General features: G+C 43.5%; 1 long non-coding RNA gene across 1 annotated transcript; it reads right to left on the bottom strand.

Moving 5' to 3' along the window:
- Positions 1-22527: 22527 nt before the first annotated feature.
- Positions 22528-35720, bottom strand: LOC113253692 (uncharacterized). Its single transcript, XR_003315519.4, has 3 exons — positions 35552-35720; positions 34910-34977; positions 22528-25215 (listed from the first exon to the last, which is right to left on the bottom strand). It is a non-coding gene; the product is annotated as an uncharacterized LOC113253692 (long non-coding RNA).
- Between the last annotated feature and the right edge of the window lie 36369 nt (positions 35721-72089).

Below are 72089 nucleotides of genomic sequence, written 5' to 3'. Positions count from 1 at the left end.
CTGGATCATAAGTGCTCAATAGATGTCAGCTGCTACTATTGTTCCTAATTTCACTTTTACTATTGCCATTTTATGGAACAAATCACTTCTGTCACCTCCTCAACAGCTGCCTCAGTGCAGTTAGCCCAACTGAACTGATTAATAAGTTCGAACAGTGGGTCAATTCAGCCATGAAATCAAGCAAGCCTGAATTGATGCCAAAGTGAATTGCCTAAATAGTCTGAAGCAGTGCTACCCAATAGAACTTTCTGCGATGATGGAAATGCTCTTTATCTGTGCTAATATGTTAGCTACTAGCAGCATGTGCCTACTGAGCACTGGAAATGTGGTTAGTGTGACTGAGGAACTAAGTATTTCATTTTATTTAATTTTAACTTACTTTGAATTTTTATCTTACTAGCTGCATGTGGCTGGTGGCTACCATATTGGACAGCTCAGGTTAACACCTATCTGGCAGCCAAGAACACGTGGTGACAGGACACTAAATGTCAGGCACAAGAAAGAAAGTTGGGAGCCTCTCTGGCCACAGCTCTGTTTTGTTACAGATGCCTTAAAGAATCAAGGGTATTTGAATGCTCCTGATTTAGAGGATTTCCTCCACAGAGTAAGGAAGTGTATTTTAGGGGTGGGAAGGCAGGATGATGAGAAGAAAGAAGACAGTTGCACTTCCAACAGCGGGATGCTCCTGAGTGATTCTGGATAGAATTAGATTCCTTATTGTTGTTAAAAATTATTTTTAGGGGGTGGATAGTTTATACCTGTGCAAGGTGACAACACCATGACATTCCATCTTTCAAATCCTTGGTTTCACTACATGCAGAAACTAAAAAGTGATTTCAAGTCATGGCATCAAAGTTTAATTAGAAAAAAGATGATCAAAATGGACGATCAAAGAATCATAGACTTGGAGGGGGTCTGTCTTGAAAGCATGTCCATTACAAACTGGCATTTTAGGGAAGCTATCCACACATCCCCAGGACACAAGTGCCTCACTTTTCAGGCTGACTGGCTTTGGATCAAGAGAAGAGGAGCAGTCAGCCAGGTGTTGACACCACCCTCAGCTCTCACCCTGATCTTTCAGGATTCTGCCCTTTTTTTTTTTCCCCAAATGAAAGAATTTCTTGATGATATGAAGATATCAATGAGCTTATTCTGATTTAAGTATGTAAGCATGTGACTACTGCCCTGGTACAAATTTCTAGGCCTTGTATTATGTTCTGGTTCGAAAAATTTTTTTCAGCAATGAAGAATCCCTCCTCTACTTACTCCCCCCTACCACCAGGATTGGTTGGGTGACTAATTCAATGGCTGCCAAAATTTGCAGAAAACGAAATTGAAATCTAATGAGGCTTGCTTGTGTTAAACCAATTTTTAAATGATAGTAATTAAGAGAGTTTTCATATAGGAAAGGCTTTGTTTAGATGGCAACATTAAAAGCCAAGACCAGAAGAAACACAAGGGTCTTATGCACAAAGGATTCTCTTTTTGTTGTTTTGTAATCACGCTGGCCAGTGTTCGAGCAGTGAATACTAACACAGTGGCCCGTCCTGGCGTTTGCCCCACTTCACCACTGTCCTGGTGAGTCTACCTCGGAGAATGTCTTGTACCAGGGCTGCAGCCTCTCAGGCTGTCTGCAAACAGACACCAGGCCATCTGCCCTCTTGCCTTCCACCCAAACACAGCTGCTGGGCTCCATCCCAGCTCCAGCCATCTGGAGAAGGAATAAAGGCCCCTCTCCTCACTCTCCTCCTGGCTGCCAAGAGGAGACTGGGGAATCTTGGCACTCTCTTGGCCCCAGTGAGGAAAGGAGAATGGAAGAAGCAGCCAGATCTGCTACCAGTGGCAGGCAGCTCCTTCTCTCTGGTTGTTGGGGGTCAATGAGACCCTTTATTCATTCCCCAAACATGTGTTGAGCTCTTGCACATGTCAAGCCCTGGACCGGACCAAACTCTGGGGACTTGGAGGGGGAGACACAGCTCCTGGTCTATAGAAGCTCACACTCTGGTGAGGGTTGATGGACATGTGCACAGTCAAGTTCATTGTGGGCAGAAGCAAAGAGTGGTAGGGGCCCAGCAGAGGGATGTTTGACCCAGTGGGAGGGGATCAGAGAAGTCTTCCCACAGAAGATGACATTGGGCCTGATGTCTCCAAGTGAGTCTGCAGTGCGTGTTAGCAAATCAGAGTGTCAAAGGGCTGGCCCAGCTGGGAAGAGTATGGAGCCCTGCCTGGTGGGGTGAGGAGTATGAAGGGGGAGGTGATGAAGGGAGGGGCTGGACAGGGACAGCCAGACTCTGGTGGGCTTCGATGCCCATCAGAGAATGCAGGGTAGGCTGCAGAGGGCTGTGAGCAACGAACAATGACAGTCAATATGGGAAGATCTTCAGGTGGTGGGAAAGAGGATGGCTTTAAGGCAAACAAGACTAATTAAGAGCAGTCCCAGTGATCCAGAAGAGAAATGGTGGATAAATGAAGTGATGGTGGAATGGAAATTAATTAGAGGGAGAAATCTTTACTAAAAATGTTAGCTCTAAATCCTTCAAACTGGTTCCCAAATAATTTTGAAGTTCACAGGAAGCTCTCCAACAGAGGAACTCAAAACTACTCTGCAAAATGCCTGGACCTCTTCAAGGACAGGAAAGAGCTTGACTGCACAGGGATGGACCGATCGCTAGTGCCTAAATGGCCCAAGAGCCACCTGGCAGGCCCAAGAGTCACCTGGCAGCCACGGATGGTATAAAATGGCATGTCAGGCTACTCTCAGAAAGGATATTTACCAAGAGGTACCTGACTTGCTGAAAGGGCTCAAATCCCAACTATAGCATTTACCTATGATCCTCATTCCTTTTCAGTCCTCAAAGCTACCAGGGGAGACCGTACCTAAGGCAGGTTGTTCAGCTGGCTGCAATCAGCTCTTGGGTGCTTTTGGCCTGACTGGGAGAGATCTCAGGGCAGTGGAGGGCAGTTCAAGGAAGAGAGGCAGGTCAGTTGCCACCTCTGCCTCTTCTTGCCCTCTCCATAATGGCAGATACTGTCACCAGGCCCTGCATGTCGGAGGCCGATGAGCTGGGTGGTTTCTTCTCCCTAATTAAAGGGTAAGAGGGTAAAGGCTCTTTCTGTTCCAGTGCCCTTCGTTCCTGGCCTCCTTAAAGTGTGAGGAGATCATAATTTCAAAACCACTCATGGAAGAATCAGGAGCCAAAAAGCAGGGGTTGAAACTGTCTCCTCTTTGAAAGGCAGGGATGAAATGCTAGTGACAATCTGACTTAAAGATAGAAAAGGAAGCAAAAGATGCCACAGCCCCATCCCTGAGACCCAAGCAATAGTCCAACACTGGCTATGCCAGAGAACCTGAGGCTTGGCTTACTGCTTAAAACTCAGTTTCTAATCATAAAAAAAAAATACTTCCAAAGCACTTTATTATTTTGCAGATTTTGCCATTTTTGAAAATGTGAGGCATGGAGAATTATGGTAGGTCATAAATCTAGCAGGTAGATTAAAACATTCTTTAAGTCATGGAAAACGTGTATACCATTATTTTTCTTTCTTCGTGATGAATCTTAATTTCTATTCTGAGGAATTCTTCTTTACTTTTAATGCATAAAATTTAAAAATTACGACAGCTAAAAATAACCATGGGTGGATCTTCTATCCTTTTCTCTAGTTTCTCGGGCCCTTGCATCCTTGCTGCTTTCCTCTAAGGAGGGTTGCTTTGGTTTGTTTGGTAGGTTTTTAAAAACATGTATTTTCTATTGCTTTAATTCTTGTATTGTTAGAGCATCTTCTGTTATTAATGTTACCCTAAATGAGACATTATAAGAACAGTAGATAAGCTTGTTAATTCAGCTGATTCATAATTTCTTACATTAAAAAAAAAACCTAGTAAGTCAGCAGCTTTAGAAGACATGATCAACTGGGGTGCCTGGGTGGCACAGTGGTTAAAGCGTCTGCCTTCGGCTCAGGGCGTGATCCTGGCGTTACGGGATCGAGCCCCACATCGAGCCCCACATCGGGCTCCTCCACTATGAGCCTGCTTCTTCCTCTCCCACTCCCCCTGCTTGTGTTCCCTCTCTCACTGGCTGTCTCTATCTCTGTCAAATAAATAAATAAATAAAATCTTAAAAAAAAAAAAAAAAAAGAAGACATGATAAATTAATACTGTATCCTTCAAAACAGATTGCTGAAGGGCCCAAGGATTACCACTTAGTGCTTTTGTTGGGAAAGTTCCCCCTCCCCCTTCCTGGTGTTTTCCCATATTTTAAGAGAGTAAGAGTATTTTTCGAGCATCAATCTTATTTCTAAAATTCACGCTGTGAATCCTCAGCGTGTTGATTCCCAGAGCACTGAGGTCTGTAAAGTCCCTTCACTTCCCTGGGTCTCGGTGTTTGCCCTCTTTGCTCCTGTGTGGCGTGCCCGAATGCCTGCACTCTGAAATCTGCCTTCCCCCTTGCTGTGGGCTCTATTACAGTCTTTGAATCACATGCTTTCAGCCAGAGAAGCCTCGACACAGTTTGCCCTCCAAGATCCTGCATACTTTTGTTGGACCAGAAGGGCAAGTCACATGACTTCCTTCACTTGTCTGGAAATTGCTCAGTCAAAAGATTTCTCAGCATTTCTTTCACTTCATTTATTCCAGATCCTTCAAATCCTACTTTGTTCTCATGCTCAGAATTTCAGCAGATGGTCTTCTGAAGGGAAAAATATGTTGCGGTGTTTAATTCCCCTCTCTTATATCCCTCACCTCTCCTTAAAGCCTTTTTTGCATGCTACCCTCTTCTAAGTGCACGCATATATATATATATATATATATTTTTTTTTTCTTTTGAAGTAGTGATCCACACAACCACAATTTCTTATTTTTTTCTCACTTCCAAGACAAATTCTGCAGGCAACATCATTTTGCACTTTCAGACAAATGCTGAGGTTTTCTTTTTTTTAATAATATTTTATTATTTTATTAGTCACCATACAGTACATTCCTAGTTTTTGATGTAAAGTTCCATGATTCATTACTTGCATATAACACCCCGTGCACCATGCAATACGTGCCCTCCTTAATACCCATCACCAGCCTATCTAGTCTTGCTGTTTAAAAAAAAAAATACCACAAAGGATGTTTCAGCAATTCCAAAATCAGGTTTTCCAAAAACAAAATACAGAAGCACAAAATCCTATTTTAGGGGAAGGGGAATCCTTCAAGAGGATGAGATGGAGCGTCCACATTTTTCAGATGAGAAACTGACCGTCTGGAAGCGACGCCCAAGGTCACGTTACAAGTCATGGCAGAGTCAAAACCAGCAGCAGAACTGACAGCTGCCTCCCAGACCAGAGTCATCTCCAAGTCTGTTTCTTCAACTGTAAAGTGCAAAGGGTAACACAACTGTAAAGTGATGTGGCCGGCATGCAAGAGGATGTTGAAAGGTAAATGAGTTGATATGTGAGGGACTTAGTGCCTGGCCCAGAGTTCATGTTCCATAAATGTTAGATTGGCATTGTAGGGAAAGGATGCCCTACATTCTCATCGTGTGGATTTTGTCAAAAACGATCTCATTTCTTTATTCTATGGAGTTTGTTTTTTTTAAAGATTTTATTTATTTATTTGACAGAGAGAGAGGCAGCGAGAGAGGGACACAAGCAGGGGGAGTGGGAGAGGGAGAAGCAGGCTTCCCACCGAGCAGGAAGCCCGATGCGGGGCTCAATCCCAGAATGCTGGGATCATGACCTGAGCCGAAGGCAGACACTTAACGACTGAGCCAACCAGGCGCCCCTCTATGAAGTTTCTATTAGAAATTTGGAGGATAGGATTTTGCCCAAAATGATGATGCTAATAAATAAACTAACCAAAATAAAATACTAATAATTTAACAATAAAATAAAATATCTTAGTATTAAAATGTTTTATAAGGGAGATAGCATTACTAAGGGCATAGGGCAATTCTTCATAATCAGTTCTTTTTTTTTTTTACTGCATTTATCAACTTAAAGTTTTATGATTATTTTCTCCCAAAAATATATACTATATTTTTAAACATAAGCATCCTCTACTTTCATTCCTCAGTACTTCTTTTCCTTTCTTCTCTTCCATCTTGAGAAACAAATATAGGGCCTTCTAGACTTATAAAATGTATCCAGAAGTAACAGTCTGTCCTTTCTATAATCCAATAAGGCTACCTGTTCATCAAACAGGCAACTTTGTTTTTAGTTATATTATTTGCTCCCTTATCCCTCTGATATTTTCATTCTTAAGATGGAGTAGACAGGGGATAGTGGTGAAAAATCTTCAAAGACAAACAGCTTTAAATAAAAAGGCTTTGAAATGTCAGTGTGTCAATACATTTACAACGTAATGTCCATGGGATATAAATAGGAGGAGGAGAGAGATGAAAATAACTAAGTTATTTGCCAAATGGTTGAAAATGTGGTATACATTTAGAGTTCCCTTCAAATGTTAAATTTGTAAGAGTATTTTTAAATGTAGGACTATTTTATATATTCATAATAATTTATATAGATCCTTAAGAACAGCAGATTAATTCTGGGGTAAGTTTGGGCCTGACTGAAATCTGCACTGTGTACCTGTGTGTTTATTTTCCTAATTTCTTCTGAATTAAAAAAAAAAGCAATCCACATATACTTACTGATGGACACATATACACACACAGGTACTTCCAGCGTGGACATCTGAGCAGGAATCAGTCTTTATTTTAGACAGTTTTTATGTTTGGTCTTATTCAAGATTGGTTCTCTTGGACACACTCAAATGAAGCTAAGTATGCAGGATGCTTATTCAGCAGTGCCTCTGGGATGAACATTTGTGAAAAGAGGGAAAGAAAGCAGAGGAAGAATGAGGTCCACCAGACTGACGGCCTGATAACCTTGGCCAACACTACAGAGATCTCTGGAGCTAAAATGGCCCTTTCAGGTGTCCCACATGAAGTCAAAGGCTGGGCTTTTCTACTGCCATCTCAGTCAGTCACTGGATACGGGCTGTCCTGGGAAAGGCCTGTCCCTGGGCGAGGCCACTCTCTGCAACTGGGGCAAATCCTAAAGAGGCTGACAGTTAAAAGCTGTTGGCCAGCTCAACGGCCCTCCCAGCAGCACTGGCAACAAATCCTTCAAGAGACATCTGGGGGACCCATTACTGAGACCACATGGATCTGGACCTACCCAGCCTTGTGCACTTGGGCAGATCATTTGGGGTTTCGATTTTATTTCCTAGAAAAGGGCTGATTGGATTAGATAATCTCTAGGATTTCTTTGAGCTCTAGAATTTTTAATTTTAAAAAACCAAACTAAGTTTTCATAGCCAGACTTCTACCTTGCCTTCAGCAAATGTAGAAAATAATCCTATGTGATATACACAATGAAAGGATATACACATGCATAGAAGTAGATGGAAACCTGCCTTGTTCCTTTTGTTACAACGGCCAGAAAGTATAAGCAAGGGGAAAAGTGGGAGGGATTAGGTAAGAACTCCATTCTTGGGCAGCGCTGAAGAGCTATCAAGGGGCCATACACAGTGTGTCTATAGAATATAGAATTCAAAAATAAGGTTGTTTTCTGAAGCCTTTAGCTGTCTCTACCCAACAGTGATAGGAGCGCGTTCTCTCTTTCTCTTTCTCAAATTATGGTGATTAGACCCAATTGTAGGAACATTAAGGGGAAAAAAGTACCCTTCTCATCTCTTCCTTTATCAGCCAGCCCACAGGATCTTCCACCTCCTCCCCAGCTAGATTTTTCAAGACTCGTGTGGGCATCTGCAGCATGGAAACCAGATGGCAGTTTTCTTGAATCTGCCTGTTCTACTTTAACAGCCTCTCTGCAAAGAGCTCCCCAAATGAGTATGCTTCAGGTAGGGTCAGCATGAGAAAACAGTGGATTCTGGTCATCTGAGAACATGGGATCCCCCTAAACACCAAGTAGATGAGAAGAGAGTCTAAAGACAAACTCAGTGTGGAGACTTTCAAGGGTCTGTAACTGGGTAAAATATGCAACATGGTGAAACATATCCAAGAAATAAGTCTCTCTTTTTACTTGCGTTACAGGAACATTCCCCCACTTGTAGGGGGCATCGGTAGGGGGAAGTTTGGTTGTCTGGTGGAGCTAACCATTTTCTAGACTTTGGGGCAGATCTTTGTCTCAGGGCGAAAGTCTCAGGATGGATCAACTTGGTTGCTGGGTTTTGGTTGCTAAGAGAAAATAGGGCAGTGTGGATGGTGGAGGAAAGGGGGGGAAATATTATGGGATTCTGAGGTGAAGAAAAAGAGAGGGCTCGTGGGTTCTCCAACACCAGTGTGCAGGCTGGGATCAAGCTGGCTGCTTCAGAATCACGTGAGGGACTTGTTAAAAATAGAGACTTCTGAAACCTATCCTAAAAAGTTTTGATATCATAGCAAATTCTCCTGTTTGATACTGATACACCGTTAGGTTTAGGAACTATATGGGTAGTTAGGACGTAATACTTAAATCATTGGAAATCATCTATTATTCAAATATATGGTTGTTAAGTATCTTCTATGGAAAAGTTGCTTAGTTAAGTTCTGTGGGGTTTATAAAAATGTAGAAGACTTAGGCTGCCTCATGTGTCATTGAACATGAGCAGAGGACAAGAAAGGTACACAGGCAGGTGACAGACAGGGATGTTCTCAGACATCAACTTACAGTCCAGTGGCAGAGAGAGAATAGAATGGAACTATGATGCCAGGGGAAAATAAGCAGATGTTTTAAACTGAGTAAAGAAAGAAGAAGGAGACAGCTTGGCAGATTTCCCAGGAATCATCCATAGTTCAGATGCCCAAAGGTTGGAGAAGACAAATACTAATATAAACCTCATACGTTTGCAGAAAAAATTCAATGAAAGCATGTATATAGTACTAAGCAGTCTGTGGTAATCACCAATAAATGGTAGATATTAATAACTGTAGGAGATTTAAAGAGCTATGGGAAAGTACCTTGTTCAAAAATATCTCCCTTTCTGCCTGTCACAGTGCCTATAATTCCTTTACTGAGTTTTGAAGTCTTATTGGAAAAGACTTTTATTGAAGAAGCTATTTTGAAAGGCTTTACCTTAAGCTTTTAATAGCCTAGGAAGAAGGAGAAGAAAAACAGGGGACAGTGGCCACATGGTAGGACAGAAGTCAGGAAGGAGTTGAGGTGGTGTCAGAAGCTAACTTTCATACATATGACATCACTGCTATAGATGCTGCTTCCCAGAGAGTGAGTCAGCAGTCTAAGGCAAGTTGTAGAGCCCAGGCCCGCTGCACCTAATGACTCCTTCTTCCTCTCAGCAGCTGCAGACAGGGAAAGAGCCTATGGAGAAGGGTCCCATTTCTTAACTACTCGGGTCTTTAAAAAAAACTCTTGTGCTCACATTCCTTTGGTGAGAATCAGTCACTTCACCCATCTAGACCTAAGTGGGCAGGTGGGTGGGGGAGGATGAGAAATGTAGGCCCTGGCTGGGCAGAACGACTCAGGACTCTTTGAGGCCTGAGGGCTCCTGAGAATGTGACAACACATTCATGAAGTGGAATCAGAAACAAAGAGATGCAGGCTTGGCCAGCAAGAGAAAAGCTAAAGTCAAGAAACAGGTCAATGTATAAGTGCCCCCAAATAAATGAACCTTTTCAGGGAGAAGAAAGGTGTTAAGTTAGGTACCAGTGTGAGAGAAGAGAAGGGAAAGCATCTGGGGAGTTTGTAAGAGATTAAGAGGAACAGCCTTGGTTGAAAAGATGAGAAATTATGCTAGAAGAAAGTAGGGAGGCCCAGGAGAGGAGACGAACCCCATATGGAAATTTGGACTTTAAAGAAATATGATACACGTGGCTAGTTGATTACCACAGAATCATGCCCTCTGGCCATCCAGGGGCTACATTTCCCACCCCTTACATGTAGGTGGACTGTGTGATTGCTTCTCACCAATGGAATGTGAGCAAAGATTTTTAAGAAAAGTCAAGTGATCCAATGAGCCCAGAAAGCCCATGTATCTCCAGATAATCCCTTTTCCGTTTGCCAGCTTCTAAGAAGATGAAGAGGAAGAAGGAACCACAAGGTGAAGAGTCTGGGCCTCTGAATGATCACATGGAAAGCCAGAAGACCTGCAACAGCAACTAGAAACGTTATTGTTTTGAGTCTCTGAGATTTCAGGCTTTATGTATTTCAGCAGCCAGCTTTACTTAACACATATAAAAGGTCAGAGGAGGCCTATGGGGAGCAGAGGTGATTCAAGAAGCAAGGTGCTGACCCCTTTGAACTGCCCCTGCACAAATAAAAGACCACAGGCTAATAAACACAGCCACCCCACACGCATCTTAGGCAATCACCAAGGCCAAGTAAAGGGAAACTTCCCTCCCCCACTCTGCTTTTACACGAGACTTCAGGCTCTAGATTTTGGGGGGACTGGTTTCTCTTTCTTAAGGCCTCCGTCTGTCATCTTTTAAACCACTTCGATTCTAGATAAATATGTTGTAGAATAAGAAGGACACTGGGTGTTTAGCCTAGCTTTTTTTGTGGGGAGAAGGGGAGAGTAACAGAATCAGATAAACAGGAGAAAATCAGTTGTGAAGAAGAGGTTAGTGCTTCCATAAGAGAACATCGTAGTACCTCCGACCTGTGGGTGTGCTAAGGGTGTTCTCTAGTCGGGCTAATCTTCCATGGGTTTAAGGTGGGCAAAAGCTGGACTGAGAGCTCAGTTTGGGAGGAGGCACTGGTGAAGTTTGGTTGAGTTACTCTGCATGGAAGTGTAAGAATGAGAGTTGAGGAAAGGAAGAAAGGTAGAGAGAAGTGACAGCAGAGTCCTGAGATGCCAGAAAGGTTGGCAGGGTGAGAGCATTAGGCGATGGGGAAGAAGACAGGTCTGCGACATCCAGGACACGCGGATGTTCAGTGTTAAGCTATCTGGTCACTTCTATGTGAGTCCTTGTTTCTTCCATTATCAGTGAAGGCTTTCATACCAAAGACATCCTTCTGTGGGCAGTGTTTCAAGGGCACCCAAGGAGGGGCTAGAGTTCTGGAAATGGCTTGACAAACTGTGGAACAGTTTGGGACACCATTGTGCCAGTTGGGTGAAGACCTATGAACAGAATTGATGGGGGTGGAGCCTGCAATCATAGTGACCATCCACACCACAGTTACTGAGCACCTAATATGTGCCGGGCACTATTCTGGGACATGAGGACAATGCCTTGAGCCAAACAGAGAAGGTCTCTGGGAACTCACAATCTAGTGGAATGACAGACAATAAATAACTGAACAAATAATTGAGAAAACAAAGCAGGGGATGTGATGTGAATGGAGAATCTACTTGAGAATAGGTGGTGGCCTTGCAGAGGCAATATCGAAGCTGAGACTATTCCATAAGAAATCTGCAAACATCTTGGCGGGTGGAAGTCTAGTCTCCCAGGAGCAGAGACGCCCCAGCACATGCAGCTACAGACTAATCCTTTACTTGTTTCTACTGCTGATTCTTTCCCTCCTCTTCACAATGATGTAATGTTCTTTTTCAATGGACAATAAACACGCATTGAACCCTTCTTTGTAAGCTATGGAGAGATATCTGCTATTCAAAAGGATAAAACCAAGATTGCTGCTGAAGAAGGGGTTCAGGGATTCCGCTTTCCCCGGGGTCCCAAAGGAAAAAGCAGTGATCCACGCTTTGAAATGATTTGATCTCACCCTTGTCTAGAGGCAGAAGAAAAAAGCTTCCTAGAAGACGGCTTAAGCTCCTTAGCTGTCCTGAGGGAAGATGCACTCCACCCTCCCCCAGAGTAAAGACGTCTGTGCTGGCGGAAGCTGACGTCCTTGTAAAGCTGGCGGTGCCAGGGCCCCGGCTCTGGGCTCCAGGTTCAGAGAAACTGCTGAGCCCACGCTGGCTGCCGAGCTGCCTGCGCCAGTCAAGAGGGAACGAAAAGAAGGAGCTCCATCTAGTGTTGTTACAAAACAAGACCAAAGGCACCCTGAACAATTTACCAGGTGAACAAACACATCTTGTGTCAAGAAATATTATCTTAAAAAGCCAGAAGTGCTGGGTCTGGGAAGTTTAGTGCAAAGTAGAAGTGGGGTTCACCTTTGTCTGGGAAGGAAGACTCAGTGGTCTTAAGATCTTGCTCGGCTGTGACTACGCGTAAAATGTCTCCTCCTAGAGGGGCAGCCCCCAGCACTATGCACTGGTTCCTCTGCTGTTATAAATTCAGGGCCTGGGAACTTGATGACATCCAGAAGACTCTGGGGAGACGTATACACTGGATCCTGCACATAGGTGACTTTTTGGAGCTTCTGTACACGTTTTTGCACTTGACGGGTCATGGGGTTCACATATCTTTAGCCTTCATGAATAATGGCCGACTGTTTTCCAAAGTGGGATGTAATGCTTTATGCTCTCTCTGACACGGTATAAGGATTCCTTTTACTCCTTGTTGTCTCCCGAACTTGGTTTTGTCAGCCATTTTCATTCTTGTCATCCTGATGGGTACGGCTCTGATGCCTTGTGGTGTTTTAATTTGCATTTTCCTAGTTAGTAGTGAAGTCAGCACTTTTCATAAGTTTCTTGGCTATTTACATTTCCTCCTTTCTGAATTACCTATTGGCCATTTTTCCATGATCTTTTTCTTAATTCTTTCTTAATTATTTGTTCATTACATATGCCGGTTAAGAAGCCTTTACCACATATTTCTCATGCCTTCTTTTTTCATTTTCTTTTTCATGGCATCTCTGGATGAACAGACGCTCTAATGGAATTCAATGTATAAATCCTTTCTTTTATGGCTTGTATTTTCTGTGTCTTATTTTAAAACGATTTCCCTCCCTTGAGGACAAGAAGACATTGCCCTATATTATTTTTCAAAAGCTTTATTAAAGTTTTGCTTTTTGCATTGAAGTCTGCACTCTCCTGAAACTGAAATTTTGTTGGTAGGAGGTAGCACTCATGTTTTTTATTTTCTTCCATGTGGATTTCCGATTCTAGATCTGTTTATTGGAAAGACCATCCTCTTCCCACTGTTCTGCAGTACCACTCTCATCAGGTGTCCATTTGTGTATGTTTTGGAATGTTCTATTCTGTTCCATTGTCCCAATTGTTGGAAGTTTTTAATATGTCTTCATATCCTGGAGAGCTAGTCCTCCTACCTTGTTCTTCAACTGTTCCATTCTTAAACCTTTGTACTTTTGAATAAAATTTATAATCCCAGATCCCAGGATTGCATTAAATCTGTAAGCTACTGGAAGAGACTTGTCATCTCTATAATATTAAGTATGTAATCGATAAACGTGGCTATTTATATCGGTCTTGTTTAGTTTCTCTCAAGAATATTTTGTAATTTCCCATATACAGATCTTAGACATTTTTTATTGGACTTATTTCTAGGTATCTGATTTTTTATGCTTTTGTAATTTTTTAAATAGACTTTGTTAGAGCAGTTTTAGCTTCACAGCAAAATTGAACAGAAAACAGGGTTCCTTATATATGCTCTGCCCCCATATGGGCAAAGCTTCCCACATTATCAACATCGCTTACCAAAGTGTCACATTTGTTACAACCAATGAACACTCATGACAAATCATTATCACCCAAAGTCTGTAATTTACATTAATGTTCACTTTTGGTGTTGTGTATTGCATGGATTTTGACAAACGTATAATGACATGTATCTGTATCCAGCGCTGCAGTATCACAGTCGTTTCAGTGCCCTAAAAATCCTTGTGCTCCACCTGTTCATTCCTCTCTCCACCCTAACCCCCAACAACCATTGATGCTTTTACTATCTCCATAGTTTTTCCTTTTCCAGAATGCCATATAGTCAGAATCATACAACCAGTAGCCTTTTCAGATGGGCTTCCTTTACTTAGTAATATGCATTTGAAGTTCCTCTATATCTTTTCATGGCTTGGCTGAAGGACATTTTGGTTGCTTCTAAGTTTTGACAATTTGAATAAAGCTGCTATAAACATCCTTGTGCAGGTTTTTGTGTAGACATAAGTTTTCAGTTCCTTTGGGTAAATAACAAGGAGTGTGATTGCTAGATTCTATAATAAGAGTATGTTTAGTTTTGTAAGAAACTGCCAAATTGTTTTCCAAAGTGGCTATGCCATTTTGCATTTCCACCAGCAATGAATCAGGATTCCTATTGCTCCACATCCTTGATGGCATTTGGTGTTGTCAGTGTTCCAGATTTCAGCCGTTCAAATAGGTGTCTAGGGGCATTTCATTCTTTTTTTTTCTGATTTGCAATTCCCTAATGACATATGATGTTGAGCATCTTTTCATGTACTTTTTTCCATCTGTATTTCTTTTTTGGTGAGGTGTCTGTTCAGGTCTTTTACCCATTTTTAAAATGACTGTTCATTTTCTTATTGTTGAGTTTTAAGAGTTCTTTGTATATTTAATAGTTCTTTGTGTAAGAGTTCTGATAACAGCCCTTTATCAGATATGTCTTTTGCAGCCCTTTAACAAATATCTTTTTTCTCCCCATGTATGACTCGTCTTTTCTTTCTTTTTGACAGCACCTTTGGCAGAGCAAAAATTTTCAATTTTAATTAAACCTAGGTCATCCATGAGTCATGACTTCAGTATTGTATCTAAAAAGTCATTATCAAACCCAAGGTCATCTAGATTTTCTCCTATGTTATCTTCTAGAAGTTTTATAGTTTTACATTTTACATTCAGGTCCATTTTGAGTTAATTTTTTAAAGAGTGTATGGTCTGTGTCTAGATTCACTTTCTTGCCTGTAGATGTCTAGTTGTTCCAGCATCATTTGTTGAAAAGACAATCTTTCCTTCATTGTATTGCTTTTGCTCCTTTGTCAAAGACCCCTTGACTATATTTGTGGAGGTCTGTTTCTGGGCTCTCTGTCCTGTTCCCTTGATCTTTTTGTCTACTTTCACCAATACCACCTTGTCTTGACTACTGTATCTTTAGAGCAGGTCTTGATACTGAGTAGTATTAGTCCTCCAACTTTGTTCTTCTTCTTATCCTTGTGCTGACTATTCTGAGTCTTTTGCTTCTTCATGTAAACTTGTGAGTCGGTTTGTCAATACACAAAATAACTTGATGGGATTTTGAAAGGGATAGCATTGAATCTATTGAAAAGAACTGACATCTTGACACTATTGAATCTTCCTATCCACAAATATGGAATACCTCTCCATTTATTTAGTTCCTCTTTGATTTTATTTTTCCAAGTTTTGTAGTTTTCCTCATATGTATCTTGTACATATTTTGTTAGATTTATATCTAAGTATTTGCTTTGGGGAATATTCTGTTCTGTTTTTAATCAGTCTTCTGTCCTTTGCTTTTCAGTTTTGGAAAAGCTCATCCTCAAGCTCAAAACTGACTCTTTTATCATTATGTATTGCCCTTCTTTATTGCTGATATCCTCAAGCTCAAAACTGACTCTTTTATCATTATGTATTGCCCTTCTTTATTGCTGATAACTTTCCTTGCTTTGAAGTTTGCTGTGTTTTGACATAAAACTCACAAAAATGTTCCCCCTAGGACTGGGTTTTTAACTCTCAGACTTATTTACACTGGGCCTCCAGCAACTTGTCAATTACAGTTTGGGTTTTCTTACCCCAGTACTCGTTCTCAGGGCGGTTTCTGCTCATGGATTTCTGCTTCAGTAAAATGTGATTCTCCGTATTTGCCTGTCTCTTTAATTTAGGGGGCAGTGGTTTGTCCTCTTACCTCAATTATTTTGACAAACCTAGGAAGAGTTTATTTTTCAATTTGTTCAGCTTTTTACTTGTTTTAGGATACAGCAATAATTTCCAAGCTTCTTATAAGCTGGACCGGAAACTGATAGTCCCATTATTTCTTAAAACAATGTAATAATCTTTGTTTTTTAACTCAAAGATTTATTCTATTTATAGTTACTGTAATTGACAGATATATTTGGATTTTATCTGCTACTCTTTGTGCTCATTTTTCACATATAGTCTCTTTCCTTGACTTCATTCAGATTAACAGAGTATTCTCAGTAATCTTCCTAAGGTTCTCTGTCTCCCTCTCACTCTCTCTCTTTTGGCTAGATGTGTGTATATATATATATATATATATATATTTATCCTACTTGGGATTAATTTGGATTCTTGATTCTGTGGATATATTTCATCAATTTTGGAAATTCTCAGCCATTTTCTTTTCAAACAACTGCTTTTGCCCCACTTTTCTCTTCTTCTCTAACTCTAAATGAGATCTTCTCACTGCATTCTTTCATACCTCTGTGCTTCATTCTGCATATTTTCTTCTAAATTATTTTCAGTTCACTAATTTTTCTTCAGCTGTGAATAATCAACCATTAAACCCACCCATTGCATTCTTAATTTCATTGTTGTATTTTTTGGTGCTAGAATTTCTATTTGTTTTTTTAAAATTGGCTATCCAATAAGTTTTCAGTTCTTTCACCAGATAATTAACTTTGTCTTTTGTTTTCTTGAATATAGAATGCAGTTATTTTAATACTTGTTTCTGTTAACTCCAATATCTGCAGTTTCCATAAATCTTTTTCTGTTGTCATTATTTCTACTGATTATAGTTCATGTTGTTCTGTCTTCTTGCATGCTCAGTTATCTTTGTGTGCCAAGCACTGTATTCAAAAAATTGTTTGTTGAAATTTTTTGGAAGCCAAGGTGATATTATATTTCTCCAGAGAGCATTTTGGCTTGCTTCTGCCAAGCACCTGGAGTCCCTAGCATTATTGGATTACTTGTGTGAGGTCTGTAAGAGGCCTGTGAGAGACTTTTTTCTAAGTTCACTCTTAGTTCCAGGGGATAGCTCTTTGTGTCCCAGACCAAAATGGGACTCACCAATGCCCTATCTTGGCAGATCATTTACCCCAACTTTTATCTTTCTGACTCTAAAACTAACAAGAGTACTGACTGGCCTCCTGGCATTTCAACTGTCTCTTCTAAATCAACAAAAATTTTAAGGCATAAGTATCACCTTTATGGGTTTTCATTTTCTTCCCACTCTTGGCCTTATAAGCTCTCTCATGTTTTCAGACATATCTATTTATATATAATTTATTCAGCTTTTTACTCGTTTCTCTCAGTGAGTGGGTTGGTCTCATTTATCTAGTTCCCCATTTCCAGATGTTGGAAGTTTAGAGTTATGGTTTTTTAGACTAACTGTTTTAACTAATTTTAAGGGGAGAGAAGCTTAGAAAAAGAAATACTAAAGCTTAGAAGAAGCTTGGAAAGAAATACTAAAACTTCATTTAAGTACAAAAACGAGGATGTCGATGGAAAATATAAGTTTGAAGAAATGCCCTAAAACAAATAATATGCCTTAGGCATAGCATATTAAACATAAACATTATTAATTCTTCCTCACCACAAATATGATGTTTGGTCCACTTAGGTATTACCACAATCAAACAGAGTGGGACACCAGAAGACCAGTTCTGGTTTAACTAGACCCACCTCTGTCTGGCCCTGGGTTTTAAGGTCTCAGGATCTATAGGCAGATCTGAATATATGACCTTCCATTATCCACCCTACCCTTACTCAATTCATATGCTAGAGCAAAGGTATTCAGGATATTTTCCTCTTATTTAGAAAACACTTAGCTAGAGGTGTGCTTAAAGAAATCTATTTATGAGATAACTGTATATAGTCTTATTTTTCCCACCCACTGACTAATCCACAAGACATGTATAGTATTTATTATTCTAATGAAAAAAACACAGCTTTTTATCAATAATTTTATTTGATATGCAAACACTAATCTTTCATTAGAAATAAAAGTGGATTTTCATGCCTTTTCTTTGTATGTATAGCTAAGGCACATAGATGGAAAAAAACAACTAAAAAAATAAGAGAATTGGCTTTAAGTCTATATATTTTGAGGATTATGCTTAAGATTTAAGAAATACATTATAGTATAGAACAAATCTTTACTATGCCCACTGAGGAGAATTTAGGATTCTGTATCTACATGCTAAAGGAATATTATATACCTGGTAACACAGGGACCATGTTCCTATCTAGTGTACTCTTTGGATTTAAATCCATATTGATAATAATGAAAATGAAAGCAAAAGCACACACAATTTAAATTTAGATTAAATAAAATCTGTATTTTGGAATCTACGAAACTACTTCTAGAATTAATGAGTTGGGCAAATCAGTGGAATACAAGACCCACATACAAAAATCAATTGTATTTCTACATACTTCAAAGAATATATGGAAATCAAAATTAAAAACAATTTGTAACCACTGAAAAAAATAATAATAAAATAAAATAAATAAAATAAAATAATTAGGCATAAGTCTAATAAACCATGTGCTGGACTTGTATGCTAAAATACGAAATGCTTATGAAAGAAATTAAAGACCTTAAAAAAGTAGAGGAATGTACCATGTTCATAGATGGAAAGACTCAACACGATAAAGATGTCAGTTCTCCCCAAACTGAACTGCAGTTTTAGTCCCATTCCTATCAAAATCCCAACAAGAATTTTTGTAAATATGGGCATATTTATTCTAAAATTTATATGGATAGGCAAAAGGAACTGGAATAGCTAAAACAATTTTGAAAAAAAAAAGAATAAAGTGGACTAAATCCCTCTACTTGATGTTTAGACTTAATATATAGCTACAGCTATTAAGATGGTGTGGAATTGGCAAAGGGATATACACATAGAGCAATGGAAGAGAAAAGATAACTCAGAAATAGAGCATGCACAGGTATGGCCAACTGACTTCCAAAAATGTGCAAAAGCATTTCAAAGGAGGGAAGGATATTCTTTTCAATAAGTGATGCTGGAACAGTTGAACATGTATAGGCAAAAATAATGAACTTTAACCTAAACCCTCATACCGTCTATAAAAATTATCTCAAAATAGATCATAGATTTAAGTATAAAACCACAAAACGTTTAGAAGAAAACAAAGGAGAACATCTTCAGGATCTAGAGCTAGATCAAGAGTTATTAGACATGATACTAAAAGCATGATCCATCAAAGAAAAAAACTGGTCAACTGAACTTCACAGAAATTATGAATTTTGCTCTCTGACTCTGCTAAGAAAATGAATGGACTAGATACAGACGGGGAGAAAATATTTGCAAACAACATATCTCACAAAAGACATATCTGGAATACATATATATTTAAAAATTCAACAGTGAGACAAAACAAAAAAACAATAATTCCAGTAGAAAATGGGCAAAAGACATGAATAGAGATTTCACCAAAAAGGATCTCAATGGAATTGTGCTGAGTAAAAAAAAAAAAGCCAATCTCAAAGGGCACTATAAAAGTCCATTTATGCTACATTTCAGAATGAGAAGATTATGGGGATGATGAACAGATAGGCGGTTGCCAAGCATTAGAAGATGAGGGGAACGGAGGGTAGGTATAACTATGAATGGGTAGCATGAGCAATCTTTGCTGTAATGAAATTATTCTTGACTGTGGTGGTGGGTACATGAATGTACACATGTGATAAAACTGCATAAGGTGCATGCAGATAGATACACACACACACACACACACACACACACACACACACAAATGATGTACGTAAAACTGGTGAAATCTGAAAGTCTGTTAATTGTACCAATGTCAGTTTCCTTGTTTTGATATTGTGCTATAGTTGTTGGCTGTCATCACTGGGGAACACTGGGTGAAGGGTACACAGGCCCTGTCTATACTACTTTTGCAACTTCCTGTGAATTTATAATTATTTCGATATGAGAAAAATTTTAAAATACTACGTTTTTGTCACTGGTCTTACTCTCCTTTCTTCAAAATCTTTACAGAAGATGCCAACAAGTAGCCACTTGGGGTGATTTGTTTTTCTACTCTCTGTTCTTTGCGACTTAATGGCAAGGACCCTGAACTGAAATATCTACAAAGTCAACTAGCAGAGGAAGAGGGGAAAAAAATCAAGAATCTGGGTGAGGGCAGGGGAGTATTATGTGTACTCATTACTGAAAGTGATGCTTTTCTCAAGGTGTTTGTTTTAATGAACTTAGATTAACCGGAGTCAGGGCAGCCAGAGGGTCTGAGAGAAGAGGTGTTTGCAAATGAACGGGCAGAAGGGGAGCCCTTGGAGGCAATCAAGAAGAGTGAAGGTACCAAAGAAGAGATTTAGGAGAGAAGAATTCACTTAAAAGACAAGGTGAGTAGAGGAGACTGTAAATTGAAAATTAAAAATAATCCAAAGAGGCAGTACTTAATAAAATTACGAGCATTTTTACTTCTCACGCACCAGACAGACAGAGCTAGTCTATGTTGTGGTTTCCATGAACCTCTGAATAGCATTTATTGAGGTGAGAGAGAGCTCAGTAGAATCCAGAAATACTTGACAATGGGTATTTACCATATAAATCTTAAAGGGAAAATATCCTGTTTCAGCAATGTTAATTGCTGCCTCATTGTCTTGTCTTTTGTTACCAAGTGAGCAAAATACAAATTGTTTGTTTCCAATTGTTCTATGGTTCCATGGTGTTCTATCAATATTTGCATTATCCACAAAGGGATAATTGGATACAGACAAAAGTGAAGAAAGCTTAGACTTTCGCAACAGAGAGACTACGTTAGAATTCCAGCCCCACTACTCACCAGTAGGAAGACTCAACATCCCTGAACCTCAGTCTTTTCAGACGGAGACAGTAACAACTTCCAGGACTACTGTGAGGATTAGAAACGATGTATGGAGAAGCTTCTAGCACAGTGTCTGGCACACTGTTGGCATGTAGTCATAAATATCTGATTATTACGTTATTATTAAGTGATTCTTTGGTTTTAACACTATTCACCATAAACTGTCATCTAGCGCATGTTGCATCTTTCTTGAGTCAATCCAAAGAAGACTAGTTACTGATGAATCACAAAGGCCTCTGTATGAAGCAGTCTTACTTTATAAGACTGTCTCCAGGGATGGATCCCAAGGGCAAAGTTATAGGGAGGTCATACAACATTTATTTCCCCAATTATAAACCTTACACAGTGGTAGTCTGTATTAATATAGTAGAAAGCATGTACTGCAGATCTTTTTTTTTCTTTTCTGGAAATCCAAATAACATACCCATAACACAATCATAAAATAATTAATAGATTTACCTGGAAAACCTCAGGAAGTTAAAGCCAAAATTATGTATATTTTTGGCCCTCAGAAAGAAACCCAGGTTTTTCTACCTCTTGACAAAGATTCTTGGCTTGACCAAACTTAAGTCAGGCTCCTGAAGCTTTTCTTAGCCCCATCTGCACACTTCTCTACAAAATCCACTTTCAGCAAGAACCCTGCTAAGTCAGTGTACCAAGGATTCTCCATCCTCCATATCTGATCACTCTGGAACTCAGGTTCCTCAGCCTCTGCATTCCCCGGGTGATATCTGGTCACCCAGGACTGTCTACAGCAACAATCCTGTTAGGTCAGTTCAGCCAGATCCCCCTTGACCCCTGATGCTTCCTCTAAGTAATTTTCCATCCACTGACTCCGACTCTGCTCCTTAGCAATAAATTCCCGCTTGCCCATGCTGTATTCAGAATTGTGCCCAGCTCCGTGACAAGGCTACTTTTCTCCTATTGCAAGAGTCCTGAATGAACTCAGTTTTTACTGCTTGAACTACTCTCCAGCTCTGGTTTTGCTTTGACAGTCTCACATCCCCAAGACTTGCCGTAGTTCTCTGAGTCACTCAGGTGTTCAGTGCATTCACTAGACTTGCCTCAATTTTTATGGGATTAAATTACACATTATGACTGCAAATCTTTGAGGTGGTAAGAAAGGAATATATTTCCTGAAAGAAGTAACTGTGGTTGTTCTCCCTCCACCAAGCTCAGTGTTACACTTCTAGGCATTCATCTTCCAGTCATGAAGGGTCCACTTGTCGTAACTGAACCTCAAGTGACTCCCTGTGAGGCGCTTGTTCATTCACTTTGTTATTAAGTCTTCTCAGACTCCCCTGTGGTTCAGAACCCAATGAATCCCGAAACATTTGGCCATCCTGATCGGCTGTCATGTTCAAGTGACAATGGAAACATTTTATATTATAATTTTAAAGGGAGAACAGCAGGGTAAGTTTGGAAAGAACAAGTTCTCAGGGAAAGTCAGGGAAATCAAATTATCTGGGAAGATCTAATTTTCACAAAAATATTGCCTTTACCCCGAGTTCTCTCTGAGGTCTGCTCTATAAATGAACTAAGTCTCTGGAAGAAAAGTACAGTGGAATTTGACAACAGAAAAAGCATGTTATTTTTAAGAATTAATGGAAAAAATCATGACTCCAGTTCTCATAATTATAATTAGTGATTGCCTGGACCCATAAAACTTTACAATGGGAGAGACCTCAGAGATTATAAAATCCAGTCCCATCGTTTTCCTGATGATGAAACTGAAGCCTGAAGGTGTTACTGGACTTTCTCATGGTCACACAGATCCTTAGCATTGAGCTGAAGATGAAAACGCAGCACTCCTCATCTGTGGGCCAGGCTCTTTACACTATCATAGCAGCCACTTTAGGTCCCTGTATGAGTCAGGGTTCCGCACAGAAACAGAGCCAATAAAGACACATACAGATACACAGAAAGAGGTTTATTATGAGAGTTGGCTCACATGATTATGGAGGCTAAGAAGTTCCACGATCTGTTGTCTGCAAGCTGGAGCCTCAAGAAAGCTGGTGGTGTCCTTCCAGCCCAAAACTGAAGTCCTAAGAACCAGGGTAGCCAATGGTATAAGTCACAGTCTACGTCTATAAGCCCCCAATTCAGGAGCACCGATGTACAAAGGCAGAAGAAGATGGGTGTCTCAGCTCAAGCAGAGAGCAGATTAGTCCTTCCTCCATCCTTTTTGCTCTCTTCAGACCCTCAACAGATTGGATAATGCCGAGGCTCAGTGATGAGGGTGATCTTCTTTACTCAGTCTACTGATTCAAATGCAAATTTCTTCCAGAAACATCCTTACAGATATACCCAGAAACAATGATTTATCAGCTATCTGGGCACCCCCTAGCCTAATCAAGCTGATGCATAAAATTAACCATCATAGTTAACATATATTTTCAAATATGTCTTCTATCTCCTCTTATATATCCAATAAGAACCTCAAACTTAACAGAAGGGGATTTTGTTGCTTGTGTTTATTACGTTCCAGAGCCTAGACTAGTTCCTGACACCTCATGGACAAACTGTATTCCCTACAGAAATCACAGGGAGTATTAGGCCTACTCTCAGAGTTATGCCTATCTATTCTAGGCCTGTAGATCATGTCCAGGTAATCTTATAGCTCACTGCACCTGTGGAGGATTAAAGATGGTCACGAATTCTTAGATCATCCTCCAACTGGGTGGTATCCCCTTGCTCGATAATCTAGATATGCTCTGTAACTGCTCCGAGCAATATAATACAATGAAAGTGATGCAGCGCCTATTTCTAGGGCCAGGTTTGAGAAACTATAAACTTCTGTCGGTTTGAGCTCTTTCTCTCTGGGTGCTCTGAGCCACATTGGAATGTCAGAGCCCATCGTGCTGAGCCATGTGTATGTGCTGCAGTTGAGAGACACTCCCCCTCCCCCAAACCCTGCTTTGGAGGATCCCTGCCAAGGCACCAGACATGTGGGTGGAGCTGTCTTGGACCCTACAGACTAGACCATCCACCAGCTGAGTACCACCCAGTGACCACAGTTGATGCCATATGGATCAGAATAATTGCTCAGCTGACACAGCCTGAATGCCTGACTCACAAAGCCAAGAAAGATAATAGTTGTAGCTTTAAGCTGGAAGTTTTGGAGTAGTCTGTTATGCAGTTATAGATAACCAGAATAGGCTCCAACCAAAACCCCAAAACCCCTTTCTGTGCCCTTACGGAGGGTCTCAATAAATAATACATTTGGCAATAAATAACAGAAAACCCTATTTAGTGGCTTAAAGAGATAACAGAAGTCCAGAGCCAGGCATCCCGGAATGGGACAACTTCTCCAGACTGCCCTCAAAGTCCAGGCTCCTTCTACCTTCCAGCTCCCTACAGGATGACTACAGTCTCTCCAACCACCTCAGCAGCGTTCAAGACAGCAAAAAGAGGTAAGGGCAGAGCAACAAGGGGACAAAGGCCTATGAGATTGCCAGGCAAATCTGCTTCTTCCAAAAGGCTTTTCTGGAGGTTTCATTCAGTGACTTTCCCATGCATTTCACTGGCCAGATTTGGATCACACTGGGCCACCTCAAGCCACCAAGGGAGTCTGAGAAGGTAAGTACTTTAACACAGCACTGTGTCACCCTCATAATAACTGAAGTTAGCAAAGAATGGATAGCCGAGAAGCAGTGAGGGTAGACCACAAGGAATTTGTCCTGTCCTGGAGCCTCAAGCAGAGAAGAATCTGCTTGCTGCTACAGCTCCTGTATTCCTAGAGAGGAATGGCTTAAAGCATAAATCTCTTCAGAAGGGTAGGTGAAGGAAGCTGAACTTTCATAGCAAGTTCACTGGTTTTTGCTTAAGTTCATTTGTACATTTATCGGGATGGCTCAGGGAAGCCTATGATTTTTAGTAAGGGAGCCACTCCCCTCCCCCACTGAGCACCCTTTGAAACTGACAGTCTTCTCAGGCAGTGAAGCACCAGCATCCACAGTTACTCTAGGGAATGGTTTGAAATTTGCTCTTCACAAATATAAAAGGCCTTAATAACTAGGTCAACCCATACCAATCATTTCTGTACATCTTTGCATGACAAATGAACAAAGATGCAAATCCGCTTTCAGTGGCACCCATATACACAAAAACTCATTACAAAAATGGAGGCTTGTCATGTTTGGAACAAGAATTTTTAAAAAAAACAACCTCATCTGAAATCCAAATACCTCACAAGCACTTGAACGTGTAACATGGCCTAAATGTTAATGAAGCAATTCGGCTCACTCAGCAGGACGAGCAACAAAAGAAAGTCTTTTCAAGACACAGCTGTCAACAATTACACTTGGTGGGGTGGAGCTGGCTGATATTCAGCATCTTAAAACTCATGGAAATGTGGAGCCTATTTGACCGAAACCATTCCAGACTCCAGGGAAGACAGTAAACCCCTATTTATTTGGCAGGCCCGAGAATAGGATATTCTGGGGAGCTGGGCATCCCCACCCAGCTCAGAAATAAATGACAGATTTTTTTTAAAGACTCAGAATGATACAGAAAAGCACTTACAAGTGAGAGAGGCTCTAACCTATTCTTCCTTTGATGTGATGATTCAGATGGCATTTCAGGGTCTGGCAAGGCCTCGATTTTATATTTCAGAACTAAAAAAAAAAAAAAAATGGAACCGTCTGATTATTTTTATAAACTGAAGTTCACTTTACAGTGTTAGGACTACTTACAAAAGAAAGCCCCCATTCTGGCTGAGGAGCGCTCCTTTGAGAATTACTCCCCTTACCCCAACACTCACACATGCATGCACCTAGGGAACATGTTTGTACTACGTGGCCCTTTGACCACAGATAATTGGACCAGGAATAATCCCTGACCAAAGGGAGATACTCAGATTCTCTTCCCTGGCAACTGGGAAGTCAGAATTCAGAGAAAGCCCTGCAGCCTCTACCAGCTGCCTTGAGCCAAGGATAGAACTTGGGACCTAGGGAGTGGCCGTGTTCTGCCTTGTGCAGAGATACAAAGCGCCAGATGGGAAAGAAAAAGTAGGAGGTAATTATGCTTAGTGAAGAAAGACTAGAAACCATGTAGCCCCAGAAGGAGACCCCCCAGAGTGGTGGCCTGGGTTCCTAATAGCCTGCAGCTCCTGGGTCTTGCCCACCCCCCATGAGGCCTGACTCAACAGCGTCCCTCCTGCTCCTCCCCCTCTCTCCCTCCCATTTTGTGGCGGGTCTTTCTGCCACATTGGTCTAAGACTTAATATTTGTTTAATTGTGAAAGATTTCTAACCTCCACAAAAGACAGCGTAATTAAAAACAAAAACACCCATATTCCCATCACCCAGATTTAACAATTGTCAAGATTTTGCCACATTTATTGCATTTTTCTTTCTTTTCTGAAGTATTTTAAAACAGATCTCAAACGTCACGTTATTTCACTCCCACATACTTCAGTGTGTTTCCCAGAAATATATATAATTCCAAGACTTTTATGCTGTAAAATCAGAGGAGGGACAGTGAAGGATGGAGTTGAGCAAAACTGGGTGGGGGGGGGAAGAACAGTGGGGAAGGGGAAGAGTAGTGGGGGGAAGAAAGTGGGAGAGGGGTGGGCAGTGGCGGAGGGGTGGGCAGAAGAGGAGATGGAAAGGACTTGTCAAAAGCAGTGTCCTAGACAGCTTCTGGATTTGGGATGAGGAAAAGGGTTTGGGGGTGAGCTAGCTGAGAGGCTAGGGGAGACTCTGAAGTTTATTAAAACAGAAAAAAGAGACAAGGGGATGCGAGAAAGATCATTAAGGACTGTGTTTGATTACCCTTCCGCTCCTTCAAAAGACTTGAATAAAGACTGAATTTTAAAAACCTGATTTTTTTCATATTTAAATGTTAAAAATATGACTCTATTCTCAGTTTGAATCATGTGTGACTTGGCTCTACCGAGGTACATTAAATGTGTTAGTTTATCTTACGGAGAAAATGGAACACATGATTTTCCCTCATTATTGTAGGCATCTTAGAGTGTTTTTCTTAAGATTCCCTCACAATGGGCCAGGCACTGCTCTCAGTACTTCACGTGAACTAACTTGTTTAAATTCACAGTAACTTTATGATGTAGGGCCTATGCTATATTATCCCCATATTACAGATGAGGATACTATGGCTTGTCCAACATCACGGGTTGTGAGGCAGAAGCAGGTATTGAACCCTAGTCTATCTCTTTCCAAAGTGTGGCTCTCAACTGCTCCTCCACACTAAGGGTTAGGAGGCTATGAACCCTCAGTCATGGGTGGGATGCTCATCTGATATGCTCAGAACACTCCATGGCTCTGTGCTTTCAGAAATGCCACGACTACCGGTGTGCTTTCCTTTCTCGGGTTCCTGCAGGGGCTTCTGTCTTTATAAATGCCTGTAAAAATACAAACTCTTCCTGAGAAGGCAGAACCAATGAGGTACATTCACTGCTCATGAACGTGGTGAGCTGGAAGGGAATTGTCTTAGTCTGTTCAGGTTGCCATAACAAATCACCATACACTGGCTCATAAACAACAGAAATTTATTTCTTATGATTCTGGGGGTTGAAAGTCTGAGATCAGGGTGTCAACATGGTTGGGCTCTAGTGAGAGCCCTATTTTGGGTTGCAGACAGTCTACTTCTTGCTGTATCCACACATGGTGGAGAGAGAGCAAGCTAGCTCTGGGGGGGCCTCTTAAATAAGGGCACTATTGATGAGGGTTCAACCCCATGCCTAAGTACCTCCCAAAGGCCCCACTTCCCAGCACCATCATATTGTGGGTTAGGATTTCAACATACGAATTTTAGGGGGACACAGTCTACAGCAGGAATAAAGTGATTAGGAGGAGAAACTCTAGATTCAGGGAACCCTGGTCTCAAGTCCTGTGTCTGCCCTTTCGAGTGCTGGGACCTTGGGCAAATTGCTCAATTTCTCTAGGCCTCAATTTTCTCCTTGGCAAAGTAGTAATTACATGATTACAAAGAGTGGAAAAGGCGGAGGATAAGGGAAGAATGACATGGTTTATAAACACTACGAGGGGAAATAACATGGAAAGGCAACAACGTCAAAAATAAGTTTCACATGTTGGGCTGGTGATGTTGGCCTTTTGTTCTGCCTATTTCAAAGCCTTCCGTCTATGTCATAGTTTCTAAAGAGTGTCCCTGACATTGACGTCACCCTTTTGGACTAGATTCTGTGGGTGGAAGGCACCTGCTGACAGGCCGAGGTGTGGCCTAGTGGGATCATGCATGGAGCGAGAACCCTCTGAGAACATCTTACCGCAGGTTAAGAAGTGTCAAGGATTTACACTGCCCTCCTCCTCATTGTTCAACACTGTAAAACACAGCCAGGCCTCCTGCACTGACATAGAGTGACCAACCGCCAAGGAGGGGCTTTCAGTGCCAACACTGGATCCATCCAGGGCAAACCGGCATAAGCCAGTCGGCCATCCGACCCGCACAGCTCCCAGGCTGGGCTCCTCATGAAGTCGCCTGTGTGAATGATGCCCCCTTGTGTGAGGCATGGTTTGTGTAACTACATACCAGTCCCGGTTCTTTAAAAAAAGTTTCAGCTTAAATTATTGACAGTTTGTACTCTCGATGGTTAACTCCAAGCGCCTCCAGAAATGAGAAGAGGTTAGAGAAGTAAATAAAGTTATCTGGGCTCTATTTGGAGAAAAGGTCAATCTTTTTTGGCTTTAAAAATAAATAACAAAATTACTCGGTCTCCGTTTGAACAATGAGACCAATTTTTCTCCCAAACCATTTATTCCCTCAACATTTTTGCACATATGGATAGACAAACTAGCACAAAAACAACCATATACACTCCACCTAGTTTTTAACAATTGTTAGCAGATTGCCATATTTGTGTGTTCTCCCCCCTCCCTCCCCCCTTTCTATATTTTTTAACACATCCAACTAAATATCCTACAACACAGAGGACAGACCCCACAACAAAGGATACCTGATCCAAAGTGTCAACAGTGCTGAGGTTGAGAAACTTTGCTTTATATGAATCTGTCCAGAGTCCAGTAGAACCATTATATTTTAAGGTCAGAATACTTTCTAAAAGGCAATTCTTTGGAACCCATTTTCATGACTCTGTTACACTCTTGCTTCACATCAAACTTCATGTTGAATAAACTTTCCTCTACAAGGAATGGTCTGATCACCTTCCTCCTCATCTTATACATAGGCCGTTGATTCTCTGAACCCAAATGAAGCCTTTTTTTTAAATTCCACATTGCTGATTTCATTCAGTGGGATTTGTTTTCCCCTAAAGGATATAAATTGCCCTCCTTGCTTTGAATAAACTATAAATTACTAGATAAACAATTTTATGATACCTTTGTTAAAATTATTGATAGGAAATCATTGACCAGAAAATGGCCAAGGGCCAAGGCTGGGTGTTTTGTGGCACATCAAAAATAGCCATCAGTTAGACACAGAAATTAACCACTACGTTGTATGTGCTGTGTTCAACCAGAAATCACTTAGGACAACTGTCATTCAAATGGTCACACCACACTGGAAATGATATCTGCTATGGACTACACTGTACCCTCCCACCTCCATTCATATGTTGAAGCCCTAACCCTCAATGTGATGATTTTTGGAGATGAAGTCTTTGGGAGGTACTATGGTCTGAGTGTCTGTGCCCCCCAAATTTGTATGTTGAAATCCTAACCCCCAAGGTAATGGTGTTAGGAGGTAGGGCCTTTGGGAGGTAATTAGGTCATAAGGTCAGAGCCCTCATGATGGGGATTTGTGTCCTTACAGAAGAGGACTGAGAGAGCTCGGTTGCTCCTTCCACCGTGTGAGGACATAATAATAAGTTGGCCATCTGCAGCCCAGGAAAGGGCCCTCACCAGGATATGACCATGCTGGCACCATGATCTTGGCCTTGCAGCCTCCAGAACTGTGAGAAATAAATTTCTGTTGTTTATAAGCCACCCAGTTTATGATATTTTTGTTATAGCAGCTGCAACAGGCTAAGACAGGAAGTAATTAGGTTTAGATGAGCTCATGAGGGTGGGTCCGCATGAAAGGATTAATGCCCTTAAAAGAAGAGACCAGAGTCTCTTGCTTTCTACCCCCTCTTCCCTCACCCCCATGTCCTGTAAGGACACACAAGAAGGTGGTGGCCAGGAAGAGGGCCTCACCAAGAACCAAATTTGCCAGTGCCTTGATCTTGGACTTCACAGCCTCCAGAACTGTGACAAATAAATGTCCATTATTTAAGCCACCCAGTGTACCATACTGTGTTATGGCAGTTATAGCTAAGACACTATCCTTTGATGCTCTGGAAATACTTTACTATTTTTATGCCATTTGTAATATGATAACCCCATCAAAAGGTACAGCCTAAGATTTCTTCACCATGCATTTCCCACTGCTCTGAATTTTAGGGAAGGTTCTCTCTTCTCTGGAGCTGCCTTGCCTATGTGTTGTATCTCATAAAGTTCATTGATACTAGTAATTATAAGACACGCCATTATCTGAGGTACCGTGAGAGATAAAAAGATACTGCCCAAGGTCATAATGTTAAGAGATATACAGGCACGTCTAATTTTAAAGATTCTGAAACGTAAGAAATGTATCCTTTCCAACTGAGGACCGTACGGCCCTGGGTATAAGGTGTGACTCTAGGAGGGAGGAAAGAACGAAGCATTTCCAGACCATGATACTGGTCCTGAAGCTGAAAGTTCCTGTCTTACTCTGGGTTCCTTTTTCAGGGTCCGCGTTGAGAAAGTAGCTCTTTCCTCAGTGGTGCTGAATGGAGTGGAGATCCCTTTGCTCCCCCATCTGCTGGGGAAAAGATTGTTGCTCAGCAATGAAAGTACTGCCCGATGCAGGGTCGGCAAGGTGCTCTTTTTGGCTGTCTGAGCAAAAAGATGTGATGAGATCTGTCTGTGTCTGAATTTCACAAAATAGGGCCCTTCCCATTCCTGGCTCGAAGCAGAAATGTTCCCTTGTAGGTAGACTATAAAAGAACAGGTCTGGAAATCCAAGAGAGGAGATGACTCATGATGAATGGGAACCAGCACAGGACTCAAATATATCGCATACTTTCCAAAACAAGTCCGCACCAGAGCTGAATGCTGACGTAGCATTCCTCCCCAGATTCTCTGAGGCAGGCACTCACACTAAAAGCCAGCATCCAGATTCGCAGAACATCACAGGCTCTCTGTGCTTGCGTGGAAAGTACATCCCAACAGTGGATTCCCTCTGATGGTACTGGGGAAGCAGTGAGGTTTCTCTAACACCTAGTTAAAAACCAACTCATGATTCTGAGGCCGTGAGGCGCCAAGGGAGCCTGTGGGCTTGCTGGAGAGCTGTTCTATTCTCAGTCTCGCTGCCGAGGCCCTAGGCAGCTGGGAGTCCCAGGAGGAAAGCCTCCCATGGTTGTGCTGGGGTGCTGGGCTCTGAGGCTGGAAGCCGGTGACCTTTGAACATTTCTCCTTTCAGAGTCTCTCCCAGAAGAATCTGACCGGTGCTGTTTTACTGGGACCAGACTGAACCCAAGGACCTTCCTTTCGCCTGCTCAGGCCCATCTGGTGGGGTGAGGAAGGCCCCCCCGACTGCCTGTGGCAAGTGGGGGCAGCCACACTTCTCAGGCCCTCAGTTTGGGTGATGGTGCTCTGAGTGCCTTTTGCTTTTCGGCTGGGAAGCACACTGCACCTCACCACTGCGCCCTTTGCGTCAGCAGAAATGGGCATCAGTGATCCCTGTAAACCAAGCCAGGCATCCTGTTAACTAGCCAGAGTGACCTTGTCAGCAACAACATTTGCAGCTACAGAAAGCCGTGGGCAGGCAGTTCTATTTGCCTCCTGTGCTTCCAAAACTCTGGCACACCCCACTGGTCTTACAGCTTGGCCTCCACACACGTCTCTGCTGGGAAGCTGCGCACTGTGTGGGGCAGGGGCGGCGGTGGGGGGTGGGGAACAGACACTCTGCAGTGGTTTAATTCTTGGCCATCACCACTGGAAGGCTTTGTATTTTTAATTTCAATATTGTCATCTTGCCAAACAACAACAACAAAAAACCCTATACCCACAGTGTTTTAAATGTTTAACAATGTACCTTTTCGCAGCGTGACAACCCCAAAGACCAATCCTGGAGGACATGGGAAGTGAGCACCACAAAGTAACGATAGCACTTGAACATTATGCTGCAGCCCCAGCAGCATCCTCCCCCGGGGGTCATTTTGGAAATCTGTGGGGGGGAGTTCTGGATTTCACCATGACTTGGGAAGGGGGCTCCCAGCCTTTAGGGCATGGGTTCCCATCTCAAACAAGAATATTTTTTAAAGATTTTATTTATTTGACACAGAGAGAGAGAGAGAGAGAGAGAGAGAGAGAGAAAGGGGGGGGGGGACAAGCAGGGGGAGCAGCAGGCAGAGGGAGAAGTAGGCTCCCTGCTGAGCAAGGAGCCTGAGGTGGAAATTGATCCTAGGACCCTGGGATCATGACCTGAGCCAAAGGCAGACACCTAACCTACTGAGCCACCCAGAGGCCCCACAAAAAAGAATTTTTCTGCATTCTGGATAACTTGTAAATGTCCCACTGGATGGCTGGGTAAATGAGAGACCTGTTTATAGTTACATGTGCATAAAACTTAACTTGAATTACAAGGTACTTTTTGTGAGGTTTTAATATACACTGACATTGTGGGGAATGCCACTAACATACAAACAGACAGAAGATTGTATACTCTGTTTCGTACAAAATTTTACCAGAGATTGTTCACTGTTTTGGAAAAATGTGGTCAGTCTACATTTGTACCTGTGACATTCTCTGTGGTTCTATACATAGGCGCAAATATCTGGCTTTTTCATATGTCTTCTCGAGTGATTATGACGGGGCACTCACTTGTTGAAATATATATATAATTCTCCTTTTAGAAAACCTTCCTTTTACTTCTCCTTATAATATAGTTAAGACATTACACTGAAATTTTATTGTAATATAACCAGACTATATTACCTATGAATTTTATTTCAAGATGAGTATTACTTTTCCAGTGTGGAATTACCAAATTACCACAAATTTAGTGGTTTAAAAACACATTTATTCTCTCCAGTTTCTGTGGGCAGGGGTCCAGAGGTCCTCTGTCAGGACCTCACAAAGCTGAAATCAAGGGCGGTGTTTGCTAGTTGTGTCCTCATCTGGAAGGTTAACTATGACAAGATCTGTTCCAGGTTCACTTGGGTTGTTGGCAAAATTCAGTTCCCTGTGGTTGTAGGACTAAGGTCCTAGTTTCCTTGCAGGGCATTGGCCAGGGCTGTTCTTAGCATCTGGAAGCTTCATGCAAGTCCTTGCCAGGAGGTTCTTTCCACAGACCCTCTAACAGTGTGGTAGTTTGTTTGAGAGAATGCAATATTTCACTTTCTTCTAAAGATCAGGTTCACTTGAGATAATCTCCTTTTTTATTAACTTACAATCAATGGATTAGTAACCTAATCATGGGAGGGACATCCCATCATATTCCCTGGTCCTGCCCACACTCTAAGGGAGGGGATTAAACAAGGTGTGTACCTAGCAGGGTTGGGGGGACTCTTAGATTTCTGCTTGCCACTGGTTATAAACAAATATCTGTTATGAGAAGGACGCCTTGGGTCTCATAGAACTAAGGAACACTGCATGCCATGAAAGGGAGTTTTTCACATACATTTATCTTATTGAAGCCTCAAAATCACCTCTGGAAGTAGACATAATTTTTCTGCCAACTCTCCCCATAGGCAATGTGAATTACTACTTGGGTGGACTTAAAAATGCTTAGGACACCAGCATATCAGGATCAAAAAAGAAAGAAAAGGAAAATTTAAGCCTCAATAAACTTACCTGGAATCTGCAAAACCTAAAATTTTAGAGGAAATAAGTAAAGCTATTATACCCTAGTGTGCCTAGGAGTTTTTTGGGGTTTTTTTTTTTGGTTTTAGTATTTTACAATTTTTGATTTTTAATTTAAAAAGAATTTCATTGCTTAATCACCCTCTAAACGATTCCAACCCCATCCACTTCTATTTTACAGTTTTTATTGAGCACTTCTTACGTGTCAGGCACCATTTTAAATAACTTGACAAAAATTACCTTGCTCAATCCTGATAAAACCCCAATGAGGTCTCCATTTCACAGGTGGGAAGATGGAGCAAGGGGGCTTAGCAGCCCGCTGATCATCAAAGTGGGAGTTGGACCCAGGCCATCAACGTCAGAGCCCAGGCTCTCACACACTTCACTCTGCTGTCCCCAGGTGACAGAACCAAAACTCCAGCAGGATTTGTCCAAGGTATCAAAACAAGACTTGCCCATGGTCACTCTCTTAGTAAACAGCCCACAAAATTCAACCTCTAGAGCCCATGTTCATATACCTGCACTTTGGAGCTCTTTTCTGTTTTGAATTGTTTTTATTGTGGTAAAATATGTAACTTAAAATTTGCCATTTGAACCATTTTTTAGTGTGTAAGTCAGCGGCATCAATCACATTCATCACGTTGTGCAAGCATTACACAATTTCCAAAACTTTCATCAATCCAGGCAGAAACACTGTGCCCATTAGGCACTAACTCCCCACTATCCCTCCCCCAGCCTTTGGTAACCTCAAATCTACTTCTGTCTCTATGAATTTGCCTATTCCAGGTATTACACATAAAAGGGATCATAAAATCTTTGACCGTTTATGAATGACTTATTTCATGTATCATGTTTCCAAGTTCATCCATGTTGCAGAATGTGTCAAAGCTTCATTCCTTTTTAAGGCTGAATAATATTCAATTGTATACCATAATTTCCTTATCCATTCATCTGTTAATGGACACTTGGATGTTTCCACCATTTGGCTATTGTGAATAATGCTGCAATGAACGTTGAACTGCACAGACCTGAGTCCCTGGTTTTAATTCTTTGGGGGCATATACCTGGGAGTGGAATTGCTGGACCATATGATAATTGTATGTTTAGATTTTTGAGGAGTTGCCAAATTGTTTTCTACAGTAGCTATACAGTTTTATATCCCCACTAGCAATGTACAAGGGCTAGGATTTCTCCACATCCTCACCCACACTTGTTACTTTTAATTTTTTTTTGACAATAGCCATCTTACTAGATGTGAAATGGCATTTCACTGTAGTTTGGATTTACATTTCCTTAATGACTAACCATGTTGAATATCTTTTTATGTGCTTATTGGCCATTTGTATATATTCTTGGGAGAAATGTCTATTCAAGTCCTTTTCCCATTTTTTAATTGGGTCGTTTGCCTTTTTGTTGTTGCACTGTAGGAGTTCTTTATAAACTCTAGAGATTGCTTGACTGATCGTTGCTAATCATCAATCACTCACCTGTCAGGTAGTCTTCAAGATCCAGGTGGAGATAAACACACCTTTGATAGGAGACATGAACCTGGATGCTGAAGAGAGCAGGAGATGAGGAGGGGGAACTGAAAAGTCATCTACCACTCCATACCTACCTACCCTGCTCTAAAGCCAGTCACCCGGTACCATCACGAAAAATCTTTGCATTCTGCTTCTCAGTACTTACTGTTTTCCCCAGCACAGAAGCTCTGTGAACCTGTGCCCCAGTACAAGGATGCAGGGACCCGCACCCACATTCGGCTGCCCTCCATCCCCAACTATAGCTACGGCAGAGGGGCAGGAATTGGAGGAGGAAGGGGTTTGTGGGTGGGAGAAGGAAGAACAGAGCATTTAAATATGGAGGGTGCTTCTTCTCAGATGGAAGATCCAGGGGTGAGGAGGTGACACCTCGAGGGGGAGAGGAGTTTATGGGAGAAGTGACGGCTGGGTGGAGGGGAGTGGGGTGAAGGGATAAGAAGGAAAATCATGAGAGGATGAGGGGGAAATACCAGAAAGGGGCATGCTGGTATAGAGCCAGAGCCAGGGAGAAAGGCTTCCGGGAAGACAGCGCTGCAGACACCGTGTTTCACTGACAACACTTCTGAATTCACCCCAAGCACTCTCTCATACCCCGTCCTCTCTCGCTCTCCGAAAGCTTGGCTGGTAGTGAGCGATCCACTTTGCAACTTCCTTCATTGTTCATTCATCAGACCACAGGTTAAGAGGAGCAAGCAAACACTTCTTTGCACCACGAGAAGTGAGCCGGGCCGCCCGACCCTAACAGCACGGTGGGGACCGCGCGACAGACAGGGAAAGCTTCCTCCCGCCCAAGCAACACGTGCTCTGTGGAGCGGAAGCGCGGACGGAGGCGGGGCGCCGGCCACCGCGGGGGAGCCTGGGACGCGGGGAGGGGCCCAACCACCCGGCCTGCTGGGGACCTCTTCCCTCCTTCGAGCCTACGCTCGGCGGGAGGAGGGGACCCCAACTTTAGCACAGTCCCGGCTTCGGTGTGCCGTTTCCCACGTGGCACGAATAGCCAGGCTCCTCCAGGGAACTGGAAAGGGACTCTTGGCCTGAATCCTCGGGCCTGCAGCCAGGGGTCCGCCGGCAGAGGAGGAGGACGGCCCGACAGCCAGGCGGGGTGGGGGGCAGCTGGGTGCAGCTCACCCCCTGTAGTCCTCCAGCAGCCTTTGCGCCCAGCAGGCCCGGGTGGGGGCACTTTAGGAAGCTGTGAGGAAAGAATCAGTGTTGGTGAGAAGATGTTCAGGTTTCCAGAATGAAATCAGGTGTGCTTTTAAGAAAAGAGCTTCAGGCGCACCTGGGTGGCTCAGACGGTTAAGCGTCTGCCTTCACTCAGGTGGTGATCCCAGGGTCCTGGGACCGAGCCCCACATCGGGCTTCCCGCTCAGCGGGCATTTGCTTCTTCCTCTCCGTCGGCCTTTCCCCCTGCTTGAGCTCTGTCTGTCTCTCAAATGAATAAATAAAATCTTAAAAAAAAAAAAAAAAGAGCTTCAAAGTGATGATTAAGTTGAAGGGAGAAAGCATAACCTTTTTGCTGATGTTCCGCTCCCGCAACTGTGGGTATGATTCCAGGGGCAATGTGGCTTATTTTGTAGCTGCCTGAACAGGTGTGCAGAATAATAACAATAGGGGGAAGGATATAGTTTACATGTTTACTATTGCCAGCTACTGCTGAGAATTTTTTTTTATTAACTCAGTTTACTATACAAGTCATTACCCTGTGAGGAAACTGAGTCATTACTCAACACAGGATGAACTGATCTTGGAAAGCCCAGGATGGAGAAACAAAGTCTGGCTGCCAGAAGGAGGGGACAGTGACCAGGCTGGTGGTGGAGCATGGTGCCCCTGGGGCGGGAAGGGGGGGGCAACATCAGAAAGAGGCCCCATCAGCAGACAGGTGGCACAGTGTCTCTGATCTGGCTAATCCATGTGGGCCATCCAGGCACCAGCTGGCCTCTGAGAAGACTACAGTAGGCCACAGGGTTCTAGGCAAGAGATCAGAAGGAAAAAAGCTTTGTGCCTCTTATCCACTGTCCCCCCCACATTGCCCCCAGTGCCTAGCGTGGAATCTGGCACATAGTAGGCTTCAATATATACTTGTTGAATGAAGGAGTGAATGAATGAGTATGAAGGAGATGCTAATGAGAATCAAGCAATGCCCCTATCCCAAAAGGATGGGGAACCCAGAACATAATCCAGATAGAGCCTCAGAGAGAAGGAACAAGAATGGATGTTTGGGGGAATGTGGCGGGTAGCTTCTATGATGAACAACACTGACGTCTACCTCCCATAATTCATGTCCTTGTATAATTTCCTCCCCTTGAGTATGGACTGGACTTGAGGAGATAGATTATGGCTAAAGTGATGGGACATCACTCCCAAGATTAGGTTGCAAATCTAGTGGCTTCTCTCTTACGGGCTTTGCTCACTCTAAGGGAAGATAGCTGCCATGTTGATAAAGTACACTATGGAAAGAGTTGTATGGCAAAGACCTGGGTGGAGTCTCCAGCCACAAACCGGTCTAGAATTGAGGTCCTGGGTCTAGTAGCCTCCAACAGCCATGTAAGTGCGCTTAGAAGCTGATCCTCCCTGAGCCAAGTCTTCAGATGACACCATGGTCCCCAGTCAACAACTTGACCACAACCTCATGAGGCATCTAAAGCTAGAGGCACACAGCTAGGCCCCACTGGATTTCTGACACAAAGAAATCATGAGGTAGCAAATGCTCGTTATCTTAAGCTGCTAAATTGTGGGGTAATTTGTTACTTAGTGAGGGGCTACAAACATGTGAGAGGTACAAACCTACAACTGATTAATATTAGAAGAGGCCCACTCACCAAGCTGATTTCATGCTGACTCACTGAAGCATTAAAACAGTGCTTCAGAAATGTAGCAGAATTCTTGATCTGTGCATGAAAGAGAACTATGTATAAGGATAGGAAGAGGTAAGTTATTCTACCATGAGCAGGTTAATATCCAAAGGAGTGCCATTCCTTTCAAAATAGTCACCCTGAGTGACTGTACATTTACTCTAATGACACAATTGTTCCAACCACATCTGGAACAACTCTTAGATATTCCACTTTGAATAGCAAAGATGTTGTTGGTTACATCTCCAAAGTAACAGATACTCAAAGATGGGAACTCTAAAACTTCTTCCTGTGGCTGTGCCTAACCCTGGTGAGCTCCAAGAGAGCTTGGCCCCGGGTGCAAGGTCAGCCGAGAACACTCTGATACCGGTAAAGCCATGGCCTGAGATTTCCTTCTGCTCCTCTCCCTGAGAAGCTGGCTAAGCAGGATGTGAGTGAAGGTTCCTTGAGTTCAATGTAGAAGAGAGTTTCCTCATAGTGGTTTGTAGTGGGGTGCTCTGGTTGGGTTACTAATGTGCCCGAGACCCCGATTTTCTTAGGCTTCCAGGCTTGAGAGGCTGGGGCATCACTAGGGACATCTGTGTTGGTTGTTGCACACGGTTGAGCTGAAGGCAGTGAAGGAGGTGCCCTCTCCCTAGGCAGCTACATCCCCTGCAGAGAGCAACAGCGCCTGTCTGGATGAGGGACCCAACAAGCAAGAATGAAGCCCAAGGGATGGCCAGTGGAGAATAAGGGGATAAAAAGTCCCAGCTTCCAGTCTTCGTAGGTCCCTAATATCTGTCTTCATACCCTGGGATATTTCTGGCCATTTGCAGCAAGGTGAGCCTCCTAATGACACACATGTCCCCTGCAAACGAGAGCCTTTATTTTGAAATATTTGATCTGAAAACATTCCATTGAATTCATAATCTACTGGAAATGCCAACATTCCCTTTCTCAATGAAAGAAGAGGAAGAGCAGTTGGGTTCTCTTTTGTTGTAATTTCAAATGTTGTAAATTTTTGAATGGCTGTAAAGCTGGGCTTAAAAATGTTATCACTGGGGTGCCTGGGTGGCTCAATCGTTAAGCATCTGCCTTCGGCTCAGGGCGTGATCCCGGCGTTCTGGGATCGAGCCCCACATCAGGCTCCTCCGCTATGAGCCTGCTTCTTCCTCTCCCACTCCCCCTGCTTGTGTTCCCTCTCTCACAGGCTGTCTCTCTGTCAAATAAATAAATAAAATCTTAAAAAAAAATGTTATCACCTTCTATAGCAAACAAAGTCACTGACAGTGACTGTCAAAACTCTGAAGAGGCTATTGTTAAAACATCTTGAGGAATTGTTGCAAGGAGCCATTTTAAGCATCAAAATCCAATTTAAAAAATTCTGTTGATGAAAGCAAACTCAAGCTTCTCATTAAAAGTGTTAAAAGATTTTATTTGAAAGTTTCATACAAATTCAATACTTATGTAATATAAGGTAATGCCTCCAGATCCCCTTTAGCTCAGGCTTTTTATATAAAAACTAGCTCTCTTTATGTATTTGTGATATACAAATGGTTGGGAAGCATTGGGACAGTATAAGCCCACTTCTCCAGGGCCCATACCAGTTCAGACCTACCTTCAGAAGAGTGGAGGGTGAGTAGAGGCTGCCCTCCGCCCACAGGCTTCTCTCAGCTGTGTAGAAACCAGGGAGAGGCTAAGAGGGCATGCCACAAAGACAACTAGAGCATCCAACCTCCCCTCTCATCACAGAGCTGTAACCCCAACACCAAGGCCGGATTCTGTTTATTCCTCCCTCCTTGTCCTGGAATGGTAGCCCCTAATGGAGGTGGTGAGTCCTTATCCTCTGAAGGTGGATTAATTTCCAGAAAAGCTTTGAGCCACCTGAGGCTAAATTCACATTCATAAAACACTTTTTAAGATGGCTAATAACATTTGGAGTCCCAAAGAGGCATGAGATAAGTCAATTTTTTAAAAAATTTCCCTAAATGGACTCCAAGGGCAATTTCCTAAGCCAAATGCTTTGATGTCTGCCGTAATCATATTGGTTCCCATGGTTTGCAGGAAGAGCGTCAATTAGATATAAAAGGTCTAAGATGTTTAATTAAAATCATTGTCACGGCTTTATAGCTATGCCTCTTAGGATATGCAAAACAAATTCTCTAAATAGAGGCTTCCAAGAGGCAACTGAAATAGCTTTACTATTGTTTCTAATGAATTTCTAACAATTGAACCGCATAGATCATTTAGACTTTTATCTTCATAACAAAGTGAAAATGATAACAGCTTCAGTTAAGAATTATTGCAAAACATTGACGCTATCTGCTATTAATTTATTTCTATTAATTTCAGGCTAAAGGTAGTGTGCTCGGAAGGCAATTACGATTCATAAGAGAATAATGAAGGAAAAAGAGACCATGGAAATGAGTACAGATGTACAAGTGGAGGGGTAGTGCCTCATAACAAAGCAAAAATCCAAGAATGACATTGATGTTTCCTAGAACTCCAGAGCAAATTTGGGATTTTTCCATCATTTTGCTCAGTGCTTGTTCTATGATTCCCATTTATTTTAAATATGTTTATTTATGCACTGTTAATTTAGAAAATAATGTATGCTTCTTTGGAGAAAAAAATCAGAATACTGCAAAGTAAAAGATGAAAGTCCCCCAGCAATTTATTTTTTATATAAAACATGATTAAAATTTTGACACCCTCCCCCTCTGTTTAACTCTACAGTTCTGTTTTCTCTCACGTTCTCTCTGTTTTGCTCCCCGCTTAGACCTCCCCCTTGTCCCACTTCGGCTTTCCCTCCAGATTCCTTTTGTGGGTTCAGTTCAGCCCATGGGGGTCATTCCTGCTGCTGGCGGCTCTTTTTAAGCGTAACTCCCTGCACCACTGGCTCCCTCTTGTGGCTGTACAGGGTCACTACATACCACTGAGCTGTCAGCCTCTTCCAGAGGCCTGACCCTGGGAGAGCAGTTCCACCCCCACCCAGGTACCTGAACAATTCTGCACGTTGTCACGAGTCAGTCAAGATTCTACCTTCTAACTCTAAAGACATTCCCAGAGAGCAGTTTGGGTCTCCTAATAAATGTGAGCGCTCCTCTGACCCCCTCATGATTTCTCAGGTTCTTCTGTGTGTGAGGGTTTCCAAGATGTATCAAAAGAAGACACCTGCACTGTGTTCTATCAAAACACGCACCTGAACTGTGTTGTTTAATTCAGATTTGCTTAGAGTAGGGACACCTGGGTCGCTCAGTTGGCTAATCGTCTGCCTTCAGCTCAGGTCATGATTCTGGGGTCCTGGGATGGAGCCTCTCATTGGGCTCCTGCTCAGTGGGGAGCCTGCTTCTCCCTCTCCCCCTGCTTGTGCTCTCTGTCAAGTAAGTCTTTAAAAAAATTTTTGCTGCGAGTAGAACTTAAACATTCTCATATGAAGATAAATACATCTATAAATATGTGAGGCGATGGATGTGCTCGTTAACTAGACAGAGGAAAGTTTTCACAATGTATACACATACCAAATATTTTACAATTTAATATGTCAATCCATGAATAAAGCTGGGGGGAAAAAGCAAAGTCTGCAGGGTTGAAGTTCGTGTGTGTGTCAGAGAATGCGAGGGTATGGGTGAGAGAAGTATGTGTGTGTGTGTTGTATGCAAATGTAGCTGGGAGGAGAAAAAGAGGAGTGACAAAGGGTTCTGCATCTCTTTACAGATCTTGGGGAGGAGGATTCTAAAATTCATCTGCTGGGTGCCTGGGTGGCTCAGTCAGTTAAGCATCTATCTGCCTTCAGTTCGGCTTATGATCCCAGAGTCCCAGGATACAATCCTACATCTGACTCCCTGCTCGGCGGGGAGTCTGCTTCTCCCTCTGCCCCTCACCCCACTTCTGCTTGCTCGCTCTCTCAAGTAAATGAAATTTAAAAAAGAATTTTTTAAATATTAAGCAATCAAAATATACCAGCACTGGGGATGCTGAAAGGAGCCAGACATGATCCTGGTACCAAGGCTCTCTTCCACAACTAATGGGAGACAGTTTATAGGAAACACTGGGCTAGGAACAAACACTGAACGGCACAGAAACAGAAGATGTGAGGTTGAGCCTCTCCTCCCCCACTAAGTAGCTTTGTGACCTTTGAAATAGTGCAGGATAGTCGGAAGAAAGGCAAACAGGGACAAGGGGCCCCCCCACCCTAAGAGGAAACCACCCTTAAAAGGATTTTACACCAGCATGGAAGGAGCCCTCCACCCTTCCCCATGTGATAGGTAGATGACAAAAACCTGTTTGGATGACAGGCACAGGGAGGGTTAATCAGATTAAAACAGACCGCCAAGGAGCCCATAAAAAACCCTAGACTTAAAAACTCCGGGGGCAACCCTCTGGGGTCCCCTCCCTCCCTGGGAGCTTTGTACTATCGCTCAATAAACTTTGCTTTGCTGCCCACCACCCTGGTCTACCTCTTCATTCTTCAAAGCGGCGTGACCAAGAACCTCAGGCACTAAAGGGACAGAAATTCTGTAACAGAAATAGTCACTTAACCTCATCGAGTCTCAACTTTTCTTCATCTGTGAAATGAGGACAAAAACACCCCCTCATTTTTCTTCGTTGCCTCCTTGTGAGGGTCAGTTGAACTAATAGGTGAACATGCTCTGAAAACCCCATACAAATGCAGCTAGGTGCTGTTATTATTTTCAATATAATTTGGCTCCTCAAAAAGCTGTATTTCTCAAAATACTTTCCTACAACTTGTGCCTGGAAATTCTGACCCATGGAGTCACTCTTTAAGGGGTTTTCCTAACTGGCCAAGGCTTTGTTACCTGAAGGGCCCAATGGTAATCTGCAGCAGCTAGTCTGTCAGACATATCTCTCTGTGGATTACATCTCCTGGCATGCCAGTGGAAAGGCTCATGTGGGAACTGGCCTGGTGACTCACCCCACACAGCAGGCCAGGGTTCTAGCTCTTTAACTGGAACTCCTGACCATTGTGTTACCTACCCAGTGGCTCCAGCACCAAGATCACCCAGGCTGTACCATATCTCTCTTTCCCCAAGAGTTTCCAAGCATCGTCCCCATTTGGGCTGGGTCATATTTTTTGGTATTGCTACTGCTACCATAGTGGGGTAACCCATAGCTCAGTTCTGATACAAGTTTGTAGCAGAGGCCGACATGCCCAGCCAGTATCTCCTTGGCACTCACCTCTAAATACCAACAGCTGTTTTTGTAAACACCTGATTTTTCTTTGCTGAGGACAGTTTTGGTATGCCAGTGAGTCAATGCCCCCAGTTGCAGCCCTTAGGCAAAGACGGAGGAGGTGTGGGTGGATAAATACATAACTTTCTCATCCCTCAGGCGGTGGGTAATTGAGGAATATTCCAGAGTGTTTCCCAGTGGGATTAAGTCCCAGGGCCTCCCAGGGGCTCTTGCTTGATTATACACCCTTATTGTCTTCCTGCCCCTCCCTGTCTCTACCAGTGCTTCCTGGAATCCCCTCACAAATACACTACTTGCACCCAAATCCTTGTGTCTGAGTCCGATTCAGGAAAACCCAACCTAAGACAGTTGGTACTGGAAGTTCTCCTGGGAAGCAGACCCTTGTAATGGAATTGTGGAATCGGATCACTCAGCAGCCCAGTGGTAACGAGCCCCCATTGTTATGTGGAGCTTTGAAAGATTCTAGAAGATTCTCCCCTTAGCTTGTGGATAAGTTCAGTGAGACTTGTTTGCAGTGCTGAAATGGAGTCCGTCGGAAGGATATGCATCAGCTTATGCAATAGCTATGTCACATCAGAGATACGGCGGCAAAAGATTATAGGGCTGGTTAATTGTTGAAGAAAACGACAGGCTCAGATCAGCCAACCATCAACTTAGAACGCAGCGTGAAAGCCAGAAGGCTTTGGGGTGCCTGGGTGGCCCAGTCAGTTAAGTGTCCCACTCTTGGTTTCGCCTCAGGTCATGATCTCAGGGTTGTGAGATAAAGCCCCAGGTCAGGCTCTGAGCTCAGTGAGGAGTCTGCTAAAAGTTTCTCTATCCCTCTGCCCCTCCTCTCTCTCTCTCCTTCTCTCAAAATAAATAAATAAATAAATAAATCTTAAAAAAAAAAAAAGAAAAAGCCAGAAGGCTTCTCAGGCAGCATTTTTAAAACCCTCATCTGCAGCTGGAGGGCCAGTCATAAAGAAAACCAGGTCTAGGACCGGATTTTCAGGCTGTTGCAGTAACAAGAGAAGCTGGCGTCACAGCCTTGGCATGTCTCCTATGGGGAAGTGAGGGCCATGATAAGAGCGGGACCCTGAGATAGGAAATCTGGGGTGATGTGCCCTAGGACCTCTAGGTTGGCAACAGTAGCCCCCTCCCACTAGCTAAGAGAGCAGCCCCCTAACCTGGAGATAGACAAAAGCCTCCCCCAAGCTGATACCTTGCTAGACAGTGTTTGCTAGCCTCAAGATTTGCTCCTGCATCCCCTCTTTGCAGCTATATTAATAATTACGGTCAAGTCTTAGTAAGGCTTGGAAAGTGAGTAATAGCCCTGCTATGGGAAGGAAGGGATCATTCACAGAACCTGGCCTGCGTTCTAATGGACTCCCAGGGGAGTTCTGCCACTGTTCAATATATCCATCCTGCGTATACACTGAAGATCTAAAACATCTTGTCCCTTCATGTTAGTGGCTTGAAATTGGCCATGGTGGAAGTATGTACAAACTAAAAATCAGCAAATGCCACACATTCATATCAGAGGTTTTTCTTCTCCTTCTCCCCCCTCAAGCCACTTCCCCTCCGCTTCCCCGGTCTTCTCCTTCTTGTTAGAGAGCTGGCCTATCAGCATACCACTGTGAGACAGGGACCATGGAAACAAGCCCCAAGTGAAAAATATTGTGCAGCCAGGGTGCCTTCTATTGGTTTTTATAATTAGACAGCTTCTCTTACAGAACAGAAACAGGATGCGGCCAGGAGTCTGTCCCATACACAAGCCGGGTTTAAGACCCCGGCTCCAAAAACCACCAATGAGCTGCCTGAGTTGCCGGCCCATATCGACCAATCAGGATTAGTTTTTTCCAACCAATCAGGACAAGGTCTTTCCAACCAATCAGGATGAAGCACTGCTTTTCTTTCCCTTATTGGCAGAGTGGGAACCTGAGGAGGCGCTTTCTCTACGTCAGGAGGGCTTCCGCTTTGTTTTAGGGGCCAAGCTTGGCTAATTATTTTCTGTTGGTGTGTATGGTTGTTTGGTGTGGGTTGTCCTTGTGTCTTTTAGCTGGGTTTTGGCCCAAGATCCCGGTTCTAGGAACAATAAGAACGGAAGGAAGACTGGTCCACATGAGTCCACTGGACCCATTTTGAGACTGACTTGGGCCATTTATCCCAGGGTTACATTGTGGTCCACTCGAACAGGGGCCACGGTGGTGTTTGGGGTCCCTTGTTACCAGTTTCCAGCTCAGATCCTGAAAAGATCTAGGTATTCTTGGGGCGCCTTGGTGGCTCAGTCATTAAGCGACTGCCTTCGGCTCAGCGCGTGATCCCAGCATTCTGGGATCAAGCCCCGCATCAGGCTCCTCCAATGGGAGCCTGCTTCTTCCTCTCCCACTCCCCCTGCTTGTGTTCCCTCTCTTGCTGGCTGTCTTTCTCTCTGTCAAATAAATAAAATCTTAAAAAAAAAAAAAAAAAGAAGATCTAGGTATTCTTTCCTCCGTGTATAATTACTGGGGTAAACAGCTACGGGAACCTTTAGGGGAGGAGCTACCAAGTATATGTAATAATAGCATGTAGCAGGGTTCTTAATGTGCTCTGGCTCTGACGACTGACATCTAGAATCTGGATGAGAGCTGCCATTCTTCATTGTGGCAGCTGACACCAGCCTTTGTTCGTTTGCTCTTGATCTTTTCAGTTACGTAGGCCAAGAAGTTCCCCTACCAGCTCCCCTGACCTCCATGTGCACCATGTTCTAGCAGTCATTATCAAAGGCCTTTGGAGGGTTGTCTCTCTGCCTTGCTTGCCATTATGGCAATTACTTCCACCTTGCCTTTGATGGGCAAATGCCTCCGCCAACACACACATAATGACTAGAGCCGGATTCTAACCTAACACCCACTTCAGTCTTGGTCTGTAGAAGACAGCCACTGCTAAGCTGCTCAGGGATGTTGGTGTCAGCCCTCCTAACTAATGGGTTCTTTATCCAATGAAGAAAGTGTCTACTGTACCTTTACCAGGATGTGAGTCCTGATTCATGAGAGTGCCCACAAATCAAAAAGTTCTATCTTATTTCCTATCCCCCAGTCCTGACTCAACACTCTGAAGATATATTTCCATACATGTTCTCCTGGTCCCTCAGCCTATAAACAGGATGGATATATTGATCAGCTAGCAGAACTGACCTGGGAGCTTGTTAGAAATGCAGAATCGCAGGGACACCTGGGTGGCTCAGTTGGTTAAGCGTCTGCCTTCAGCTTGGGTCATGATCCCAGGGTCCCTGCTCAGCAGGAAACCTGCTCCTCCCTCTGCCTGCCATGCCCCCTGCTTGTGCTCTCTCTCTGACAAATAAATCTTGAAAATCTTAAAAAAAAAAATGCAGAATCTCAGGCTCATCCCAAACATTGAATCAAAATGTTTTTAATGAGCTCCCAGGTGATTTGTATCCATATTTAAGGATGAGAAGCCCTGCTTCAGAACTATCCAGAGACCCCAGCAGAAAAGAGTCTTCAGTTTCTTAGGTCTGAATAAAATAACTAACTCTTTCCAATACCATCATCACCATCCCCCTTGTTACTGTCAGTGACTGTCCCCACTATCATCATCGGGCAGTATCCATGAGGTAGGCACTTCATCATGGACCATTTTATAACAGCACATATGGAGCAGACAATGCCTTGCCCTAGTTGACCCCATTTCCATAGATATATTTGTAAAGTAAACCATTTTTTTTCATCCTCTGACAGGATTCCGTAGCTTATTTGCTTTCACTTAGAGTTTTAAATCACCTTCCCCAGCAAGTCCCACTTTCCCCAACTCCTCCACGCTCAACTGCTTCTCATCTGCCCAACACGCCAGGTTCCTTCCTCACCCTGCCCCTACACCTTTGTGCACTTACTCGAAGGCTCTGCTATTGTCAGAACAGCCAAAGACAACAATGCTTCAACTGGCAGGAAACAGTCTTCACACTCAGGATTTCCTATTATGTGCAGCCTTTTCCAGAAACACAATTGCATCTAAAAATAGAAACTGCCTGGATTTACCTTCATCTCAACACAATGACTCCACGGCCACTGTGACTGGCCTTGAATGAGGGCCAAATACTTTGAAACACGGAGACACTCTATCAATGGAGGTGAAGGAAGCCACTTCCAGGGACTTCCAAGCGAGGGTAGGCAGCTGTTTACTTATTCCCCATTCTTTTGTTATTTTGCTTGATTTTGCCAGTAAGGCTGGGGTAGGAGGAAGGAAAGAGAGGAAGACGGGGGGCCATGGACCAAAAGGAAGGAATGCAGGGGAGAGGGCTAAGGAAGACCGGGAGGTGGGAGTGATAAGTATGGGGCGGAGGAGGTGACTCAAGAGAAAAGGAAAAGTGGCAGGTGTGTTGTTGAGGAAGAAAAGTGAACTGGAGAGGGAAGAGAGGAAAAGGACTGCAGTAGGATTTTCAGCAGTCTCCACGCAGCTGGAATGGTCAGGACTTCACAGCTGGCACATGGTTTCCTGAGAGTGGAGAATGAAGAGAACCACGTTTAATGTCCATGCCAAGTTTGGTGTTATTTCCTTCTTTACAATCCGCTGAGTAGCATAACTGCCTCTGGGGAAGAGAAATTCTCACCTCTATCCTCATTCTCTTCTGTCTGTGTGTGTTGGGGAGGGAGAGGGGTGGAGGATGGGGGAGGTCAAACAGCATCTTGAAAGCTAGAGAGGTGTCTGTCCCGTCAACCTGAGACCAGAGAAAATAAGCTGCCACTAGATTGTATGGAGCTAAATGCATTTACATGGAATTAGGCTCCTGTTTGAGAAGAAACCGCAGCCTGGGAATTAAGCCCTGGGATGGATATTGGAGAAGGTGATCCTGGTAGAGAGTTTCTAGTGATGATTCTGGGAGACCATTTTTCACGACCTGGAAATTCAGAAGCAAATGGGAAACTGGTAAGAAATCAGGAGACAAGTGCGGTGGAAGTTACCTGGAGAGAAATAAGCAGAAGGCTGGGAGCTTTCCAGGGCTGGCAAGCTCTCCTGACTCAGAATTAAGCAGACCTAAGGGTAGCCCCAGCTCTGCCCATTACCAGTGTGGGATCTGGAAGCATTCTCTTCCCTTCTATAAGCCTCAGGGGCCCTATCTGTGAAACCCAGAGGAGGACACCCACTTCATAAGATGTTTGTGACGATTCTGTGGTTTGTGAATGAAAAGTTCCACTTCCTGTTTGTTCTATTCAGGGGATTTATAGGCAGAGTCGGGATTCAGGAGGTGTTAACAAAAGAGCTGTGACCTGAAGTGAGACATTGGACCAGAGAGAGAGAAGGGGATGCAAGGGAGCCAAAAGTAGAGTTCACATCGGACCTGGTGAATGGGCAGAGAACACTGGCACCTAAGGACCTAGACTATGTGAGGCAGGAAGAAATGCTGGTGGTGGAGAAAGAGCCAGGTTCTCGTACATACTGTGCCTCAGGCAATGTTCCCTCTGGGAGCATTCCAGTTAATAAGTGAACATAGTGAGAATTAAAATGTAATCATTTTGCAACCCCTAGTGAAATAAAGGACCTAGCTACTGATCATTGTGTCAGTTATCAATTTACTGCCTCTCAGCCCCCTAACCACCCTTCAGTACCTGCTCTGTAATAATGGATTGGACTCTTGAAGCGTTTTTTACAATGAGTACGATGTTAAGCTTTGTCAGTAGAGGGCGCAGGAGGGACATCGCCGGAGGAAGGGGGCTTTAGTCAATGGCATTGGAGTACTGTTTTTCTTGCTCCTGCCACATGGCCTCTCAGCAGTGTTTGCTTCTGCCCCAGCCACGTGCTTACGATGTGCAGTCCCTCAGAGACCTAAGAGTCCTAGCGTGGGCCCAGTGACCACCTTCGCCTCAGCACTTGTGATGGAGACACTGTGCACCCCAGGCCTCACCAGGCAGTAAAGCCCTGACTCCTCCTGCACTCTGTTCTCCACCATCAGCTGCCTTGTGCCTGAGGACGTTGGTCCTTCTGGTCCTCCCAACATGAATGCTGCCCACCAGGCCATCCCCCCATAGCAGCACCCTGCATCCATGGGTTCCTGCTTGCTTCCTGGTGACTATGGACTAGATGTGGCCGAGAGGCCCAGTGAGCTTAACTGCCTTCATCTAGTGTCCGGCAACCAGACCTGCTCCAACTAAGTGGGAGCTTCAGTCTTCAGGGAACCCCCCTTCCAAGCTCATTTCTCCACGAGTATTCTCCCTTAGATATTGGATACCATATACCATACTTCCTCATTGTTACTCTCCCATCACAGTTAATCATTCTTTATATGACCACCCCTGCTGTGTGATTTCTGTTTCCTGGGTGGGCCCAGACCAACACAATAGGAATGCCTGCTACTAACCTCGTGAAGAGACAGCCAGAGTCACATGGCCTTGCTGGAAACACAACACACCTATAAGGTATTCTTGTCAAAACATCAATCTTGAATCTAAGCAAGTCTTAGACACAAGTATTCAAGAAACACACAGGATACAGGGACATGTCAAATGATACCATCAAATGCAATGAGCAAAAATCCAGGCTGTAGGAAACTCCAAGGAAAAATATCTCAAATTCTCCAACAAATGAAAGAAAGAATCTATAAATTAAAAGGGACTTAGAAGACCTATTAACCAATTAAAATTCATTGACCTTCTTTGGATCTGGATTCAAACAAATTGTTAAAAAAAGATTTATGAGACAATGGAGGAAATTTACTGGGCATTTGATGACATTGAGGTAATTATTTTTAAAACTACAAGAGCTAATGAAGGAAATATGAACACTGGATGTTTGATGATATTAAGGGAATTATTTTTCTTTTTGGATATGATAATACTGTGAATATTTTTAAGAGCTTTGATATTTTAGGTTTACTTACTGAAATATTTTTTTTAATTTTAATTTTTTATTATATTATGTTAGTCACCATACAGTACATCCCTGGTTTCTGATGTAAAGTTCAATGATTCATTAGTTGCATATAACACCCAGTGCACCATGCAATATGTGCCCTCCTTACTACCCATCACCAGTCTATCCCATTCCCCCACCCTCCTCCCCTCTGAAGCCCTCAGTTTGTTTCTCAGAGTCCATAGTCTCTCATGCTTCATTCCCTCTTCTGATTACCCCCCCTTTCTTTATCCTACTTACTGAAATATTAACAGATGAAATGGTATGATGTTGGGGATTTGCTTCAAAATAACCCATGCATGGTTGGGAGAATATATTGGCCCTGAGTCGATAATATCAAAGCTGGGTGATGAGTACACAAGCTGATTAAAAACATTTTTAAATTCCTACAAGTTGATAAGGAAAAAGGCAACCTAAGTGAAAAATAAGCAAAGGGTATAAATAGGCAATCCATGAGAGAAATATACATGGCCAAAGGAACATGTAAACGTGCTCAGCCTTGCTGTTGCAAGTATAAGACAACAATGGAAGATCAATGAGATTATGGGGGTAAATGGATATTCCCAATGGTATTACCATATTGAAGGACAATTTGGCAGAATTTTTCAAATGTAAAATGGGCATTTCTGTAAACCCAATAGTTTTGCTTCTAGATATATCTATCTTAGAGAAATGGTCAAATATATGGACAAGAATATTTGTTTATTGCAATATTTTTTTGAAATAGCAACACCCTAGAAGCAAAGTTAGTATCCATCAATGGAGAAGTGGTTAACAAAAAGGAGTAGTGAGGACATGATATGATATATCCACATAATGGGTCCTCTGTAGCCATTTTAGGAGGATTCATGCGCTGACATAGTAAGGCACTCTAAGACATATTGTTTAGTGCAAAAAGCATGTTACAGAGTAATGTGTTCCGACTGATCCGATTTCTGTAAAAATAAAACTAAATTAATACACCTGGGGGGAGGAAACACCTAGAATGTGTCCCCTTAAAAATGGCATATTGTAAATGTTTACATTTGTGTGTAAATGTACTTATATACATATGACTTTGTATATACACATATTCTGCTTTGTTGATTTTTCATAATAACCTCATGGTGCTTATATAATTTACTTTTACTTTGTAAGTGTTTACTAAATTTGGCAGGAAATAAATCATTAGTGACCTGAGCATTAGTGATCCATCCAGGGCATGGCAGGAGACCAAAGGCAGGGGAGTGGGAGCATGGTGGAACCAGAGGCTATGCCCACAGCCAGACCCTGGCCCACCCTGGCCCACCCTACTGCCTGGTCCCATTAACACATAGGTAACCAGCCAAGTTTTAAGACAGAGAAAGCTCAAATAAGTTTTTCCTATTTAAAAGGGTTTCCTCAAATGTGTCTTGTCATTGGACTTTCAGGCCAGCTAGTCCAATTCCTGATTTTTAAGGATAAGAAAGCTGAGGTCCAGGGAAGCTAAGGGAGTTACCCAAGGCCTCCAGATTATTTGGCATTTTAAAAAGGTCTCTTGCAAAGTACTAAGAGGACAACCAGGAAAGCATTCCCAGGAAACCTCTGAACATTTGGGAACCATGAGGAAGTAACTAAGGAATTATGTGTTCAGGATAAGCATTCAGATTAGAATTCCTGCAAAGTTGCTGACAGCCGTGTATGAGTGACCAGCATCCAGTGGTAAATCAGCAGGATCAGGAGAATGAATCATCCCAGGCTTTGTTCTTTGTAGGACAGCACATTTTTCTCTGGCTCTCTCTGTTCTATATCAGGGGATTGTTTCCATCAGGGTCACTGGGCTGAAGGACCCACTAAATCTGGCCTCAATCCTGTCTTGGCAAGCGGCCATGGCCAGGGTGATGGAGGAGTGTTTACACATGTCAGATCCCAGGAACATTTTCTCTGTTCTGTCTGATAAAGGCCAGAGTCAGATAGGCAGCAGTGAAGAGCACTGGATGAAGAGTCGGCTTGCCTGGGGCTGTTTCTGTTCTGCCCTGAATCCAGCTGTGTGAGATTGAACTGGTCACTCAAGCCTTTCTAAGCAGGCAAAATAAACAGGTGAGATGTGACTCCCTGCCCTTCTGTCTCAGGAACCTGCTTTGGGGATGAAAGTAGCTTCCAGCCTAAATATCCATTTTCAGAATCTGTTCTCTCAAGCAGAGTGAAGAGAAAGTGCAGGTTTATAGCCTTGACTAGTGTAGAACCAAGGTCAGATGTAAGGAAGAGAAAGAATCAATGTTGACCTCACTACCCTATCCAGGCAGAGCAAGGAGGCTTATCCTTGGAGCCAACTCTTTGTAGCAGCTGCCTGGAGTGCTGTGTTGAGAAGGATCTGAAGGAAAGCTGAGCTCAGGGAAGAGAGTTCTCCGGCCCATGAATCATCGATGTCAGCCATGAGTGAGGAGGGTGAGGACACACCATGTTTTTGTTACTCTTGCACCTAATTACTGTATTTATGGTCCTATAGCCATGAACCCAGGAACCCAATATGAAGCAGGAAAATGCATGTGATGAAACCTTTTCCGAAAAAAAATTTCAGGAAGCTGGCTCATTTGGGATATCATTAGTAGATAAGAGAGTGGCAAATCTGGATGCCTGGGTTCTGTTCTTTGGCCTGTCACTAAATAACTAATAATCTTGGAGGAAATCAATATGTTGGGATCTTGATGCTGGGATCCGTATGTTCTGGCTCTGCTGTGGGCTGAGGTGTGATAAGGAAGGCTACTAGAGGGTCTTTGGAAGTGGCGGTGACTTGTAGACCAGCCCTGATGCTCCCGCAGCCACAGGAAGTGTTTTTTTATGGGCAGTTTGGCCCAGTTTTGTCTTGTTTTAATTAATGCTGTAATTGTACAACATTAAAAAAATAAGGTGAATTATAAATTTTTCAATTATGATACGTAAAAAGGGCAGAAAAGAGAAACCAAAAGAAAATTACCCATATTCCTTTTTTTTTTTTTTTAAGAGTAGTGGGGAGGGGCGGGGAGAGAGAGAGAATCTTCGGCAGGCTCCATGTCCAGTGCAGAGCCTGTCACAGGGCTGGATCTCACAACCCTGAGACCATGACCTGAGCTGAAATCAAGAGTTGGATGCTTAACCAACTGAGCCACCCAGGAGTCCCCCCAGAATTACCTGTATTCCCATCACTCAGATCCAACATTTGATATCTTGTATTCCCGTGATCTGAAGAGAATTTGATGTAAATGTCTTCTGTGATAACTAATAGAGTCACTTTTTTGGGCTCATGTTCAAGAAATTGAACCACAAACCAAGAGAATGTTGTATATTAAATATTCATTAAATAACTATTTAACACAATTAATTGGTAATAATAATTTCATGTTATTTTATTATCATTATTATTATGAATGACTAACCAGGGCCAAATGAGGGTGACACTCTTTACACCAGCATCACTTCTAACTTTGCATATGAAATTGAAGGCAAACCAGGCTCTTTTTGAAATTACATGTAAAAGTGAGTGAGGACCAGAAAGTAACAAATAAAAATAATAAACTATTTTTAAAATTTTTATTTGATGCTGCTAACTTATCTTATTTGATAAAATAAAAATGAAAATCACTTGCAAGTATGAAGGAAAACCCTAGGGTAGTTTTCCAAGGCAGGGTGAAGCATCATAATACACAGTACTATTTAAACCTATTGGCTCTGACGTCAGACGGGCTAAAATCCTGGCTCTCCCAAATAAGAAGGATAATAGTCTACTACTTCATAGGATTGTTGTGAGGATTAATTGAATTAACACATATATGTAGGTGAATTTATGTATCAACTTGACTGAGCCAACTGAGTAAAGCAGATGGCCTTCCCGAATGTGGGTAGGTCTCAGCCTATCCATTGAAGATCTCTCCTCTCTGCCTGACTTCAAGCTGGGACATCAGTCTTGTCCTGCCTTCAGATTCAACTTGAACTGGAACTATATCCTCAAGTCTCCTGGGTTGCCTGCTTGCCAACTGCAGGTCTTGAGATTTCTCAGCTTCCATGCTCATGGGAGCCAGTCCCTTACTATAAATCCTTTTACGTATGTGTACATATATATCTTATTGTTGTGTTAGAGTTCTCCAGAGAAACAGAAACATGTCAAGTCCTTAGGACATTGTCTAGCACATACCAAGCACACAATAAGTGTGCTGTTAGATGCATTATGTTGAACCAAACACGAGGAAATTAATTCTGCATTGGGCTCCCTTGGAAGATCTCTATGTACAGAGCAGAAACTGTTGCTAGGACTGAGAAGAGGAGTCCCCTCGCCACAAGAACTAAAATGCAACAACAAATGCCAGAAGGTTCTCAAGTTCAGAAGCTATGCCACTGAAGTTGTAGTTCAGAGCCTCTCCCTCTCCCATCTACACAGCACACCATTGCCAGAACATTCTTTCTAAAGCGCTTTCTAAAATGCTACCAGCTAAGGGCGTCTGGGTGGCTCAGTCGGTTAAAATGCTAGCTGCACATTGAGGGTGAGCTCATTCATTGATCCCATGCGTATCTATTGAGGCACGGGCGTGGCCCTGGGGATACAACAGTGAGTGAAATACCACATCCCTGTCCGGGGAGCATGGAGCCTAGCGAGGAAGCCAGACACCCACACATACAGGCACCTCTCTGGGCTTAAACTGATACAGCAACAAAAAAGAACAACAAAGAACTTGGTGCTGCGGAGGGGATCACTGAGGAGACCCTAATTCAGAAGGCTTTCCTGCAACTCCCTTTACTTCATACCCACCTCATCCCAGTGCATCATTTCGATTTAGGTTCGATGACTTTTTTTGTCTTACAGATACTACGGACAGTCACTCACAGATGGGAGGCCTCTCAGAGTGGGCGAACCAAGGACATGACAGCATTTGCCCCAGATTACCCACCTCAGGCATGGAGGGATCTGGATATGAACTTGGATCCATCTTCTTCCTCCTTTCCGCTCCCCTCATCCTCTCCCATTCTCCCCCTCCCCCAGCATCACTGGGGAACACCCACTCTGCCTTGCCCAAGCTGTTCCCAGTTGTCCTGCTTCTCGCTGCTGCTCAGCTAAGCCCCTCTGTGTGGTCCAACCCTAAGTGCAACGGGAGAGGAAAGAAGGAGGGGCCGGCACAGGCCAAAGGCGGTAAGGAACACGAGGGGGTTTCTGTTGGACCTTGAAGGCTGTGTGGGATGTAGGATTTAGGTAAGAGAAATGTGGAGAACTAGGGCCTGGATCTGGAGAGCCATGGAAGAGGTACTGCATGCTGCCAGTGACCGACACGAAGCCGTCTGAGCGGTCTGGGAGAGCTGTAGGAGGTGGGATGTTAACGGGGCTAGGCAAGTCAGGGTCGTATTACCGTGGAAAAAACAGACAACATGGCTGCCCTCAAGGAATCCTCTACTGACTGGAAATTGAGAAGAAAAAAAAAATTCCTTTTAATAACTCCTCATGCCCAGGCACAATTCAGGGCACCGCATAGTTTCCAAAGTTCAATACCAGACTGACGGGCTGAAATTCTTTTGAACTCAGTAGAGAGCCGACTCCAAACCTTCCCATCTGCTGACTCCTTTGTACAGGAAGACCACATTTTCCATTTGCCTTAAAACAGCTTAACATTTTTGCTGCATTACTGAGGCCACTTTAATTTATCACTTTGTTTTAAAGAACCACACCATCCAAAAATAGCACAAAATTACTCATTCTGTTTGAGGGTAGATGGTACTGTAACCTTTACAGGAGGCGTGTAATCTCTCATTGATTGGGCCAGTGTGAATACAGTCCCGATTTTCTGTGCGTTTTAACGGTCTCGAACGGGAGCTGCTCAGTTTTTGTGAAGCAGGTTACCTGTTTTACTCACGGCCAGAGCCACTGAAGGAGGGCTGAGCCGCCTCAGAAGGAAGCTGCACAGCTGGGCTCTGAATCCTCCCTTGTCCAGGCTCAGGCAGGCTTAGATATTTTAGAAAGAGTTGACTTACCAAACCTTCTCTCTCCCAGCTTTTCGTAATGTTATTTCATGTCTCTATTTCTAAAGCGTTTAGTTTTTCATGGGATTTCATATTTTAAGCATAGAAGAACATAGTTTAGGATTTCACTGGGGCCTGGCAGATCATTTGAAGAGAGAATTTTTTGAGAAATAGAAGTCAGGGCTGTTTTTTCCAGAAATTTTGTTGGGGTTATTTGTGATCGTTCTTATTTTTATAGCAATTATAGTTTCCCCACCACTTGCCTTTGCCCCTCCCCCCCCCCAAGTACATAAAAGGGACTCCTTTGAGTGGTCTGTCCTGAAAAATCACCATAATGGAATATATATGAGGATTAGGCATAGAAATGTCAGGCCTTATTAAGTCTCAGTAGTCAAACTCGCTCTTGTGTTTCCCATTACTGCTCCAGTCTTTGAGACCTTCCAGAGAGGAAGAATTCTGCCTGTCCCATAGGAAATGCAGCCCTTCCCCCAGACTTAGCAGAACCTTGCCTGGGGTCAGTCATTATTGGAAGCCTGCAATGTTTTCCACTTTTGTTGACTTTTAGAAAATTCTATTTCAGAGGAGACCTTTGGGAGCTTCATGTAATCAAATTCTGTCAAGGAGGGGAAAGTCTAACTGTTAGTATATTATTAAATGCCCTGTATAACCACAGAATCTGGGCATTCATAATCCCTCTCCCCAAGGAGCTCAGAGAGCTTTGGATACATTACTTTCTTTTATTCATCCTCACAAGGGACACGAAGAAAAAGAGGGGGCCAGACTCTTTAAACAATCCTCCCGGCGTGCTCAGCTGTCATAGTGGCATAGTCCTTATTTTCCATCCTGGGCTTCTCTAACTCAGGAGAAATGTGGAAACTTGACAAAGCTTAGAAGGAACCTAAGATAACGATGAAAGGGAGAGCCACCAGAATGGGGGCAGCTGTCAGGGTTTGGATGCACCCCTGCTTTTGGAACAACGCAATGACCTTGTAAGCCCACCTGTGAGGGAGGAAAGAGGGTAGCTTCTTTACTGCCTGGGAACCAGCAGATGACTTCAGGAGCCCAGAAATGAGCTATTGGCCCAGAATATACCTTGCTCAAAAGGCAAGCTCCCCCACCTTCTGCTGCCAAGGAGAGCTGCTGACACATCTCCCTGGCCATCTTCCACTTTAAAGAACAGATCTGCTGATCAGCACAGACCCACCTTCCTGCGGGCTGCCAAGAAGTATCTGGGTTAGTGGGAGTTTTTAGCTGTAGAAGCAGCCAGGCTAGGATGTGAACTAGGGTGACCCCGCGTTGCAGTTTGTGGCTGGAGTGGCCATGAGCACTCTCTCGGGGGGGAAAGTCCCTGATGTCAGACCAGTCTCTAGGCAAAAAATAAACCTAGACGCAGCTATCTCTTCCCTTCGGGCATCTATATTCCCCCTGGAGTGTTAGAAACCTTAACACACATTGACATCTCTTCCCCAGGCCTTTATTCGTTTGTAACTTACTTTGCTCAATCTGCTTTACAGAAAAGATTTAATGAAATTATTCTTGGTGACATTCTGTTGCTTCTCCCAGGGGTATTTGCATTTGTAAAAGAACCAAACTTGAGGTCAGAGAGTAAAATTAATATAGATGAGGAATTGGAGAGTCTGGTGGAGAAAGCATTTTAGCCATAGTACATCCCTCCCCTAGGCATAGGTTATCCCAGAAGCGGGGCAAATGCCGGTTCTTCCTTCTCAAAAATGTGGGACATAGAAAAGAGTAGCAACGAGCGCGGAGATTTATCACGGGTTTATCAGCCGAGTGACTCTGGCCTGACGCCCCCACCTTTCTGGGTGTCGGTTTGCTTCTCTGAAGAACGAAGGACAGAAGGAAGACCCAGTCCACACCATTCCTTCCACCACCTCCTCTTCTCGTGCGTCCTCCTCCTCCCTCACTGCTGGGGTGACTGTATTGATGGCGGAGTTTGCTCCAGGCCAGCTGTATAAGCCACAGTGGGAAATAATGGCCAATCGCCAGTCACCCCAGAATTTCTATGTAGGTTGAATAGGGAGCAGCAATCTGGTGGAAGGGTGGAGCTGGCAGGCGTGTGTTTTACATAGGATGGTACCCTCCCCACCTCCACCCCAAGCCACTCTGGCTCTAATACTTACCAGCTGATCTGCAAGATACTTTATAGCCTAGAGTTTTAGGATTCAAATGTCAGCCTCAACTCTGGGGTCTGACCCAATGGCTACTTCTTCAGCTGGATCCTCTCTCCAACCCTTCTGTGTGTGTGTGTGTGTGTGTGTGTGTGTGTGTGTGTGTGTGTTTTAAGGTTTTATTTATTTAGTTGAGAAAGAGCACAAGCAGGGGGAGAGGCAGAGGGAGAAGCAGGCCCCCTGCTGAGCAAGCAGCCCAAGGCGGGATTCGATTCAGTGACACTGAGATCATGACCTGAGAGGAAGGCAGACGCTTAGTTTAACTGACTGAGCCACCCAGGCGCCCCCTTCTGTGCTTTCCGCCTTCCCTCTCTTCTGCTCTGCCCTTCCAGGTCAAGCAGGCTGGAGAACTACAGTCCCCTCGCTGCGGCAGCTGTGAGCCTGCCGGGGCCTTCCCTGGCTTACAAAGTTGGGAGTGTGGTGTCGGGAAGCCCTCCGGGCCCCAGCAGCCCCGGCAGAGGCTCGAGGCCCGGCAGGGCTGCCGCTGGAAAGGGAGTAACAGCCGGTTGTATCAGAGCAACCCGCCCGAGAGCCGCCGGCGGGGCACGGGGACAAGCGCTAACACAAATTACAAACAGAAACTGCAAAACAGGTATTGCTCTGTGTTAGTCCGTGGGAGCCTCCTGCCAAGATCAGAGCGGTCCCCACGGATACGGTGAGTGTGGGGAAGGCCGGAAAAGGGACCGGCCGGGGCCGGCGACACTTTCTGCAAGGCTCTTCTTAGTCCGAACACCTTGTTCCGTCTCAGATGCTACCCAAATGATTCACAATCGAACGTTGTTGGCTTCAACACAGATTTATAGGGAACTAGACCAAGCGTCCACTTCGTCAGGAGCGGGTCACCTGGCGGCCCTTCAGTTTGGGTCACCCGTGTGTCCCTGGGCAACGTGCTAATCGCGGTACTAGAAGCTGAGGACACACGGTGAGCTCCTCCCCTCCCCTCCTGGGCCAGGTGCACAGGCAGGTACCTTCCAACTGATCTGGGACGCAGAAAGAGCCAAGGGAGCGGGGAGGAGGGGCCGCCGACTCACAGGGCCGGTGGGCGGGGCCTTGGAAGAGCAACTTGAGGCGAGGCTCGCGGGTCAAAGGACTTCCCCAGGTGAGCGGGAGGAAGGAAAGGGCATTCCCAGCAGGGGGAGCTCTCCTTTTGTACATTGCAGGGAACTCAGGTGGGAGATGGAAAGGAAGCCATCAGGGGAAGAAAAAGGATTGCCTACTCTGCCTTTTCAATTCCTCTCACCCGGCTCTGATTCCGGAAGACAGAGAGGAGGTGAAGGACGGTTTCCAGCAGCTTAAAGGAGGTAGGATAATATTGGAGTGCTGTTTCTAGTAGCGAGAAAACCAACAAAAACCCAGCCTGCGAACAGGAATGTCCATGCATAGGGAAATAGTTAAACAAATATGGTACACCCAGCTATTTCAGGGGCAGTGTGTAGTCATTAAAAGGAATAAGGTAAATCTACACGTGCAAACACAGAGAGAGATCTGAGGAACATCGTTAATAAAAAAAAAGCAAGTAAAAGAAAAATATGTGTAATTATAAATGTTTCTGTTTATGTAAAGAGATATGTGGGGGTTTTTTTGCATTTATGTATTTTCTGTGCATTTACATATCTACACACATACAAACACACAGAAAAAAGTCCTAGAAAGATATTCAGCTTCTCCGGAGGGGGTTGGGGTTGGAGGATGGCAAAGGAAAAGGGACTTTAACTTTTATTTAATTCACTTCCATGTTATTTACATTTTTATAAGATCATGTATTACTTGGGTAATTTTTTTTCCAGTGGGAGAAAAAGCAACTGAATCGAAAGGCAAAGATCCTTCAAGAAGTCCTAAAGAGCGGTCTTTGCTCCTTCCCTTGACTCCCCGCAATCACCTAAATCCAGGAGAAACTGAGAGGCCCTAGAAGCTCCCCTCTGCAACTGGCATCAGGAATGAAGTCAACACAGAGAATCAGAGCAAAGTAAAGTAGTGTACTAGGAGTACTGGGTTTGTTTGCAGGCTTCCCTATTGTTGGAAAAAGATGGTTTATTTGATTTACTCTCAGGAGTTATTTTTCTAGCACCAAGTAACTCAAGGGAGCCTTTTTGTGATCACCTACGAGTAAATAAAACAGTAATACTGCAATTAAAATAAATCATGAATCAACATTGCTGACACAAAGAATTTTGTGAATTTGTATTATAACGTTGTGTCAGAGGCTATTGTACCTGGGGCAATATTTTCTAAAATGTCTCCTCTTATCCAGTTCCCCACCCCACCCATCCATCCATGGTTTTATTTGATCAACCACAAAACAGAAGTATCCAGCACTAACAATGCTTCAATGATACACTGTTAGAGTACTTTCCACCAACACCACGTGGGCTTAGGGGTCATCTACCCCTTTAGAGTCTCCTCTGCAGAAGGGGTAGGTGCTGTGTCAAATAAACCCCACTAGACCACGAGGAGTCCCTGATTATCTGCGAGATTCCTTTCCTGGACTTTGGTTCAAGTCAGATATAGAAAGAGTTTGCTGGCCTTCTTAACCCTCAGCTTGTCAGGGATAGAAAATGACCATAAGTAACAGAACTTTAACCTGCCTCTAGAAATGAGAGGCTGCAGGGTTTGAGGGCTTTGCCCATTGTTTCGTTCTGGAGGTCAGGTCACTTAACCTGCTTAAGCCCCCATTTCCGTGCATCCGCAGTTTCTATGCTAGAGAATGTGTTTAAGCTACGTGTGACCCTCGGGGGAAAGCTCTGAAATTACAGAAGATTTTCTTTTTGAGAAGAGCCTGGCAGTCACACACCAAAGCAAAGCAATCCACATAGAGCTGTTTTCTTTTGCATAAAGTATTCTCTAAATGAAGAACTAGAGGTTAGAATGTTGCCCCTCATAACCTCGGAGATCCCCAAGGCCAAAGCTGTGTAAGTTGGAGGTTTGTAACTGGGATCCTAGGACACAATTCAGAGGGCTCATGAATTAGTTGGACGCGGGGAACAAAAATCCATCTTTATCTTTACTAACCTCTTCCTGAAATTTAGTAACTTTTCTCTTTTAATTCTTTTTTTTTTCTCTTTTAATTCTGATCACAAACCATGGTAGTATTCTCAGTCAGTACCTGTGACTTAGTCACCAATAGAAATCACAGATAATTTTATAGAACATGACAGTTGTCCCAGATATCTCAAAATATTTACCCTCATCTCTACTCCTGAATTATAGTAGTTATTCAACCTGCAGTTAGACCTAGTTATTTAATGCTTAATAAAGAGGCACACATGTTATTATATCACAGATTTAAAAGAATATCCCAATAACTATATTTCAGTATAAGCAGATTTCTTTATAACCAATGCATGTGTGTGGGGTTTTGTTTTGTTTTTTTTTTTTTTTTTTTTTACTGTTTTATTTAAAGACCATATTCTGAGAGGGGCCCATTAACTTTGCCAGACTGCCAAAGGGATCCATGCCCAATAAAGATTAAGAACCCCTGCTCTAAGTGGGGTTAGAATGGGGCTTGTAAATGTTCCTAAAGGTCTGTGTCAATGTCACTTTATTTACACATTCCTGAGATTCAGCCTCTAGCTCATTGAGCTCTTCCTAACCAAATATGCTGAGGAAGAAGCTGCATCTGTATAAACATCATCCAGCTACAGTGTCAGGTTTCCTCCTCTTCTTCACAGTTGTTTGAAGCCAACAGCTAATGGCATTAGGATCAAATATCCTGTATGGCTGGATAAAGAGAGAGGAACTTCTATGGAATTACAACCCAGGCATTTTGGTTGAACCCTGTGAACTTGTTTGCTTTGCCTACAGTTAAGTGCAACCAATAAGTGGTCTGAAAATGAAAGAATAAGTCACAAACCCATAAGTTGTTGGTTTAATTTTCTCCAGAGGGAACTAGGGCATCACCTAATACCTGCTTAACTCTTTGATTATGAAGAGTCATGCTTCTGATCTAAACCAGGCACAGCAGATGGATTTCACCCTGATCTGATCAAGTTACCATTGAGTTAGAAAGGTTCTGAGGCCATCTCCAGGCTTATGGAGGGAAAAGGTGCTGTGGTTGCTTGCTGATGGTTGCTATGGTGAGGGGATGTAGCTATGTGCCTGTCCTGTGATTACCCTGAGTCCAGTCCTAACTGGTACCAGTGGCCACCTTTGCTTGAGACCCAGATAGAAATACATTCTTGAACATTCTTTTGGTGTCCCCTCTCTGTGTTGAAGAGAAAGGGGAAACCTCAGTTCCTGCAACTGTTTTGCTAACTAATTGATTTAAATTGATGAATAAAGAGCATTACACACCATGAGATTGTATAAAACTGCCTGGGTTTTCCAAAATAATATAGCACAATTGATAAGGGGAATTTATTTAAAATAATTAATTTGATCAAAGAAAATGTGATTTCTGTGCTTCCCTCCCACTTACTGGGATCATAAAGTTTGGTCGCATGATGTTTGTTCAGAAACACTTCTCCAAACCTGATGCTTACTCAGTTTCCTTGGCTTTGTTTCTCTTGTAGGCCATGATAGGTAGGGTTAAAGTTTCTTTGCATTTACAGAGGACTCTGGCTTTTAAAGCAGTTTTTAAAACACCCTGTCCTGAGGCATCTCTCAGGAGGCAGGAAAGCTCAGTTGTTTTCATTATTCCCATTTTATAGATAAAGAAACTGGGGCTCCAAGAAGTCAGGTGACTTACCCAGGATTTTATTATCAGTTCAGTGCTCTCTCAATCACAAAATGTTGCCTTCCAGTGTCTGCTTGCTTATATCAGGGTCTTCTAAAGAAAGGAAATATGTTTTTTGTTTGTTTGTTTTGAGAGGGGGGTCGGGGCAGAGGGGGAGAGAGAGAGAGAGAATCCCAAAGTAGGCCCCACACCCAGCACAGAACCTGACTTGGGGCTCGATCTCACGATCCCGAGATCATGATCTGAGCCAAAATGAAGAGTCAGTCTCCTAACCGACTGAGCCACCCAGGGGGCCCCAAAGAAATCTTTTAAAAGGAAAAAGAAAACAAACCAACATTCCTATACGATCAAAATATACTATCACCCACCTATCAACTCTTCCCCCGTTGGCCAGGCTAGGGGTGACATTTCTGGTTTTCTTCTCTTTCATCCTATTTTAGCAGAATTTAAAGAATCTGCTTAACCATTTGCACTTCATCCTTCCACCAGTCCAATTTCAATTAATGAGCCCCCAACCCAGGATTCTAAAACAGCTCACCATGCATCCTTGTTCGTGATTTTTGTTAGGTTTTTGTTGTTGTTGTTGTTGTTTGCTTGTCTTTGGCTTTTGTTAGAAATGATGGAGTAGGCAATTTATCCAACATGTAAGTATTGACTAGCTGGGAAATGCTGTTAGTTTCTGCCGTTAAAATACTCAAGAAAAGAAGATGGATGGGTTTACTGGATTGTCTTAAGTGAAACTGATTAAGGTGGTAGTTCACCAGGTAATTCATGATTTCAAGTAATCTTCTTAAACCAGTGGTTGGGACCCCAGCCCGCATTTTGCCCTAGCTGCTAGTGAAATCCTCTGATGTCTGTGGGCTTCGGCTGCCAGAGCAGAAGCGTTCCGTGTTTCTTCTCATCTTGTACATGCATTTGTGCACCAACTATGAGCCAGTCCCCTGAAGAACGTGCTGTCAACTTAGAAACAGACAAGTTAAAGGGTCATTCTAATTTAAAAGAAAGACCTCTACAGAGTACATGATTATGAACCCCAGTCTTTGGGGCTCAAGGATAATCTCCTGGAGGAAGAGACATTTAAGCTAAAATCTTAAAGGAGGGTAGGAGAAAGCAAGGGGAAGAAGCAAGGAAACTTGGGTAAAGGAGAGAAGGCAGGGGCGCCCGGGTGGCTCAGTCAGTTGAGTGTCCGACTCTTGATCTCAGCTCAGGTCTTGATCTCAGGGTCATGCATTCAATCCCCTCATTGGACTCCACACTGGGTGTAGAAACTACTTTAAAAAAAAAGAAGTTAAGAAGGCAAAAGAGTGAGTTTAGGGAAGAGGATGAGGCTCTGGAGCAGAGAGTGTAAGCTCTGAGGTGGAGGTGGGAAAATGTAGTGGGAACAAGGCTGGGGAAGTAAGCAAGGACCAAGGTCATAAACAATCTCAACATTGTACTAAGACTTTAGGGGCGTATTTTGAGAGCAGTGGGTAGTTGCTTTAACGTTGATTTTATAATCTCTGCTTTGGCTGCTCTGTGGAGTTGAAGGGAATCAGAGTTCAAGCAGGGAGGCCAGCCTTAACCCAGGTGAAGAAGGGTTCTAATCGTCTGAAATACACTAGAGAGAGTGGAGATGAAGTGAAAGAATTCAGGACTCCTCAGGTCAGTATTTCCGTGTTGTGGGCAGTTCTTGCTCACCCCCCTTCATTGGGTTACTATTTTGAGGTTGCTGGCTTTGAGCTGTTTTCCCTCAGCCCTGAGCTGCAGGCACTGAGCACAGAGAAGCTCCCGAGTTAGTAAGAACACGGGTTGGTCAAGCACAGGGAGTCTGCAGAAGAGTTCTTTTTAGGATCTCAAGTCCAATGATCCAGTCCAGGGTTTGTAAATATGTTTCATTACAGGCACCAGTTCTGATGCTAGAGGCTGATGCAGGTGTTGGAAGTTTATCTTAGGACACAGCAGGCAGTAAGGAAGCAGAGGAAACTATCTTGACAGAGAGCAAGCCAAGCTTCATGGAGCACTGAAATGTTCCTGTAGACACCACAGTAACCTCAGAGGCTCAAGGCAGGCTGGTAGCCAGAATTTCTCTGCCTCTGCTTTCATGCCATAATCAACTACCAAATCCCCGAGTCCCTCATAGCTTCTGCTTCATGGCTTCTGCTCATTACCCCCTGTGTGCTGGCCTCAGTCTCCACACCTTGGCAGTCCTAAGCCCGCATCTTTCCAGGATCTCCAAAGACTAGAAATCAACTTCCCTGATCAAACAGAATACTTCTAGAGAAGATTATTATGGGTTCTTTTTAGGTCCCATGCCTATCCCTGTACCAATCACCGAGGGTAGGAGGATGGGGATACACGTGTCACCAGGGATTAAGAGTCCTATCTCAGCCACATTTTGTGGGAAGGAGTTCTCTAAGAAAGTGGTGATCCATGAACAACCTGAAGTAATTTTTCTGAAAAGAAAAAAGTGTCCTTGGCAGGTACTTTGGGCTTCATGGCCTGTTCTGAAGATGAGATTTTGCTAAATATAGGTAAATGCTTTCACAATTTCAAGTTTCAATTTCTTCTCCTAGAAAATAAAAATTTGTCAGATTGAATGTTAGCTGGTTTTTAAATAAATCTCAAATCTATAGAACACTCATAAGATCTTGGGGTATGTGCAGGAAGGAACAAAACAAAGAAAAACTATTATATACTATTTCTCCATCAAGAGTCTTTTATTTTTTTTTAAAGATTTTATTTATTTATTTGAGAGAGAGAGAGAATGGGGGAAGGGGCCAAGGGAGAAGCAGACTCCCCGCTGAGCAGGGAGTCTGACCCGGGACTCAATCCCAGGACCCTGAGATCATGACCTGAGCCAAAGGCCGACGCTTAACCGACTGAGCCACCCAGATGCCCCTCAAGAGTCTTTTAGTAACAAACAGTACCAGTTGTAGTTCTTTGGTTGCAAGCAACAGAAATCAACACTTGCAAATCTAAGCGAAGTAAAATGTATTGGGAAAATATTGAAAGGAAACAGGGCATCTCTGGGGGATTTGAAATAGGAATCCTAGGACTGGTAGGCCTTAGAGCAGGACGATAAGTCTGAGCATGCCCCTGGGATGAAAGAGCTCTAGATGTTCATGTAGGTGGTGAAATTATAAAGAAAAGCGAGAAAATCAACTTCACAAAAGTTGGGATAATAGTAAGCTCAAGAAGTAAAGGTAGGATTGGCTACATAATTTATAGGGCCCCAACAGAAAATGCAGAATCATTTATTCAAAGATTATAGAGTTTCATGATGGCAAATGTAGAACATTAACCCAAGCCCCGGACCCTTCTGAGCATGAAGTCTTGTGTGTCTGCACAGCTCACACACCCATGAAGTTGTCCCTGAATGAGGAAAAGGGTTTCAATTGGTGAGGGGCACATAGGAGGCTCTGGGAGGCAGATAATCATGACAGTGGTACCACACGAGCACTTGCTTTCAATACTTTATAAATCTTTCGTGTAGTTTTATGCACTCTTCCCAAAGTGTTCTTATATTTTACAATTTAAAACAAAATATGACCATACTTCCTGTCCTGTGTTAATCAGACAACATTCAATATGCTAGGAGAAAGAGTCTGAGTGGTCAAGTTCAGACTGATGGCTGCCATAGAGAAATAGTAATTTAATAATAAAAACAAAAATGAGAAGCAAACAAGATCAAGAGGAAGAGGAAGAAGTATGCCGAGTATAAGAGCTCATAGTTACTGAGCAGTTACTCCATGTTTGAGATGCTATCTGAATTCACTCATTAAACATTCGTTACCACCCTGAGAGATAGGGACCTCCCACTTCAGCTTCCAGAGTGGGCAGTGGGTGCTTGAACTTACGACTACGGTCTCACACTGTGAGAGAGAGAATTCCCTAAAAGGAAAGTGAGTATATTGGGATATAGGATGGTTGCGGGTAGCCCAGAAATGCCAAAGTCCACTATGTCAAGTAAGAAAAGAGGGCTTTACTACAGGCTTTTCTTTTTTGCATTTCATAACCATTTGTTGGTTTCCAAAGTTGAATGCCCTGTGCTAGCTAACAGAGAGAGAAACACAGTTGAACAATACAGTGACCTTCAAGTCACTATCATATGTCACCAAGAAAAAAGGGGGAAAAAGCAAGAACATACTCTAAGGAAAATTCACTTACAAAGAAATGATATATGAAGTGCTTAGTAACTAAAGAAATGAGAGGTGGGCAAGTCCAGGGTCATCATTATCACATTACATGATGTGTTCCCAGGATAGCTTCAGCCCTGCAAAGATGCACCCAGAAACCTAAACCCTGTACGAGGCCATGTCCTCCACAGTGCATGTGCCCTCAGAGGTAACCTGGCCGCAGACATCACTGCTCTCTTGCCAGCCTGGAACAGCTGAGGAGCACACTATCCACATTACATTCACGGACATGCAAAGCTGCCAAGAGGGGGGCTCACGAAGCGGCAGAAATCTGGAAATGCCATTAGCGACAGATGCAGCCCAGCATGCACGTCTGCGGAGGCACCGGCTCTGGCCCTTGGGACCGAGGCAGATCCATCTTGGATCCTGACAGCCACTCTGGGCCGACCTGAGAAGAGCGTGAGGGGGCGGCGGGCCACACGGAAGGAGCCCATAAAGCCAGGCCAGTTGTTGGACACAAGGGTTCAAGTCCTTGGAGGCTGTCCAACCTGACGTTTGAATTAGGAACCTGAGATCCTCCCTCCACCATGTCACCTTGGGCAAGTTACTTCACCTCTCCCTGCCTCATTTCCCGGGGGCAAAATGGGGGTGACATATTCTGGGGTTGTTAGTATTAAATGAGATGATGCGTAGACCCTGGCCGTGGTGATTATCGTTAATTGTGTCCTGTGTAAAATGAGGGCATGAATGACAGGATCTCTAAGTCCCTTTCTAATAGTGACATTCTGTAACAGTCTTGAGGCAAAAGTACTTAGGACTTTGAATTTCTGTGAACAGAAATAGCTGTTCCATTGAAGGCGCTATCTGTGTGTGGATTTTCACTTCTGTTTCTATGCGTGTTAAAATCTCTGATGATCTCCACGCACTGGCCCATGCAGAAGACAACTCTTTGAAGCTAACCACTCGAACATTTATAGCCGGTGCAGCCGAATGTTGAATAGGGAGGAAAGCTCGGAGGCTGAATTTGTCTATTTTTAATCAGTCCTACCTTCTACAGAGAGTTCATTCAGGAAGGAATGAATCAAGGCCGAAGGGGGCACACATCAGTGCGAAGAAGGTCACATGACAGGAGAATTCTAGATTTAGAAGTTCAACATGGAGATTATACTCGCTGAAAATATTCTTAATGTATATTTTAGTGGTAAATTGTTAACATTCTTTCCATATTTCCTAACCTCAGCTATTCCCTTTCCCCCACTGTGGTTAAGGGTAAAATTCAGGAATGGATAACTTTCAGAGAACTGAGGAGACAGGACTTTGCCTGTGGTCAGGAAAAAAAAAAAATCAAAAGGGGAAATTTCAGTTGCTTCGAAGCTGGTTTGTGAAAAGTCAGCGCAGGGGAAGGCAGTGGGAGGAGACCTCTCCGGGGGCCCAGCTGAGGCTCCAACTCCCCATTTGTCTTAATTTGGCTTGTGCTTGTGCAGGAGCAGGGAAACACAGACTTGCACTAATGTAGCCCAGGCACGATATTGGAAGGAAGAAAGTTTAGACATTTTGTACCAGCTACAGAAAATAAAAGCAATAAACTGCAAAAGCAAATGAGACTTTCCTGACGGAGGTACTGTAACTTCTCAAAGCCAATAAAAGAGTCCTCAAATACATCCTCAAAGAAACTGGACCGTTTATTGTGGTGTCACATTTATGACCCACATAAGTAGCAGTCAACTAATATCATTATAAAACTCTGATTTATAGGCACTTATATTGGATTTTTCTTCCTACTGGGACCTCCCATTTGACAGGACCGTGTCCCTGTTTGCATGAGGAATTCCTGTTGGAGTTGGGGACGGTGGCTCTCCGGTGGCCAGGATGGTGACTGCTGGTGACAGTTTTACATATTCCATTGTTTCAGGGGGCAAAAGTCACATGCGTACGGCTGGATTCGTGGTAGGGGCTCTTTCAATTTCCATTATGCCGACACAAAGAATTTCCCTGGAAAAAGATCTCTCTAATAAAATTATGAATAAATCATTTGGACTGATCCCAGATGGAGCAACCAATGTGACTTTTTAGAAGTTGAAACCTTTAGATTTTTCAGCAAGATTCTCAGTAAATTCATTTTTTAACAACAGCAGCAAACTACAAGTGGGTCTTGGGAATCGTGTAGACGGGATTTGTGAGGCAGGGGACTAGGAACAGATGACGCCAATAATCCAGCAAATGGTTGATTTCTGCCCCCCGCCCCCACCCCCACCCGCCGAAGGAACAACTACTCTTTCAGAGCCAACTCCTGACTTCAGGGCTCCCACAGTCCTGCTCTCTGAAAGCCCTGTAAAAAGCTAGGGGGGCGGAAGGCAATCATTTTAAAGAGATCACATTCAGTTTTATTAAAAAACCCAAACAGCTGGGGCATTGATTTGCAGGCTCTGTAATGCCATTGGTATGCCTGACCTGGCCAAGATATTAAAAAGATATTTAAGGAAATGTCAGTAAGTGTCTCAGGCACAAGCTTTGGCATATTCAAACAGCATTATGGTGCTTTGGGTAATTCATCTTCCTTTATGCTTCGCTATGCAGAGAGAAGGGAGGGAACATTTACAAAATGATTTACTGTGACACATCCGTCCTAATGAAAGCATGTGCCGCTCGCCAGCACTCCTGGCCAATCTGCCCCCTCCCAGATGCTCAGCCATATGTCCCGTGCTTGGCGTGAGCAACAATTGTGTTGGTGGAGAATGATTCCTGGGATCCGAGTGTTTTTAACAGAAATCCCAGAAAGCTCTGAGGCTGCTGGCTCAGGTAGAAAAGCAGCAGGAAAGGGCTCATCAGTTGGGGCTAAGTGTTTTTAAAGACGCTCCGGTGGTATAAGCACAGGATGGAGGGGGATTTAGTGTCTCCGCAGAGCCTGGAGGATTGCGGAGACAGGAGTTCAGGCTGCAGCTGAGCAACTTTGCACTGTTGCTGGCCTCCCGGCTCGGGTTCTTTCTTGCCTAGCCTCTCGCTCGCCACTCTCTGACTCCGGGCAGCGGCCGCATTCCTCGGCTGCCAGAACCTGGCATCCCGGCCTTTCCCCGCTGCACGTGGTACCGCTCGCTTCGTGCAAGCAGCTGCTGCTTTGTCCAAGTGTGTTTCTAGCCCCCTGCCTATTGCGACACTAGCTCCCTTGCTTCTGCCTCTTGGAATGAAATCATCATTTATTGAACACTGACTATATTCTATGTAAGACTTCCTCCTGCTAGGCCCCGTGAAAGACAGAAAGAAAGTTGGTATAAAATAGATCTCTGCCTCAAAAAATCAACATTCTAGTTGTGAATTAACGCTCCCATCTTATGTCCTGGTATACCCTGGACAAGGTTCTTAACCTCTTTGTACCTCTGCTTTTCCATCTGTAAAGTGGGCGAGAATAACAGGACATGGGATTGCCGCCTATAAATTAATGTGCGCACAATGCTTAGAATAGTACAGGACACATAATAAGCACTTAAGGAATTTCAGCTAGTTTTGAGCCCTAGTTGGAAGAAAAAGGAAAAAAGAGAAGTGAACTAATATGTATGTGCCATAGTCTGTAACGAGAGTTTTATATATGTAAACCTAACGCTCTCACTGCAGGCTAAGGCAGGTATTACAATTACCCTTTCATTTTTGAGCAGGGAAGATCTGCCAGGTTAATAACTTGCACAGGTTTCCGATGTTGACAGAGCTTACAGTTAGGGCCAAAAGTCCTTGGAGCCAAAGCCCACGGTTTTGAAAAGACAAAGAATTTAAAATGTAATTAATGTTTCCAAGACCCCAGAAGATGTGTAGCAAGGTGTTAGCTGACTGATTCCCAACACATCACACAGGAAGACATTGCTGTGGGAGCTCATTTCCAAATGGAACATCAGGGAAAGAAGGCTGACTGGAAAAGGTGGGGTTGGAAGACAATCTTGAGGGATGAGTGTCATTTTGGAAGGGTAGCAAAAGCCCGTTGACTGTGTAAGCAATCATGTGGAAGGAGAAAATTGCACCATCTTTCTGAGAGACAGGGCACAAACCGGTTGACCAAAGCCAAGAGCTCAGGAAAGTCTAGAGATGGCTGGTTTGAACACTTTCCTCTGGGCATTGGGAGTCAATGGAGTGCCTTCGCAGTGCCTTGGAAAGGCTTGCTCTGCTAGAGTGTATTAAATAAGCTAGAAAGTAAGAGTCCATTAAGAGGCCAGTGCAGTCCTCCTCACCAGAACTCTCAGTGGTGTCCTGGAGCGCGGAGTCAGGGAAAATGGAGAAGCAGAAAACCAATGACCTACACAAAAGCGGTGACTGAAAAAGGGTTAACAGAGAGGCTCTTCCCAGAGGTCTTGGTAGGGCTGGACTCTGCCATCAGGGATCGAGTCATCGTCTGCAGCTGGCAACAGCAGGCAGCCCTTACTGACGCAAGCCCTGAAGGGGCAGAGAGTGAGGTGCAATTCCTGGACTCTGGGAGGGGAGCTGGAAGCAGAGGGCCGCCTGGCAGGAGCCGTGACTCTGGGTGGAGGGGACACAGCCAACCTGCCGTAACCAGCAGGGAGGTAGCCAGGAAAATCAATACCCCATCTTCCCTCCTCCCGCCTCTCTCCTGTCAGTGCCCTGGGCAAGGGATCCTTTTCTTCAGTCCATATAGATCATCGTTCCGGGGCAGAGGACAGGATGGAGAAGAGTCGAGAGCGACCCTGGGGGTGCAAATGGAAGACACCCAGCGTAGAAGGTTTGCGACGGGATTAGATAATTGACATGGCGCAGAGCCTGGCACACAGAAGATACTGAAGACTTGAGGGTTATTATGATTTCTTAGTGTTTTTCCTGCTTTGGTTGGCTTGGTATTCAATGTATCCAGCTCAGCCCCTCTGGCCTCACCACAATCAAAAACGTTCTCAAATCCCTTCAGTAGCATGAGAAGTGAAGTGACTCACTGAAAAGCCAATTGAGTATTTTGCCTGCAATCTTTGGCCTCTATTTTTTTTTTTTAAGGAAGCTTAAAAAAAAAAGAGGCTTGGAAATCATCTCTTTAAAACACAACCTTTGTGATTTGTTTTATTGGAAGTTCTTAACAGAGGAAAGGGGCTTGTTTGTTTAGATTGCTATGCAACAGGAGGCATTGAGTAAATGGTTTCTCAGTTTTTATTATTTTAAACTTCACCCAGGAGAAAATTGATCCAAGTTTAAGAAAGAGAGAAGGAATGGAATATAAGCTCTGGTGTTTTCAAATTTCTAAACGGCACTGCAAATAGTAGAACCTTAAAATAAACATTTACGTATGGAATCTACCTTCGT

This window comes from Ursus arctos, unplaced genomic scaffold, assembly GCF_023065955.2.
Source record: "Ursus arctos isolate Adak ecotype North America unplaced genomic scaffold, UrsArc2.0 scaffold_20, whole genome shotgun sequence".
Classification (NCBI taxonomy): domain Eukaryota; kingdom Metazoa; phylum Chordata; class Mammalia; order Carnivora; family Ursidae; genus Ursus; species Ursus arctos.
This window is presented reverse-complemented; position numbering and strand designations above follow the sequence as displayed.